Source organism: Impatiens glandulifera, chromosome 4 (assembly GCF_907164915.1).
Source record: "Impatiens glandulifera chromosome 4, dImpGla2.1, whole genome shotgun sequence".
Lineage (NCBI taxonomy): Eukaryota > Viridiplantae > Streptophyta > Magnoliopsida > Ericales > Balsaminaceae > Impatiens > Impatiens glandulifera.
In genome coordinates, this window is record NC_061865.1 from 25,752,248 (window position 1) to 25,824,336 (window position 72,089).

The 72,089-nt window shown below is 33.7% G+C and overlaps 1 protein-coding gene and 1 pseudogene across 1 annotated transcript; both read right to left on the bottom strand.

Annotated features, from left to right (window-relative positions):
* Positions 1-22,107: 22,107 nt before the first annotated feature.
* Positions 22,108-23,824, bottom strand: LOC124936153 (dual specificity protein phosphatase 1-like). Its single transcript, XM_047476619.1, has 5 exons — positions 23,574-23,824; positions 23,360-23,495; positions 22,922-23,042; positions 22,639-22,783; positions 22,108-22,508 (listed from the first exon to the last, which is right to left on the bottom strand). The coding sequence occupies exons 1-5, from the start codon at positions 23,679-23,681 to the stop codon at positions 22,497-22,499; spliced, it is 522 nt and encodes a 173-aa protein (XP_047332575.1). The 5' UTR covers positions 23,682-23,824; the 3' UTR covers positions 22,108-22,496.
* Positions 23,825-26,021: 2,197 nt separating this feature from the next.
* Positions 26,022-32,818, bottom strand: LOC124934994 (annotated as a pseudogene).
* Between the last annotated feature and the right edge of the window lie 39,271 nt (positions 32,819-72,089).

Below are 72,089 nucleotides of genomic sequence, written 5' to 3' on the forward strand. Positions count from 1 at the left end.
TAAAGATTATAAACGGATACAAAATCTGAAGTTTCACATGCGAACACATAACTTTCCGTTGCCGGAGCTCTAGGAGACGTTGAACAGGGGGAGAGGACGTGAGGGAAAAATGTACATTTGTCCTGAGCGCAGTTGCAAACATCACGACCCGAAACAAGCTTTGGGCGATATCACAGCAATAAAGAAACACTACCCAGAAAACACGGCCTAGAGAAGAATTGGAATTGTCCAAAATGCCTCAAGAAATACGCAGAGGAGACCGACGAAAAAAGAACACCTCTTTGTGGGTGAGAGGAATAAAAAGATGTGTAAATTATAGCGTGTAAAATTAAGGTTTTCATTGGTGTTATTTTTTATTTCCAACTAATTATGTGTTTGGTTGTGATTTTGAACATTAATGAAATAATTTGGTACCTTGATCTGTAGTTTGTTTCTCTTTACTGAATGATACTATACTTTTATTCATGCAATAAGTTTTAAGTTAAATTTATCTACAATAATAATAACATACTTAATAAGATTAAGTCAAATTTAATATTAAGTAAACAATATTTAAGAAAAATAAAAAAATGTAAATCAAAATTATTTAAATTAAAGGAAGCATGCAAACAGTTTTCCATTCATTGGTTTTGAAAGCCAGTTTCGGAGTTTCCGTATAACTTCTTAAACTCAATCTATACGAACGATCCTTGCCTGCGACTTCAGAGTCTTTTGGTTCGAAAGAAACCAAAGCTCCTAGCTCGGGGTAAACGAGAACTGCCGGCTAATCGCGATTAGCAAAGGACCAGAAAAACTCTCTAGTTATGAATCGGGTATAGAACCAATGGGCGACGCTTGGTTACAATTTAGAATTCGTTATTATATGTTTGCTCTAGTTTTTGTTGTTTTTGATGTAGAGCCACTTTGAGGTTCCCTATGAAATGAGGCATGGAAGGGAGACACTACGAGGAAGTTCCGGGAGTTACGAAGGAAGCTTCGAGTCAGAATACACAAAGAAACCATCCAATTAATGAAGATATACAATGAAGATCATATGCATATGATTTTGCACTTCTGCCTTCGGCATCCCCCTCCTTGCGGTTAAGGTAACGACTTCGGGCATGGCCAGCTCCCATAGTGTGACGGGCGGTGTGTACAAGGCCCGGGAACGAATTCACCGCTGTATGGCTGACCGGCAATTACGAAAAGCAACGACTGGAGTGGGAGAGTCAGAGTCAGAGTCGAAAAGAGGATTCCTCACTTCTTTCTCTCATTCAAAACCGTGCATGAGACTTTCATCTCACACGGCTCCTAAGTGATAAGCAAGAAGAACTCATCTTCTTTCTTTTTTGATTACATTCCTCATCAAAATATGAATTCACTAAGACCATACACAAATAGGGCCAGCAATTTTAGACACGACAAGAATACACGACCCGAAAATCAGGTATCTTTTTGTTCGGGTCAAAATCAGGTCGACCTGTTTAATCTAATTAATAAACATGTCAAAATCGGGTCGACCTGACATGACCCAAAATAGACCCGATAACCCGTTTACAAGTTTCTTTTGTTCAGTTTTGTGTTATTTTTTTTACCCACTCACTCATTTTCTTTTGTAAAATTTTGTATAAGTGAATTTGTGATTTAACTTTATTTTTATTTTGTATTGATGTCATTTTAATTCGAAATAATGAGATATGAATTAATTACATCGAGTTTAGTTCGAGTTGGGTTAGGTAAATCGGGTCAAACAGGTCAAACGGGTCAGAATTAGGTCAAACATAAATAAACAGGTTAGGTTTATGTTAGAGATTTTTTACACGAAATATTAAATATGTCAGATTTAGGTTAGAATCATTGAACTCATTAACTCATTAACTTGTCAACCCAAACCCGCCAACTTAAAAATTAACTAAATTGTCTTCCCCGAGATGTTATTTAATATTTAAAACAAATTTAGTATAAAGATGGACTCATTTAACAAAATTAATCTTTTATAAATTTATATATTTATTAATTAAATATTATTATCTTTCTCTCTCCTTATTTTTATTAAATAATTAATCTATTTTTCATTTTACTTTTTTTTCTTTATTAATTAATTAATTTTGTTATTTATCTACAAAATTATATATTTATTAATTAATTTTTTCTCTTTCCTTCTTTTTATTAAATAGTTATTCAATTTTTCATTCTACTTTTTTTATTTATTAATTAATTTATTTATTTATATATTTTTCTTCATTTTTATGTTTATATTTTAATATTTAATATTTGATTATTTTAATTTTATATTTTTCTTATTATTTTTCTAAATTTCGAATATTTTAAAATTATTTATCTTTTTAAGAAAATAATACTTCAAAATTAGTCAAATTATAATGACTCATCCTTTCAACAATAAAATATCACTTAATTTGAATAATAATGTATATTAATTTATCAAACATAATATAAATAATCAAGATTATAAAAAAAATAGTAACTCAATGTTTTTATTTATTATTATTATAAACACGAATAAAAATTTAAATAAAAAAAACTATTAATTTTATTTTTTTATATTAAAGAAAAAAGAAAAAAGAAAATTTTCACAAATATATTATGAATAAAAAGAGAAAATTTTCACAAAATATTATAAATAAAAAGGAAAAATTTTCATAAAAATATTATGAATAAAAAAGAGATATAAAGAGATAAATAAATAAATAAAAAATAAGAGGAAGAAATTGATTAATTAATTAATAATAAAAAGAAAAAAATGAATATATAATTAAGAAATAAATAAATTTTAAAATAATTAACTTTGTTTAGTAATATAAGCTAAATTAGTCAATTTTGATAGTATATATATTTATATTTAAATGGATTTTTATTTGTTTATACTAGTTGAGCTAATATTTGTATAAATTAGCTTTGTTTCCTATATATTTAGAGCGATAAATGTACATATTTCAAAACTCAAAAGTAATTATTCAAATGCTATAAATTTGAATCTCATTTTAACATAAATTAGTTAGAATTATTTTAAATATTAATATATTATATACAAATTGTTAGTTTAAGCAATGAGATTATCACAATTTATATAAAAAATCCATCCATTTCACGAGTTAGATGTCCTGCTTTTGTAATTTCATGTTGTTATTAGGTATATAGACTTAGAGAATGATTGTGATTTAGTGTTCTCTTGACTATGTTGGTTAGTTAGTTGAAATATTTTATATAAATATTATTTAAAATTTATATATTTTTTAGGTACAAATTTATACATAGAAACCGTTAGAAACTAGTATAAAAATAATAATTTTATATATACCTTTTTATTTTTATTAAGTTTTTTATTCTCTAATATTTTTTTTAGAAAGTTCATTCATTTTTTCGTCTATCTAGTAATTCTTTATTTTTTTTCTTTTCATCTAAAATCTTTTTCTTCATGGTTTTCATTTTCTTGAACTATTTTTCATCTAAACTCGTTTATATAAACATAGATTTGGGGAGATTCAGATAAGATTAAGGAAATTCATTACTACGAACATAAATTTGAGGAGATTCAGAAAAGAAATGGAACTCATTTCTACAAGCATAAATTTGGAGAGAATCAGAGAAAATTCAAGAAACTTATTTCTACAAGCAAAGATATGGGGAAATTCGGAAAAGATTCAGGGAACACATTTCTAAAAGCATATATTTGGGGAGATTCGGAGGAGAGTCGTATAAGATGATAACCTAGGAAGTTGAGGACGAACCCATTGTTTGAAGACGAGACTAAGAATACAAGATTTGAACATATATGTCTTTTAACATACACAATAATTTTTTTTGGAAAAGTTATTTTTTTATCTTTTGATTAAATGACTGATTTTAGTATCTAATAGTTTAGAAAAACTATATAATAAAATAGAAAATATATCATTTTAGTCTTATAATTTTTTTCCGATCTTTCTTTAACATTTAAGAGAGAATCAAACCAATACTCGTTACAGGTTCATTTGTAAATACTATTGTTTCCTTGAATACTTATTTGAGTGATTTTGCTATTATTCTTAATTGATAGTTGAATCGGTTACATAGTAATAAGATTCCTTATTCTGAATGAATATATATATAATAATAATTGATTTTAATCATTTACTCCTCTATGAAAAATGAAGATAAATTAGAAGAGATAAACAAAACTACATGAAGTAAATTAAAATTGCATTAATTATAAGAGATGATTTTAATCAATCTGTTCTAAATATGAATTTGATTAATCAATTATGTACAATATAATCTTTAAACAATAATAATATTGATCGAGATGACATTTTTCTAAAATATCATATTAAAAATAGAAAATTGATGACAATCGTCCATACATCTTTCACTCATTCTGTGAGGTAGAGGAGGTAACAAATTTATGCTTTGCTGACGATTTGTTCATTCTAGCGCATGCAGACGTTGATTCCATTAAAACTATTAGGGCTGCACTAACGTTCTTTTATTTATTTTAATATTAAAATCTAAAATTTAAAATAAATATTTTTTATTCACAAATATTTAAACTTTTAGTTCAAGTTTTTGAGTCGAGTCGAGCTTATAGGTAAATAATCGAGTCGAGCTCGAACTCAAATTTATAAACTCGTCCAAGCTTGAGTTCGAGTCGAGCTCGAACTCGAACTCCAGCTGGCCCGAGCTCAACTTAACTCGTTTACAGCCCTATCACCACCCCCATTTTACTTTAGGAATTTTTTTAAACAACCATTCCTGCCCCGTCCGGTTTTAGAGAATTCCGGCATTACAACGTTGTAAAAAATTTAAATAAGTACAATTCGTTTTGATAAAATTATATAAATGAATTTTTTAATATTATTAAATAGTAGTATATTGAAAATTTATATTATTATAAAAAATACATTTAAATTCTTATAAAATACGATATTTCATTGTGTGTTTTTAGTATTCATGGAAAAATTGGGATAAAGTCGTGGCAAAGTCAGGGAGGGAGACACAAATATCACCATGTCCCATCCCCATTCAACTATCGATTAAACATGAGAAAAAACGCTCCTAACAAAGCAATTCGGATCGGAAACCACATAAACCACAAAGTGGTGGAAAATTTGGATTAAGATATGACAATTTTGGAATACAATCCATTTTTACCAAATATTTCATTTATTTTCTGTTTATATTCACATTCCCAAATTATTCACGTGTTCTTTCCCAAATTCATAAGTTATTTCATTTTATAAATAATATATAATTTAAATTAATCAATTTAAATAAAAATAAAAATATTTTAAATATTTTATATTAAAATGAAACATCTTAAATACAAATTAAAATATAATGCATTACAAATATGAATTTTGTTAGAAGAAATTTTAAAAGTAAAAGTTTTGATTGAAAATCATGTTATTTGATTGGTGCGTAATTTACGGTGAAATTGAAATAATGTAATGAAAAAAAGTTTTAATATTGTAAATCGTTGTCGCATTGTGATAAGGAAGGAGGAGATAAAATCGATGACTATCTACTTTTGAATTGTCAGGGTGATTGGTATCTTAAATCTTTTATAAAGTATGACTCAAATTCATTGAGAATTGATGAGTCCTTGAATAGTTGTTGGAAATAGAGATGATAATGAGACGGATAGGGACTGGATAGGGACTGGGATGCATTTACCCTACGCCTCATTAATGCCTTTTTTATTTTTTTAGAATTATTTTTTAAAGTAAAATGTGGTAGCTAAGAGGAGATGATCGAAGAAGATTGTGTGTTTTTTTATAAAATTAAATATAACACTATTATATTGTTTATACTCAATATCAATATTTTACATTCAATCATTCATATTAATTTTTTTTATAAAAAAAGAAATTTAATATAATAATAATAATTCATGAAGTTGGTATAAATTTATTCATTAGTCATAATACTCCTTAATATATTTTGAGGTAAATTAATTCAGTTATTAAATATTCGATCAAAATAAATTGGTATTTTTATATTAAAATCTTATATTCAGACATATAACTGACCGAACAAATATTTTTTTTAGTTCGAATTAAATCGATACAAGTTTAAAAAGATAGTATTAAAATAAGTAACAAACTATTTTTTATTTTTCATTCTATTTATTTTATTCTTTTTTTATTGTAGCCATGACCCATAGGAGAATCATGCCAAATGATTGAAAAACTCATTATGGAAAAACTTATGTATTTGTCACATTAGATTTGCTTTTTATCACTTAGGTAGACCATCTTGATTAAGGATGTAAGTAAAATCGATTAAATTGCATAATTCGAACAGAACTAAAAATCAACCTAACTAAATCACATAATATCAACCAAACTAAATCGCATAATATCGTGAAGATGCTTGAATTTTTATGAGTATCTTGAATCATGCATAAGGTATCATCCGCGAAAAGAAAATAACAAATGACAAATTGAGACCTCCTCAACCCATAATCCACTTCACTAATAAGGCTAGAATGCTCGTTGAAAACTAACATTCTTGAAAAAGCTTCCATGACAATGAAGAATAGGAATGTGGATAAAAGATCACCCTGTTTAATTCCCATGAGCTTTCGAGAAAACCTTTTAGGGCTTCCATTTATAACACAGAGAATTTGGTTATCGACACACATAATTTGATCCAATCTATCCAATTCTCTTCCATATTCATTCTACCATTATATCGAGAAAAAAAAAATCTCAATTCAAATGATTTAGGCTTTTTCAATATCTAGCTTCACGAATGTACACTTATTTTCCCTGAAATTTGTCGAATCAATTCATTCATTTGCAATAAGAGAAGCATAAAAAATTCGTGATTTTAATAAAAGTAATCTGATTTGCTGAGATCACTGACTCAAGAACTCCGCAGAGCTTGTTCGCCAAAATTAGACACAATCTTGTAGAATGATGAAACAAGACTAATATGTCTAAACATTTTCACATCAATAGTACCAAGAGCTTTGTCAATCACGCAGATTAGCAAAGAGTTCCAACTCTTGTTCAATGATGAGAATTGATAAAAAAAATGCTCGATCTCTTCCACGTTATAATTTATTTTAGGAAAATCCACGTTTTTTGAAGTATTCTATAGTAAGTTCATCAATTTTCGAGGCCTTATCACATCCACAATCCATTACCGCTACCTCCATTTTTTTCCATGAAATGAGCTTCCAATGCACACTTTTGCTCCACACTAATAGTAGAAAATTCATATCATCCAACTTCGATTTGACCATATATGGTTCCTTAAAAAAATATGTATAGAATTGAACAATACTATTTAAAATTAGATACTCACAATCATGGATAACACACTACTCCGAAATTGAGTTAATCGTATTATTCCTAGCCCACACCTTTGAGATCCCGTGAAAATATTTTATGTTTTTATCCCCACCTCTCATCCAAGTAGCCTTGCTCATTGTCTAGACCTGATCTTTTCTTCTTTACATAGCTGAAGAGATTACTAACTAGAAAAATACAAGAACTAACCTCTTTCACTAAAAGATCACGAACCTCTTCCACATCATCAATAATATTAATATTATTACATAAATCTTCATCCTTTGTACAAAACATTACACGTTCACCCACAAACCAAATTTGTAGTAGATTCAATAAGTTCTTAAAATTCATAGAAAGTTTAGATGATTTCGAACCTGAAAGAACTTGAGACCCCCACCATTTTTGCACACGCATCACAAAATCATCCCTGATCAGCCACATATTCTCGATCCTAAAATGGCAGCAAAACTTATCCACTACCCTACACTCTAGTGTAATATCGATATTATGTATTGTTGTGAAACCCATTATGGATCGAATGTTGTCGTTAAGTGTAATGATATATCAATAATGAATTTTGATATATATATATATATTCTATAAAAGAAACTTGATGAATAAAATTTATAGATTTTAAATAAATCATAAAATATACATGTGAAACCAACTTAGAAATTATATTTGTATTAAAAATCTTTAGGAACAAAAAAGCCAAAAACAATTTATTATAAAAATATAATTTCTTTTGCAAAGATAAAATTATATAACTTAATCTTGAACGTGATACATTGAAAATATTTTTTTATTTTTACCCAATCTTAAACCTCTTCCAATACAAAATTTTTTATCGTTTGGGATGGCATAAAATGAGTGTTAATTAAACGACATTGCGTCTTAATTGGATAAAACATAGGCCTTCTCATTACATCTCGTTTAAGTTAGAACAAACTGAATTTCATTTCAATAATATTTCTTGCAGCAACATGTTTTATGTTGAAAAATTCTTCGCAGTTAGAAGGTGTTCGTGCAACATCCTAAGATCCTAAATGGTACTTGTGTCCTTTTAAAAATCCTTCTTCATTTGTGTATCCAACATCTACTAAGTAATAGTAATATATAGTAACGTAATTATTTATTAACTTTTTTACTAAGTAACAATAACATATGTTAATGTCTAATTTTTTATATGAATAAATAGTTATATATTCCTTATCTCGAGGAACTTTTAAACCATTGTTTCTACTAATTGCATCTCATAAAATTTACTATCAACAACAGAACCTTCCCAACCATGTAATATATAAATGAACATCATATCATGAGGGCAAACCCCAAGCATGTTTGTTGTAATTTGTACTTTTCGATTTATATATGTTTCTTTTATATCTTCTCCTGTACATGTTCCATCTATAGCTCCTAAACAATTATATTCATATATAAAAAAACATGTATTTTATTAGTATATAGAAACAATACATTTATTATTTACCTCAAACAATTTTCATCTTTCATTTGTATGAGAATTTTGGAGAGGTTTTAACTATTTTAGAAGGTCAACTTGAAGATTTATAACGATTTTTAACACTTCATGCACATATTTACTAATTTTCCATCTAGAACGATGAAACGCAAATGAAGAATTTCTTATCTTAATATGATGAGCTAGAATATAGAGTAATATATCTATCTTTTCTTAAAAGATACACTTCTAGAGTGAGATAACCTTAACACCTCCATCAAATTGCATGAACGAAGGAAAGCCCTTCTATCCTGTATCATTGGGATCTGTCATCCTATTTATAGTGTATGTTTTGAGCTGTACGGTATTGATAGATTTATAAATAGATTAGAAAGTTAATAAACATCGCTCATAAGCAAGTAGCATGACCATTCTTTGCAAAAATAAATTATAGTTCATTTTATATCATTTCAAAAACATACAAATTGTATTATGATTGTCATAATTATCCAATTTACCACTATAATATTCATCAGTAGCATTCATCTATTTATAGTGATAATTAAAATCTAATATTATTAGTAAGAAGATGTATTAATCTAAGCATACATCAGTCACATCAGAAAATAAAACTCAAGACTAATAAAGCAATATGAGTTATTGGGTAGTGGTCTCACTTATGGGGTCAAATCAATATGCTCTAAAAAAATTAAATATCAATCTTATCGATCTCATAAGTATCATAGAAAATCTCATTAATCGAATAACTTTTTCGATAAAGACGATACATCTAAGTCATACAAGTAAGAGATCTATTCGTTGATAAAAAAAATGAAAAAACGTGAATGGGTATTGGATTGATGATAAAATAGAATCCTGGATCGCGAATAGTGATTTGATTGGTGATGAAGAAAGAGAATTCTTGGTTCAGATCGGGAATAAGTCTGATTATATTTCTATCTTTGTTCATTCTGTTTGAAGAAAGGAAGGATCCCGAATAATCAATCTTTCTTTTAGTTGTTGAATCTCTCTTTAATTGATCAATGGGAGCATGTTTGAAAAATGATCTTAGAGTTTTTAGGGCAGGGCCAAGAGGGTCTCTTAACGCCTTCTTTTTTCTTTTCATCAAAAAGACTTTTCATGGTAAGGAAGAAGGGGACCAAGCACACTGAAGAATTAATAATAAAGTAATTTAACAAATTTTGGTTATGACAAATTCAAGACTAATAAAACAATATGACTCAAAGGTGAAAGTTTATATTTGGTTCTTATCAATATGTTAGATGATATCATTATTAGTTTTTCATATTTACTTACTGTAAATATTTTTCTATTTTTTTTGGGAAAAATGACTTAGCGTCATTTCATTAAAAATTTCCAAAAACGGGAAAAAAAACCACGAGTTTAAGAGATCATTCTAGACAGGCCTAGAATGATTTTGAAGTCGTAACATTCTAAATAAAAGCTAAAAATCTAAAAACGTAAATGAATTATTTGTTTACAATGCTTTCAATTCTAGTGAGTTTAAAAAACGGTAAATTCCAGTTCATGTAGATATTCCAGTTCTGCTTCGTGCTTGGAATTCTTCTCCACGTTCCCGCGAGGGCGCTGCAATCTGATACAATATCTTTCCATAACTCGTCAATGCTCCTGCGGGTTCTGTCATATACTCTTGCATTCCGTTCTTGCCAAATGTTATACACCACTGCTCCAAAGCCACACTTGAACACGCTTGTTGCAAATCTATTTCCCTTGGCTTTGAGTAGTGCTGCTTCTTTGATTTCATTCCATTCGCTCGGGAAACTGGTCAGCTCCAGGCTTTTATAGAATCTGTCCCAAAGCTCCGAAGCAATACAGCAGCTCCCGAATAGGTGATCTATGGTTTCTTCATTTCCTATGCATAGAAGACAGCTCGCGTCTGGGATGCTCATATACTTACTGATACGATCACGAGTGCTGAGTCTTTCCCAAAAGGCGAGCCATAGAATGAACTGGTGTCGATGGATAATCTTCGTTGACCATACAAGAGGAGCCAATTCTACTTTCTGCGCTTTTTCCCGGATTACCTCCCATATTTTCTTCAATACCAGCTTCCCATTGTCCTCGAGTCATATTCAGTCTGTCGTGTAGTTGTATGTTACTTATATGATCAAGTATCCTCTTTCCTTTTGGAATTCTTCTCAAGAGCAAGTTCTAATTCCCGTCTTTGATGTCTCTGATTTTCGCTTTTGCGCAGTCCCTTCTGATACGAGTATTTTGAAACTCCTCCTTGTCGATGATAGGCTGGTTTTCAAACCAATGGTCATGCCAGAATAGAGTGCCTTTCCCGTCCCCTAGTCGGATGTCATAAAGATCTGCAATATCGCTTCTTAGTTTAAGAATCTTTTTTAGAGACCAGCTCATACCTTCGTGAATTTTGCAGGTCCAGATGCTGGTTTCGTGTTTCATAAACCTCGTATGCACCCATTTGATCCATAGTAACTCCTGATTGCGCTCCAAAGCCCACAGATGCTTGAAGGTTAGAGCCTTGTTCCACTCGATACAGTTCTTCAAGTCGATGCCTCCCTCGTCCTTCGGTTTGTAGAGAGCGGTCCATTTGACTTTCTTTCCTCCTCTTCCACTACTACCCTAGATAAAGTTTCTCATCAGTGTGTCGAGTTCCTTCATTACCTTCTTCGGAATGACTATTTGCTACGCCCAATAGCCAACTATGCCCATAACCACGGTTTTGATAAGTTCGATCCTCCCTACATAAGAAAGTTTTTTTGCTGCCCAGACAGATATCGTGTTTTTTACCTTTTCAATCAGCGGCTTGTAGTGTGAGATCTAGATCTGCTTCACAGTCAACGGAATTCCTAAGTACCTTATGGGAAAGTTGCCTTCCTTGATGCCCATGATTTTGAATATGTCCTGCTTTGTTTCGTCCTTCACGCCTCCATAAAATGCCACACTTTTGCTTTCATTAATAGTTAAACCTGTTACCTCAGAAAAGAACGTTAGTGCAGCCCTAATAGTTTTAATGGAATTAACGTCTGCATGCGCTAGAATGAACAAATCGTCAACAAAGCATAAATGTGTTACCTCCTCTACCTCACAGAATGGGTAAAAATTGAAAGATGTATGAACGATTCATTGACGGGTGGTTTGTAAGTAACCAGAAAATATTTGTCATGTGATATATGAGATAAGATTTAAATATATATATATATATATATATATATATATATATATATATATATTAGTTTGATAAATTATATATATATATATATTAGTTTGATAAATAAACCCACTGTATCAAATTGCAATATGGACTCTAATTAAATATTGACTAAATAAGATTTATCTCTCTCAAAACAAATGTTCTATAAAAAATAAATAAAATAAAAATTTTGAAAAGTCATTCTTTTATCGACTCTTACTATGGCATCTTTAACATTATAAGATGTCTCGTTTTTCTTTTCACCACTCAAATTTGAGTTATTGTTGTATTTTGTTCGATGTGTTATCTTGTTTAGCCAGATTGATTTTTTCATTCTAAAATTTTATGATCCGAATAATATTCTCAATTGTTTGTGAGTTATTTGTTACTCATACCCTCTAATTGTCTTGGTGATCATTTTTTACTTTTTGTTCGTTTCTTTCTTAACAACAAAGGATATTAAGTTATCGAATGTAAAATTAATTTTTCAAGAAAGAGTCGCTGAAACTGATCTTTGAGTTAGAGGATCTCTTAAAGGTATCCTCTCATTATTTTTATGGTTTCTTAGTTTGTTGTAAATGGTCCATTATCATTTGGCAGAGCCTTTTTCGACATTACTTACCAACCATCGGTCAAAAAATAATTTTCATAACTACTCGAAATATTTTCCATAGATTCTTCCGACATAGATCTTTAGTTTTCACCCTAAAAAAATAAGATTCTTAGTTCTCTTTCAATATAATTTTAATTATTACAAAATTTCATATTATTTAACATTTATATTTTCATTTTTTAATGTTATTTTACAATATTTACTATATGTAACTCCTTATCTATATATAATGATGCTTAATTTTCAAAGTGTCTGAATTGTCGGGCGAGAAGTGTGGTTAATTATGATATAAATGTGAGAGTAAATGGATACTTGGGTCGGATTGTGAGTTAACCCGTCCATAAACTTAAATGGTTAAAAATAAAATTAAAAATGCTATAAGTATGTTTCGAACTTGCAACCTAACAAAACAAGTACAGTCCTTTAACCAACTAAGATAATAAAACTTTATATTTCAAATTCAACACCAAATTTGATGAACGCGGGACATTTTAACAATATAAGTTCAACTTTTTAACTAACTAATATATATATATATATATATAATGATGTTTAATTTTCAAAGTGTCCGGATTGTCGGGTGGAGAGTTATGGTTAATTTGGATACATATGTGAGAGTAAATTAAAAATGCTATCACAATTTAATTGTAATTTTTTTTCTCGGTTTTTTTTTAAAATACTCGTGCAAATGCGCGGGCTACATTCTAGTTTAAATTAATGATAAATATTTTTTTACAATTAATACGCGATGACATTAGTTTAATTTGGTTATGGAATCTTACACCGTTTAATCTTCTCTTATTTATTTATTTACATGGGAAATTTATTCTTTTAATGATGTCGAAAATAAATCAATAAAAACTAGACTTTATAGTCAATCCCATAACTAACAATTCTGTCGAATCTCCATAACTAACAATTATGTCGAATCTCGTCTGAGATTGAGATTTTAATGAGAGGTTGATATAGGTCTTTTAACTTTTTCGATTAAATATAAACCTCACGACTAGAGAGTCTCTACCTAATTTTTAAATTTAGAAAATAATTTAGGTGTATGCACGCCACAATTAGATATTTTTTTTATTTGTTCGGTGCTTGATTATGTGTGAGAAAGGGCTAAAATCGTTATGTCCTACAATTCTAGAAAGTCTCTACTACAATAATTTTATCCTTTTAAAATAATTTTTACGCTTTACTTTTTAGTTTTCCAAATTTTTTATTTAACCTAAGTGCTAAAGGTGATTGTCACAATTATGTCGATTTTTTGTTTTTAATTTACAAAATATAAACAATGATATAGATATGTTAAAATAAAAGAATAAAAATATACAAGTATATAAAAAAGTCCTACAAAAGAGGGAAAGAGTTAAGCAAAAGTTCAACATGCATCACATCTCAAAAATAATTATTATTTCAAATTGTCTTAGAAGACTATGAAAACAATGAATTATATATGAAATATTATGGTAATCTAAATAATTGTGATCATGCAAAGTGGGAAAAATTCATTTTTATGTTTGAGTTATTTTTTTTTTTTGGGTTTTTTTATTATTTTTTAGCAATTAATCAAAGCATAAAATACACAAAAACTCACTCAAAGTAAACCAAATTACAAAATCTAAAAAACAAAAAATAACGTCATGGCTAAGTTTTCTTGATATCCTCGGTCGGACACGCGCTAACGACTTTCTCGGTCAAAAACCATGTCACGGTCAAGATTTTGAATCATTGGTTAGTTTTATAACCATGGATTATCCTCGGTGGTCTCTTTAGTCAAAAATCACTCTAGAGGTTCTCATCATCGATCAAAAAAAATACCAAGTAAGTATTTCTCGGTCGGCCGATCTTAAAATCAAAATAACAACCTAAGTAACCAAAGTAAAAGACACAAACAAAATACTTTTGGGCTCAAATATTTATTTTTAAATATACAACAACATTGTATGATCAAAACTTAAAACATAACATCATTAAATCAAGATCATGCAAGAAAAATCATCAAGAACTCCTCAAATCAATCTTATATTTACCATATAAAAAGATGTTTTTTTTTTCTAAGAGTATAATTCTTCTATTCTATTAACATACAATAATGAAGAGTATTTTCGACCATTTATTTTCAATTAACCAAAATATAAACACAAACCTTTAAACTAATCATGCAAATTTAGGGTTCTTATTTTAGATTGGATTTAAGCAAAAAAAAATAAATTCTAAATCAATTCAATTTCAATAATGTACAAACAAATTAACATTCAAATTAATATAAAAAATTAGAGTTTATTAAATTTAAAATAAAATATTACAAGTGTAAGGATTCTTACAATGGTTCAAGAAAACCTTACGATGCTAGCTACGATAAATTAAAAGCAAATGAACGAATTTCTATCCCAAAAACACAAACTTAGTATTTCGGTTTTGAAAAATAAAAAAGAAAGACCGAGAGGGTTTTTTTGTTGTTGGCCTTTTAAAAATAGCTTAGGTAGAGTATTTATAGTATATTATCAAAGATTAGGTTACAACTCCATAGTCCAAGCCCCTAACATTTGAATTCAAATCTGGTTGAAAACAAGATCTAAGAGGCTAGCCACTAGAATTCAAATTTGAATTCAAATGCTAAACTCTCCTAGATTTTAACAGCACATGGCCTATTAAAATTTTGAAATTGAATTGGGGGAGGTGAACGTTCTTTCGAAAACATCAAAGATTTTAAAAATCAATTGACCAAGTCTTTAGGAGTTCATAGAACAACCTGCTAAAAAAATGTTGCCACATTTGAATTCCACATGTTTCCTTTTGGGAGATCAAATTGGAGTTCCCATTCAAAAATTATGTTCGTTTGAAATTTGTTTTGAAATATATATTTTATATGAGTGGACGTTTTTCCATGAGTGAATTCTCATATTTCCCTTCAATTGATTTGATCAATATTAGTTTATAAAATTAATTTGTTAAAACTAATTTCTAAACTAACAAATTTATATTTTTTTTTAAAAAAAATAAGACTTAGTCTTATTCCTCAAAAAAAAATTATAATATTTTTAAGAATATTAATTGACCTACAATTAACTTCCAAAATAAATTATTTAATATAAAAAGGAAAAGACAAAATCAAGCTCACTTATAAAATCAATTTATTAAAACTAATTTATAAACCACCTAAAATCTATTTTAAAATCTTAAATTAATCTTAAAAGTTTAATTGTAAAACATTTTTTCTCAAAATTAATTAATTATTTTTAAAAGATCTTATATAGTAATATCCAAAATTATTTTAATTTAAACTATTATCATATTATTTTATAAAAAGTAAGAAATCAAATATTTTCATAACCCAATTGACACATCAATTATTCTAAAAGTAATTATTCATTTAATAATCCATGTAAAGAGCTCTTATAGAATTTTGAATATTAATAAATATGAGATTTATCAAAAATATATAAACTATATAATTGTAAAGTGAAAATGAGTGTCTACATGTTAATGAAATCTCACCTATTAAAAATGAAAGGATTTGGAGATACTTGTGTATGTTACGACGGATCAAATAAAACATATGGAATAATGTTTTGATGAAGTAGAATTAAGAAAAAAATGTTCAACCGAAATATCTTGCATTGTCTTCATCATCTGCATTATCAAATATGTTTTCAAAGACATCACACTGCAGCAATAATTTATTTCTTACAAAGTGAGATTCAACAAAGAAGAGGAAAAAAAAAACTTACCCTATTGAAAAGTTTTTAATTTAGATGGTAGAGATTAACTGCATTTTGAAATTGCAATATTATTTTACACGAGAGATTGTCTTTCAATATTGAATCTTCAGGGATTGTCTTTCAATATTACTAAGAATCTTCATTATGTTAGTGTATTTAGTATGACTAACCAACAATTTCAAGTTATCTTCCACCTGAATTCAGTCTATTGAGAACTACAGTCATTCAAAAAGAAAAAGACTCATATTGAAAATATGGTAAAACTAACAAAAAAAATGCTTGTAACAAAAAGATGTCAATATTTATAATTATGAGTAGTTGGATGTACAAAGAAAATATGACAGTGTGAAAGTGGTTTTAAGTTTTTTAAAACAACAAATTGTGAGTACAAAGATAAAGTTTTTATCTCTAATTTGTTCATTAACGCCATAAATGAAGTGTGTCATACAAATGTTGTCCAATTGATTAATGATAATACTCCCGTATGTAAAACTGCGAGGTTACTTTTTCAAGTAAAATATCCGCACATATTTTGGACACCTTGTGTTGTGCATACTCTAAATTTTGCATTGAAAAATATTTATTCATCTACACAAAACAACAAAACCTTCGAATAGTGCAAGTGGATACCAGAAGTATCAAGTGAAACTTCAATGATAAAGAATTTTATAATACTTAAAAGGTTTAGACAAATCAAGAAATGTTTAAAACCATAGTGATTAATGAAAAATTAAATCTCTACAAAGTTCAAGGAGGAAGATGTGGTGAAGGCTAGAGTAGTGGAGCACAAAATGTGAAACCATAGTGATTAATGAAAAATTAAATCTCTAGAAGAAGGATGATGTAGTGAAGGCTAGAGTAGTGAAGCACAAAATGTTGGATAACAATACTAGAAAAAATTGATTATATATACTTTTTTCACAAGTCCAATGTTAAGAAAAATATACACATAACTTTGTCTTCATTTAGTATAGAGAATATGACGGTTATTATCTCAAAGGAATCTCACAACGAAGATTCAAACTTTTACGAGGTTATTAATAATTTTTGGTAGAGCGATGAAATAAAAACAACACGCCTTTACATTTTTTGGATACTATGTGACCACTTGATACTTTTGTTATTAATTTGCACTATTTGTAGACTTCTTTGTTTGATGCAGAATCAATAGGTGAATAAATAATCATTAATGCATGATTTAGAGTAAACACACAAGTTGCCCAAATATATGGACAGGATTTGTTTAAAAAAGTATCCGCGCAATTTTACATACAAAAGGATTATTAGTAACCACTTGGACAACATTTGTATGAAACACTTCATCGATGGTATTAATGAGCAAATTAGAGATAAAAAAAATATCCTTTAACTCACCTTCGTAATTTATTGATAAGCAGTCTTCTTTTGCCTTCAAAAATATAACCACTTTCATAAATTGTTATGATATTGATAAGCGGTCTTATTTGTACATCCGATCACCTATCACTACAAATACTAACACATTTTTATTTTCAAACATCTTTTGTTAACTCTAATATCTTTTTAATATTAGCATTTTTCTTTTGAAAGGGTATAATACTATATAAATTATATCTGGGTAAAAGATATAAATTATATCTGGGTAAAAGATGAAATGAAATTATTCGTTGAGCAATCATACTAAAGACACAAACATATGAAAATTCTTAACAATATTGAAAGATAATCCCATTTACAATTTCAAAATACACTTTTTAAGTGGGCCAAGTCTTATTTTCCTCATCTTTATTGGATTATTAATTTACAAAGTAAAAATATTATTAGATGGTCATGTTTTTGAAAACAGAATTAATGATGCAAATGATGATGACAATACAAGTTGTTTCATTTCGATTGAACAATCTTCTTTCTCAATTATGCTTCATCAAATGTTGTTCCATATATTTTAGATGGTCATGTTTTTGAAAACAAATTTAATGATGCAAATGATGAAGACAATACAAATTATTTCGTTTCGATTGAACAATCTTCTTTCTCAATTATGCTTCATCAAAATGTTATTCCATATATTTTATTTAATCCACGGTAATAATCGCATATCTAGCTCGAAAGCCCTTAATTATAATCTATTACACAATTTAATACATATATTACACGACCAAATAAAATTTCTTCTACCCATTCCCTTTTCAATCTTAGTAACAAATTTCCATAGAGAAAGTTATCATCAACATCTAATTGTACTCCCTCATTTTAAAAATTTGTCATTAAGAATTATGCTGAAATTTTGAAAAAAGAGAATTAGTTAAACTAGAAAGAAAGAAAAAAATCATTAAAAATTGAGCTGAAGTTTTGTTGTTACAAACTCAAATGTCAGAAAGATTTGAATTTTGAACCTAACCTAATTTAAATATAAATAATTTTATTAATATAATAATAATTAAATAACAATAATAAGAAGTTACAGTCTTATCATTTATATCAAAATATAAAACAATCATATTAAAGAGTCAAAAACAGCCACTTTTTAAATAATAAATTTAAAAAAACATATTAGCCGTTAGACTAAATAATAAGAAACAGTAAACTTATAAATAATAAATTAAGATTAGCAATAAATAATAAATATGATGAAACCATTGATCAACTTTTTGGTTGCTTCCTATTTACATTGGAACTTTGGAAGATATTTACTAAATCCATGGCATTGGCTAGCTTTTCAAGTGAATGGGGATGTTAAGGAAATGGCTAAACTTAAGACAAAAAGTGGTAAATTCTATTCTAATGCGTTCAAGTGTGAATTTAGTTCTATTGTATATCACATTTAAAAAGAAAGGAATGCTAGTGTTTTCAAGAGTGTGTAGAAGTATTGATGAAGTTGGGAAGGCATTGTGTTTGATAACAACTCTCTTATGTGAACTTGGAGGTGTATTCCCGCAAGTGAAAAAGTTTGGAATATATGCCAAAGTTGGAAGATCCTTTATAATGTAGTCACTCAGGTGAGAAATTCAAAGACGAGATAAAACTTTAAAATGTGTTTGTAATAATTCATTAGCTTGTAATTTGGATGTATGTTACTTTTTTTGTCATTATAAATCATGTCTAAGTTTTGTCTAGCATGATACAAACAATTCAGGTAGATTTTTTCTTAATTTTGGATTTTTAATGAAATTACAATAAGTCGATTAAAAAAAATGTAATAACTAATTACCACTTATTTGTTTCTATAAATCACATTTGGTTTCACTCAATTTAATATAGAGAACTCAATTTAATATAGAGAAATCTGACATCAAATCTCTCTCTAAAACACTCATATAGTATCAAAGCAAAAAACGTGTTAAGTCTTGAACACGATCACTATCATACGCTGCCTTTAACATGGTCAGAGTTCTTTGGTGGAGGACTTAAATAATTCTATTATCTCATGTTTTTGCTAAACTGTCTTTTATCCCGTTTAATCAACCAAACAAGCTCAAACCCATGTTCTTTCTTGTTGCCTTAGTGAACAATACATTTTGTGCTTCCCAGCCAAACGTGGTGGACAACCTCCATTGGTAGCAATGGCCGCAATTTTGTTGTTCACAACAAGTGCGTAAGATAAAGCAAGCAGATGACCATTAATAGCATCAAAGGTATTGGATTTCCTATCCATTTCCTCTATTGGTAACTTTTATCTAAAGCCTTTCTTAAAGAGAATATATGCCACTAACAAAAACAATGAAATCATCTCCTAAAGTCACTCTTTTTGAGTTGTAACAAGATGTTACCTCTTTGTTTGAGGGTGGATGCGAAAATAATATTAACTACTAGTCTAATAATTAAGTCGTAGTTAGTTATTAGTGGAGCCAACTACAGCAATAGAGAATAGTTGCTCACCACTTGCTTATTTAGTTTCTAAAAAACACATGTAAGTTCACTCAATGTAATATAGAAAAATTTACAGTATTTTATCTCTCACCAAATCACTCTCTAAAAACTCATTTGTAGCCTTATTGAAGAGATAAGCAGTGAAGAAATATGCATTTCGTGGATCTTGGATCGTGTATTACATGATTATGAGGGTGGATAGAACAAAAGTTGTGCATCCAAAATACCTCTTGTATGTATGGTTGCAGAAATTAATTTGGTATTTGATAACATTTGAATAAGGTTGTTGAAGTTGACTTATCATGATGATAGTCAAATTATAAGTTAAGTAGTGGTGGAAGCATCATCACCCAAAAAGATTTATGGGTAAGGCAAAGAGATCTAGTTACCTCGAGAATGTGTGTTTTTGTTCAGCTACGCCATTTTACTAGAATTTTAGGGTATAAACCAGATGACATACCTATGAATCCTAATAAAAACTTGAAGTTGAACTCGATAGTGTACCATGGACAGATGAAAAGTATCAAAAACTAGTAGGCTAGCTTATCTACCTTGAACGCATGAAGTCAAATATCTGTTTTGTTGTGAGTACGATAAGTCATTTTATTCACAACCCAACAGAAGAGCATATATAAGCAGTCTGTAGAATTCTCAGGCACCTTAAATTAACTCTTGGAAAAGTCTTAATGTTCAAAAGAAACAGATAGGGGGAACACAACCTGACATTGCTGATGATCATGTGAGCAATAAAGTTGATAGAAAATAATTTTTGCATATTGTTCCAATGTATGGTGGTAATTTAGTTAATTGGAGGAGTAAGAAGCAAGTTGTGTCTAAAAGTAGTACCGAATCAGAACAGAAAGCTTTTGTGCTTAGTATATATGAGGGAGTATGGATACAAAGACTACTAGAAGAGTTGCACGTCTAAAATGACTCCAAAAAAATATTGTCACAATCATCAACTATTTGTATGGTGAAGAACTATGTGCAATTATGCATCGTGACATAATTAAGTGCATGTAGATATTCTCAAATTCATATGCATTTTATCTTTGGAAAATTAAAAACAAGAAGATTTTAGTTTCCTACATCCCAATTACCAGACAAAATGAATATATTATGACTAAATCCTTAGAAAGAGCAAGATTTGAAGAGCTAATAGACAAATTGTGCATGTACAATATACTGCCCACCTTGAGGGGAGTGTAGGATATTATGTTAGAAAGTACATATCCGAATAGGAATTGGATTAGGTTAAATTATGTTATAAGATAACTAGAACAAATTAGATTTCCTAGTTAAGTCGGGTAATTATTCATAATTTAAAATGGATAAGTACTCCATGTTGTTTAAGGAGTAAGAGCTCTCTAAAATAGAACTCATATGAATATTATTTAAAGGGAACTACCCTTGAAATAAAAATAACACATTATCATTCCAAATTCAGCACAGGGCAATGGTAAAAAAGATTAGGTTAAGGACCCCAAATGAGGGCATCATGGCATAGCCTTGAGCCATGTCTTATAAACAATGCATTAATAGTAGTGTCCATAATCATGTCACTACTATCCTTTTAACAAATACATGCCACTATTTATGTACTTTATATTCACTCATTTTAAACAATTTATACACTTTATATTCTATAGTTCAGAAAATATATCTAGTCAAATATGGTAATCAAATCTTGCTAATTTATTTGTAATCATCTTTTGATAGATTCTACATCTATCAAATTTTAAAAAGTTCCAGAATTCGGTTTGAGATTGAAGAATAAAATATGATTGTTTTCAAAAAATGTTTATCCTTAAAAGAAATGATGGAAAACATGCCATAAAAATATCCATGTATGCAGAAAAAGCTAGTAAGATGAGTAAGATGAACAATTTAAACCATTTGAAAGTATACTGAGGATTTGAGCATTAATGCTAAGTTCTTTTCCAGTGGTAATTTGTGCAATTATCTAACAAGAAAATATAGCAATTGCATCAAAAAGAATATGTGCAGTCCCTCATTCAATTTATGAAGTCCATAAATGAAAAAGCAATGGACATTCCCAAAGTCAATTCTCAGTCTTTCATAAGCATAGCTTTAAAGAGAAGAAGAAGAAGAAGATAATGTGGCAGTTTAGTAAGAATATTCGGATTTCTCCAGGAGATCTAAACAATGATTTCTCACAGAAGATGGAATTTTGTAAAGTATTATGTACTTGTTCATGCCCAAATCATGTTGATTCAATCGAATTTACAGTAAAGCTGCCAAAGTTAACACAAGCAACTATGGTATCTACTCTCCGTAGTTCACGAGTATCTTCAATTGAGAGAAAAAACAATACAAAGTTTTCCTGCCACTCTATAAACACCATAAGCCATTCCTATATTTATTCCTGTGTCTGTTTATGTGACGGGAAACCAATTAAGATTAGGATGTAGAGAATTCCAAAGAAGATAGCCTATTATCACTATGTTTCAATATTCAATAACAAAACTGTGAATGGTAAGAGTGATGCCCAATAACATTACCTTGAGTGTCTGTTCAAAGTTGTACAACTGTTGCATAAAACCAGAGTTAGGAGATGCCACTGGTCGTTTACTCCTCACGAGCTCCAAAGCTTTGGAAGCACTCATTCCATGCTTCTTCATCAAATAAGCAACAACTATAGTGGCACTGCAAGTTGGTTGATTAATGAAATTTGTAAAAAAGAGCCCCAAAGGTCTAAAATTAAGATATGGTCTTCTTTCAACTGTGGAGAATATAGAGAAGGCATTAACACTCGTAAAAATCCACAAAACACATAGAAGTCACCTTCTAGATCTTCCAACAAAACAGTGAACCAAAACACCACCTCCAGCTCTTTTGGCTTCCTCAATGAATTCAAAACATTCCTCAAAGTATTGTAATATGTTCACATCTTCCTTGTCAGAGACTGACTCAACAAAACAAGAAAAGTGAAACCGGGTATTCTGAAAAGCTCTAAACCAGGTACATATGTAGTTAGAGAGAAGAACACATTCAGGTAAAACAATATAACTTAGAGGGTAAATCCCCCCAAAACTATTTCACTGGTTTTAGGCCAAAACATAAGAAAGATGATTGTGGATCACCTTACTTTCATCCAACTACAAATTCTTCCAACTTACTATTTCAGTTACTTGTCATGCTTATTAATCATGAAAAGATTGACCTTAAAAAGAAATGTAAGGTCATATGCACCATCAGAACTTTCTTTAAAAATGAATCTACCTTCAATTGTTTTGTAAGCAAATTCTTGTGGATATGCAGCGGGCAGAGAATTTGCCACAGTTAAAATATGGGTGATTTTCAAGGTTTTTAACACAGGTTCGTTATTAGCAGCTCCAAGTGATCCTAGGTAGAGACCCTGCGGATAAAAAGCTATGCATATCACTGTCATTGATGAGTTGATCTCCTGGAAATAATAATAAAGTAATCATTGTACCTCTTCGATTTGGCATGGAATATTATCCTCTCTAGTGCATCTGGTTGTATTCCGAGCTCTCACAAGTGCTGCTATTTTCTCTTTATATAACTCCTCAATCATATCCATGGCTGTAACAATTTCCACGTTTGCGAGTTCCTTGACACGATACTGACCAAAGATCAAGATAGACGAAGACAATTCATGACAATTGATTAAAAGAAGAAAGAGAGCAGCAAGAATAAGAATAGAGCGTTTTAGATTGATAAAGAGAAATTAGGGCTTGCATCAATTTGTGCATTGTACATGGATATTTAACCTTTCTTACTCATTTTTTTAAGAAAAAATTGCAAAAGTAAAAAAAATGTTGAAAACATTATTTCTCTTTTTTCTGTTCATTAATTGTTTCTTTCCCTTTTAATTAATTATTTACCCTCATTTTTAAATATATATTTATATTTTTGTAGTTAATTAATTAATTAATTTATATATTTTAAACATAATAATGAGTGTGAATAAATTAAATTAAATTAATAAAATATACAAATATATTTTTTTTAAATATATATTATATTTGATAAATCTTTTTTTCTTTTTTAATTTTTAATATATATATATATATATATATTGGGTTAGTTAATTAATTAATTTATGTTTTTTTAAATAATAATAAAGAAAGTGTATCAATCAAATTAACAAAAAAAAATATATATATATTATTTTTACACATTATAATCTCTTATATTATTTTTACTCTAAATATATATTATTTTGCTCTAAATTATATTTAGTCTCCAATTTGTCTATAAAATTTGGAATGTCACTAACAATTGAGGCTTCAGTGCAACCCTTTTATTTTTTTTATTTAATTTATTTTTTATTTATATAATTATTATAACAAAATTTAGATTTATAGATTCCTTTTATCCATAATTTGTTAATTGTTCATTTCTATTTCCTTGATGTGAATTTACTTGTACAAAATTAATTAAAAAAATGATTATGTGATTAAGGACAATTTATAATTGAATAGGTTGTTTGACTAGGTAAAAGTAATATTTACATGATATCATGCTCAGTCACAACATTGTATATTATATATTTTATTGTTATTTATATTTAATGACACTCTTTAAGTTTTTTATTATATTTTGCAATTATTTGACTAGTATATATTAAACTAATGGGTGACTTTTAATTTTTTTTATTTAAATATAATATAATTAATCACTTTTTAGTCTATTTGAATAATTATTATTATTAAAAAAATTATTTTATAATAAGTAAAAGAACAAATTATTGAGGACAATAAGAAAATTATTTGAATAATTATTATTATTGAGGACAATAAGAAAATTGTTAAGTTAATTGTAATATGACAACTATAATGTCAGCTTTTATATTATTCTTTACAAATCTTTTATTCACTTCCAAAATAGAATACATAAAATTTATGATATATAATTTGGTCTTCGCTAGGTAAATGTTATAAAAATAAAGCTCATACCTTAGTTTGAGTTAAATGGATCGATACGGTATATCTTAATATTTTATCACTACAACAAAAAAGACCTACGGCGACCCTTAAAAAGACTTCTGCCAACCCTTAAAAGCGTCGCCAAAAATATCACCGACCCTTATTCTTGCGTCGCCATAAGCAGGGTCGGCGCAAGTTATAACAACGCTTATTTAAGCGTCGGTAATATTAATCTAAGCGTCGCCAAAACCCCATTTAATTTTTAACAATTTTACTTTCTAATTTTTGTTTGTATTTTTATTTGTATTTTTGTTTTAAATTTAATAATCATTAAAAACATTTAAAATATCATTTCCTATTCATTATTGACAATTTAAATAATAACAAAAAAACATAAATTTTCTCAACAATAATTTCTCATAAAATAATATCATAGTAAAATAAATAAATATTAATTACCAAATATTCTAATGTTCAAATAAATAAAACATTAAGTTCCCGTCAACTTCGAGTGAACTCTGGCTTTGTATGTAAAGAACATTTGTGATGATCACTATTCTTGTCGGAAAGCAGCTCACCAACCAAACCAATAAACATTAATGGAGTTATTAGATAAACAAAGATGAATCATTAATCACCCGACAAATATTAACAAGTTCAAATAAATCTATCTAAATATTGCACTTACAGCTGTGATGTTCATAATTTGTTCTAATCTGCAACAGAAATATTCAAGTCATATTTATCTGAGACAAGGATAAAAAGACAAGAACCTTAAGAGTCTAGAAAATACACATGACAATAAGTTATGTAGATACAAAGAATGTAGGAATTATGCAATTTCAAATGCAACCAATCATGTTTAATGACTTAAGTAGTATCTCTATCCATAGAGAATCATCTCTTCAGAAATAAATAATAAAATGTGCTACAAAGAATCGGGCCTTTCAATTTAACAAAAATAAAAACTATTGAAAACAAGTTTTCTAAAATTACCATCCTGATGAGTTTCCTAGCTGATAATGACATCTGCAAATCATATATAACACAATGCAACAGTCACCAAACCCAAAATTAAATTAAATTAATGAACCAACAATTCTATTTGACCAACATAAATTATAAGACTATGGTTCAATCAATACACATTTTAAATCATTCATCTAAAAATACATACCTTCTTGATGTTGCCAAAACATTTGATTCTCCAGGGTTTAATCGAACTGATATAACAGTGTCATTATCCCACTCAAACCTTACTGGCTGAGACCTATTTACATCAATTCAAACTCCACATCATTCAAATGCTCGATGAAAGGGAAAAAAAGATTAATACCTATTGGGGTCCCATATGTCTAGTTGAGAACCAACAGTGGCGAAGAGTGAACCATCCCATTAGTAATCAACAACCCTAATAAATATCCCCAAATCAACAACTTTTTCATAACAATACTAATCTAATATAAACCATCATTAAAACAAGACATTCATTATCTTGATATAAACACACCAGAAAGCATGCTTCGACACATAAACGGCATGAGGCTGAGTAAAAAAGATATATATCTTAGATAACAAAGAACTTTCTATTTCATTTCAGTAAAGTATATAATATGTTTTGAAAACACTACCTTAACAGAATTACTAGACAAATTATCTGAAATCGTATCTGTAGAAACATGAACATCCCTTTCGTGGAGAATAATTTATGCTTCTCACAAAATACTTTGGTGCAAGCTGTAAGTAAGATCATAGAAAATTGACTCATCTTAAATTCATTTCACAGACATAAAAAAGAATTCCTTGTACTAACTAATATCAATGTCTTTCATCCATTTTAAAGTCATTTCATTAAGATGAAAAAGAATGAAAAGATTATAAAAACAACATATCTTGCTATAACAATAAGGAAGTGGTGGTCCAACATGTCCAATAGAGTTGTCATCCCACTCTGTAAAAGCACCTCCAGCACAAGTCTCCGTCAAGCCGTAGCCTTGTCCAATAGGTGCTTTGAAAGAACATGGCAAGAAACCGTGATAAATTAACCATGGATATGCTAGCAGGTTTTAAATACACAATGAAAGAAGGTCTAACAATGCAATCAGACAGTGGCCCCTTTGGAAACACATTTTTTGTTGTCAATGTATCTCATCTGTATTGCAAACAAAGAGCAAAAATTCATTGATGGTTTCTCATTTGTATCCGAATTTAAATTCAAACACCAAAAGTGTTTCCAAATGGGCCAATTAATCTCATTCTGGTTCTAGGTGTAAAGATATCTTGGATAACAAGTATTATGTTATATTTTCTTTCCAGAGAAAGATAACAAGTTGGATATTAGAATGTTTACCCCATGCAGATGTTAATAAATCTCTGTGTCTCAGCAGATAAAGGTGCTCCGCCACATATCATGAATCTGATCTCTCCTCCAAGAAAGCTTCGTATCTTTTTGAAAACAATGATATCCAACATATCTCTCTCTAGTCCACGGGCTCCAAACCATTTTCCATTTGCAGCAGCTAGTTGTCTACTATACGCAATCTGAAAACATTTCTTTGCAAAACCACCTTTCGCCTCAACCTACGAGAGTGTATATTTATTGAAGGATGTAATTGCTTCATTTCTAAAATTTCATAAAAATAATAAGTTATCTTCAAAAAATTAAGTTATCAGACCGTCTTTGAAACTCCTTCTCTAGCGCAATCTAGAATGGATGGAACTACTGACATGATGGTAGACTTCAAGGCAGATGCATCTCCCTTGGTCTCTTTCTTGGTTTTATTAGAAGTGTTTGTCAAAGTCTATGGTGAATCATAGCCAATTGAGCAGCCAGCAGCCAATATCACAGACGGGAAATAAAGAATATCTGAACAGTTCAGTTAGGAAGACAACTTATACTGATACCTCTGCTGCCAACTCGAAAACATGAGCCAGAGGCAATACGCCAAGTAAACATAATGTTCTCCCAAGTTTGGAATCAATGTCATAACTACAGCTGCAGTAGCTACAATGTTTCCATGAGTTACCATGACTCCCTACATATAAGAGTTGAAGACATGTTCAAGCAAAAGGAAGCATGATTTATGAACATCATACAAGAACATAAGAATAAGATCTTAGTGAAGAATACATAATATAAGTAATGTCACACCTTTGGTAGACCTGTACTGTCACTGGTATACATGATAACCGCAACATCTTCCCTGAAAGGTAGTCTAGAATGAACAAGACTTTCTACCCCCAAGTTTCTTAACTTCAGTGAATGAATTAACACTCAAAGTAAACAACATTGAGCTCGAACTTATAGCATCCAACTTCTTCAACTGCTTGTGATCACATATCAGGGTCGAAACTTGTGTCTGTAATTTTTTAATGCAATTAGATACCCTATGATTCAGGGAGGTGAATTTAGTAATGGGAATGTTCTGTCTACCTCGTTGAGTGAGTGGATCAGGGCCTCCTCACCAAGGGATTGAAATGACCTTACCTTGTTACATCAATATTGAAACAAGGCATCTGACTTCATGCAAATCAATCAATAGAACTGGAGTATCATCAACACTTACTAACTAAAGATCACATGTTTTATAATATATAGATAGATTCGAATTGCAGAAAGCTATAAACAACTGTCTCAAGAAATCATTATTGAGTTGAAAATGTATGAAAAAGTTCAAACTTATGGACATTTATTAGTGTGTGAATCACTCAATTGACAAAAAGGAGAAGAGCATAATAGTCTTTGATTTTGTGAATACATATTGCAGATCAATGAGAGAAATACAATCCACATATAATCCGGAGGTAGAGATCAGGTTATATATAAGGATAAGGATAAGGTCAATTGCTGCAGGAATTCAAAGATTGAATACATCAAGTTGATACTCTCATCTATGAACAACGTGGAACCTATTCATATCACCCTCCAGAGTTGATTTAAAGCACAACCAAAGAATCAAACTCAATTTTCATTTTTGCTGATGTTCAATATCCATAATCTTCACTCGAAATCATATTTAAAAAAAAGATAATCATTGCTTGCATCGATGGGGAAAACCAGAAAACGAACAGGAAAGAGGGGGGAAAGAACTTACACTCCTCCAGCAACGCCACCGGCGACTAGAGACTTGCAGATACTGAGTAAAGCATGAGTAGGAGCTAAACTCCGGCTATCTTCGGTTCTTCATCCAAATTGACGATGGTTGTCACCAGCGCCGTCTCAGTCGACTTTCCTACCAAATTCTCGGACGCCATAGATAGAATACAACCTCGTCGAAACCCTAGGAGAAAAATTGAACCGTTTAAGCTAAACTCAGAGTGAGCGACTTCCGTTTAGGTGGAATGCGGAGTCCATGACTCAGAGTCATTAGCTTTTAAGAGACAAAACAAATTAGGCCACTGTACTAGTTTCTTATTTAAAAATATATAGGTTAAAATTTTATTCATAAATTTAATATAATATTTAATTTATATTATATTTACTTTTAATTTAATTAAATTTAAATAATAATTAATTAAATTACAGATGTTAATAAAAAAAATTAATAATTATATTATAAAAAGTTAATAATTAAATTTTAATATTAATAAAATTAATAATTAATTTTTAAGGTTAATAAAATTATAAGTCAAATTTAATTTAAAAAATTAAATAATGAAATAAAATATTTATAAAGTTAAAAAATAAAACATAAAAATATTAAAATATAGAATAGTTAAATTATTAAGTTGTCAAAGTATTTATATAAAATAAAATTAATAAAGGCTGTGATATGTTTAAAGGTTGGCAAAAGTTTTATTTTTTTTATTTTTAGCCACGCTTAATATGCGTTGGCATATAAGGGTCGCCAAAAATAGTTTTTGTTGTAGTGTATCCATACATTATATCTTATTAAAGATATGGGTATACAAAAAATTTATGTATTTTATCTTACCTTAATTTCGGTATACAAAAAATTCATACATTTATCTTACCTTGATTTCGGTATACCTTAATTTCGGTACGGTATCGATGTTATACATTTGATACCTAGAAAATTATTAACTTAAAAAAATTATCTTACCTAATTGAATAATATTTCAATATAATTATATTTTGATATTATTAAAAAATATATATATTTATAATTAAATTAATATCAAATAATTAATTATTTTCTTATAAGTATTTTATATATTTTAATTTATAAATATTATTTAGGTATTTCAGTATATCTCGATATATCAAAATTTTAAAAATCTGATACTTTTATTGTAACAATAATTTTGGTATCGGTATCATACTTATGGTATCATACTTACTTTTTTTTTATATATCTTAAAAATCGATATTTCAATATATTGCGTATTTTTGATATATTTATAATATCGATAATTTTCTCACCCTAATTGAATGAACTATATTAAATATTTATTATTCATAGCATATTTCAAATTATTATTTGAATTTTAAATTTTAGACTATTTTATCAAATAAGATGGCAGCCCATTTTTAAATTTTTTTTACTGAAATCTATTTTTGAGATTTATCATAGTATTTTATTTATTCATATATTTATAAAGTTAAAAACAAACTAATATTTATATATATTTAAGTCATTATATATTTTGGATCTTGTTTAATTTGTTTACTATGGCCTTGTTCGGTTGGGGTTATTTAAATAACTCAACCCACTCAAATATTTTTTCACTCCCTTTCATCAATCACATCACGCAATTCATTATCCAAAATATTAAAATATTATTTATTTTAAATTACTATTTATTATATTATTATTATATATCAATACCTTTTAAATAATTTTATCAAAAATATGTTAATCTCTTTTGTTAGGATCTAGATTGGCGATGGCGGACCGGGGTCCGACCGAAGAATACTTTCTGACAACACCCAACGGTTGGTGCTAATTCGGTTAAGAATTAACACCGGTTTCAATACTGCACAAGCTGTCACAAACTCTTGAACCGAGTTCAAGTGCGGAAGTGGTTTGTTTCAGGTTGAAGCAACACACACATAGGATGAATAGAGATAGGATTTGGAGAATATCGGTTTGAAGGTTAGTGAGGCGGTTAGATTGGTATGAGTCGGTTAGAATATAGAACCGGCAGAAGGTAAAGTATGAGACATGTTTTTATGGATGTTCGGAGATAAAACTCTTATGTCACTCCTTCTTCTTAAACCACGAGAAGGATATTCACTAAGGAATACACAAAACAGTACACGATCGAGTCTTATTTACTACTCGATAATCACTCGTACAATTCTCACAATAATTGTAATATACTTCTCAAGCACACTCAAGCTTTGAATCTTAGAGAGATAAGGACTTTGATCACTTAGATAATTTCAAATCGTTGTTGTCTCATGTGTCCTTCTTGCTTCTTCAGCTTCTCCTTTTATAGGTGAAATGTGCCAACGGTCACATTTCTTCAACGGATACTTTCAGAGTAATTCTTGAATCTGATTGGTTGAGCAGAGGATCAGCATAGCATTAAATGTTGTTTAAACTTCCAAGGCATGGAGCAGACCGACTTTAATTTGTCTTTGTTTGATTATGGCAACTGTCGGTTGGATAGTTGATTGCACCTGGGAGGTTGCTCCTTTGACTTATACTAAAATGGTAACTGTTTCTTCAAGTAATCTTCTGCAGCCTGCAGCATATCATCAGACTTGTACCAATATGGAAATATCACAGTCTGATCCTTTGATGTCATCTTCTGTATATACCCAAAGTGTCTGTTTGCACCAATTTGTACACTGTTCTCAATTTGATATTCTTGACTTCTTTCTCTAAATAGCCTTCTCGTTGAATTTGTTCTTTGGATTTGGATTGAATACTTCATTCTAACTGGTCATGTTAACCGGTTGTTCATTTCAACATGATGGCTTCAGGTTTTAGATATTGCTTCTTCTAGCCGGTTTGATTATTTGGCCGGTTGTGATTCTTGACCGTTCGAAGTTCTTGACCGTTCCTGCACAATAAGTTTGTTAAGTTAAGCTCTTATTTAACTGGTCAATTTTATCTAACAATTTCTCCCTTTTTGATTATTTTATTTAAATTATTCAAAATCATGCGTCCGGTGGTCTTTTGTTGTTGTGAGAAAAATTTTATCTATCAATTTCTCCCTTTTTGATTATTTTATTTAAAATATTTAAAACCATGCAAGTAGGAAATATGCCGGTTTTGCAAAAGTACGTTGAGTAGATACACCGGTTTTGCAAAAATACTTTAGATATATAGAAATAATCATAAGTTAAACATAGGATAAACCGAAGTAGACATAAAACAGGTAGATAGAATTTTAATCCTTCTTCTTATCGTTTTTCTTGTTGTCCCTGTATACGATGTCCTGGAGATATTCAGACATTAGTCCTTTTCCTGGAGTGCACGGATCGTAACCCGGTCTGGATGATGATGCTCGATTGCACGAGAAATCGGTTGTCGCCGAACGCCGTATTGGAGGAGCAGGAGGTGCTTGATAGGTCGGAGAGCGGCGAAGGAAGGGACCTTGAGGAATTGACTGTAGTCGCATCACATTAATTGGAACAACTCGCGGTCTTTTCTGCAGTGGTGGAACATCTTCCACATTTTCATCGGAATCCGAATGTTCCAAGTTGACCGGTGATACACTAATTAGATTCGTGCAATCGTCCAGCAACTGTTGAGCCTTTTTCGCTGCTACCTTTCTCTTTTTTCGTTTCACTGCGCGTTGTATGAATAGCCGGATATGTAGTCTGTTCCGTTAAATCCGGATTTGCATTTTCCTCTTCATTAACCTTTTGGGCCATTTCTACGTCCGCCCGTTCTCTTTCCTTCAAGACCCGCAGTCTTTCATTTTATTCTTCTTGAAGTTTCAAAGCTACTAATTCATTGTCTTTGATGTTGTGTGCTTCATCGACTGCTAACTTAGCCGCTATCAGCTCTTCAAGTTGTGCCGAAACCGTTTTTAAAGAAGAGTCGGTTTGGGCACTTCCTGCTTCAAGTGTTGCAATCTTTTGATCTGTCGAGTCAAGCCGCTGGGTCGTAGACTCGATCAACCGGTTTTGTGATGTTTGTGTTTGTTCCTCTATCTTCTCCATCCACGGTGCAATAGCATCTCGGAAAAATTCCTCGAAGCATGCTTTGATCATTTCTTTAGACATGGCAGACTCCACCGGAGGATCGTTGCGTGGAGGATCATTCTGACCGGACACCAGATTATCCATCTCAATGTCAAGGTGTTAGTGTTCAGAAGACTTACTTGAAGAAGTCCTGGCCAGGGACTTTGGTGGAGAAGAAGCGCTGACTTTCTTTGAAGGTCGACTGGCGTCAGGCTCTAACCTTTACGCTCTATCCTCATCATTAAGATCTGATCGAGAGGGGTGGGGAACTTCATCTTCCTGACCGGTTTCTGATTCCAGCCGCGTTATTGTGTCTTCCATTTCCTGAGCCGATTTCTGTAGTGCCTCTAGCACCATCTGATCAATGACAGTCATGTCATTTGGTGGTTGTTGTTGTATGCTGAGAATGGACTGGGTGAACTCTATTAACCTGGCGTGAATTTTCACGAGCAGTCCCCTCTTTAGAGCAACCGCAACATTCCTTGTTTTTGCTAGATCAAAAACCGAATTTTCAAGTTCCACCAGCATTTTCCACTTCAGATGGACGGGACAGTTTGGAATCATATCGGCGAATCCGATTTCCGCTCTCATAGAAGCCCATTCATAAAAGAAGTTGCTTCGTTCGTGCGCCTTCATAGTGAGTTGTTTTATGACTTTGGGAATAAAAGCATCCCCCATATCTTTCAGTACGTCTTCCACATTTTCCGGTTGTCCGTCCGGACCGATTTCATTTTCATCATTCACCACTAGATGTCTTTCATCGTCATCCGCATAATCAACTAGTTTCTCCTTCCCTTTACTACTTGTGTTATCAACATTGTCTGACCGATCTTTCTCGGTTTCTTTGTTAGGAGACTTAGAAGAGGTGTTTACTTGATGTGCTGAACCGTCCTTGGAGCGGCTAGAAATGCTGGCCGCGGAGATAATCGGGTTTGGAGCATGTGTTTGAACATCCACTAAGCCGGATGCTTAAGGGGCGGATTTCATCCTTTCGCTTCCGGTTTCTTCTGCCACCGGAGCCCTCTTCTTCTTCGGTTGGGTTTTCCTGATCTGAGTCCTTGGCTGCTTAACTGCCGAGATCTTTGTCTTGCCGGTTTTCGTGAAGTGAACGGATTTCACTATCTTGCTGCTTGGGAGGAAAATTCCTGGACCGGTCTGGACGTGAAGATGGAGGAGCAATTTACCGAGTGGGATAGCATATCCCTGAGATCGGTTGGAAATAGGATCCACCATCTCGCATAGGTTGGAGAACATCACCTCGGCCCAGTTGATCTTTTCTCCTTTGACGATTGCGGCCATTGTTTCAATCTTGAGACTGGTGAGGCTATCAAAGTTACCTCCCCTTGCCTGAATTGACTTTGATATGTTGTCGCATAGCGGCATGTATTCCGGAAACCACTAACGGTTCGCTGATGCAGGATATGTCAAAACAAACTGCCAGGGTTTCATCTGCATTTCCATCTTCAGTGAAATCATGACGCTCTGTTGGCAATTGAAAAACTTCAGCAAGTAGGTCTTTTGTGACCTCAAAGGATTGTCCACCGACTGTTGATGAGATGGTTTCGTCATTTAATGTTGCATTTGTGAAGAACTCTATCACCGCCTCCTGATAGATGACGAACGGGCCGTTCAGAAAGTTCTCCAGACCCGAGGCTGAGATTAGTCCTACGACGTATCGAGCTTCTTCCGAACCATTGTTTCGAATTTTCTCGAAATTGACTTGCACGATGTGGACAAAAAGAGCGGAATCACGACCCATTTTTAGTGTTAGAAGTTTGATCGAAAGCTTGAATGTTTTGAGAGTGATTGCAAGAGACAGAAAGCAGAGAGCGTAAAAGTGAATTTGTGAAGAAGTGTGATGTATTTATAGACCGCGTGGGACGCGTCTAAAAATTTGAACCGACGCATTGAAAGATGTAAGTTGTCACATCAAGATAAAGGCGCCAAAGTTTCCCTCCAAAACTGTTGGCGGCAACTTTAAGCGGTAAAATTTGATAAGTAATAATGGAATCGGTCAAAGATTTTTATTTATAAGAAAAGAGATACATTGATATATTGAAGATAAAACCGGCGTTGACTGACATAATAAAGATAAAACCGATGTGACATCGGTTGGAAAAGCATGAACGGTGTAATAAGGAGACCGTTCCAGAAAGAACCTAGTGAATCAGCCTATTAATCATCCTGGTCATCTTCTCTTCCGCCGATTCCTTGGTGAGGACATTCGATGGATTCATCGGTGAACACAATCGAATACTTGGATCGGTTGATCGAATGATTCGACTTAACTGAGGAGCATAACCGAGTCTTCTCTTGGTTACGACCATTGTTTTCAGGTTTTCAAAAATGACCGAGGACCAGTTGATTGGAGTCGGGCTTACGATATAAGTCATCGTATCGAAGGCCTTTTTGGTGTAGTTCTGATTTGGAACCTAACACAGAATAGATCGGTTGACGATCTCATGAAGTAGTTGAATGTGAGGGGAAAGTTGGGCTTTGAGGCCGTTGTTTTGAACCGGAGTTTCAAAAATGGAGAAGAGGTCAACATACTCATCATGCATTCCGTTCACCTGGGGGGAAAAATCCAAAAATCCCTCAGTCGGGAGATTGAACATTTCAGCAATGGTATCTTCGGAGATTTGAATTATGGTGGTATCGTTGATGATGGAGACCATGAGATCGTCGTCAAGCATGGAAGCATTGGAGAAGAACTCCAACACCTCAGGAAGGAGAATAAGTTCGAATTCTTCCAGGAATCCGCGAAGGCCGGTATCGACGAGTGAATCAAACACGATTTCTTTTGTTTCAATGTCATTGGAAGAGAGCAATGATTCAAAGTTAACACAGAGAAAGTTTCGGAGTGTTGGGTGAGACATTTTCAGAATGTGCTTAGAGAGATGGAGGTTGTATGCTTTGAGATCTTACAAGATGTGTTGTGATGTTTGAAGAATAGTGTGAGGCTCCTTAAATAGGATGTAGAAGAGGGAAAGATAATATAAGGACATTTATTATAGGATTTTGTCATTTATGAGATGTCTTATGAATGATTTTAAGGTAGAGGGAATATTTATATTTTCAAAACATATTTCTTGGTAAGTGAGAGTTTTTGACTGGTCCGAGGTAAGGAATCTAGTTGGAAAATAACTAAATTTAATGTTTTTGTAGTTTCCATGCAATCAGAATTTAATATGCCATAAGTAGATAAAACAGGAGTAGGTAATATATTAGACCGATGTGAAGCATTATCACAGGAAAGCAAGAGTCGCATTACAGGAAGTCAAGAAAGACATGCAAAAGATCAACATTATTAAACATACAATCGGTGCATACAACAAAACGACCGGTTGTCCAAAAAGATAGTTCCTTAGAGGTTGGAGGAGGAGCTACCTCTCTGCTTCTTCTTCCAAGCTTTCTCAAAACGGTCGAAGAATGCATCAGCCGAGTCTCTAGTCATGATTTGAAGTGGGCTTAATCCTATACCCAAACAGAGAGGGACACCGAGATCGAAAAGGAGAGTGCTGAGTTGGGGAATGAAGCCGGTGTGACGAGTGGAAATCATCCAGATGAGGTTGTCAAAAAGCAACCTTGACCAGTTGACCGAAAGTTCATTGGTGATGGCGGTCATGATGTCAAAGGACTTGGTACAGAAGGTGTTGGTAACATCCTTTCCAAGGATGGATTTACCGACGATATCGTTGAGCAACTGATATTAAGCCCTCAACGAGGATCTTGTCCCGTGATCATCAACATGAAGAGGAGATCGAGAAAAATGCTGGAACATTATAGCCTTCTGTTCAGCCGAGGGAGAGAGGTCGGTGAGACCCTCTTTTGGAAGGTCATAACACCGAGCAAAATCTTTCTCGGTGAACTCGAAGACGGTGCCTCTCACCTTGGATTGGATGAGAGTGTTGAAAAAGGGAGTACCACGGAAAACTCTCGCATTTTGGAAAAATTCCATGACGGTATCAGGAAATATAATGTGTCGGTCATCTAGAAAATTCCTTAGACCGGAATATTCAAGAGATTTAAACATTTTGTAGATCTCAAAGTGGTTTGATCCTAAGGCGGATTCAAAGTCGGTCTAGAGGATGTTTTGGAATGATGTTTGAGACATTTTGTGATAATAGGATGAGAGAGATTTTTAAGAGATGAAGAATATTTTAGATGTGTGATTATGTGTTGATGTTCATCTAACTTATATATTAGGAAGTTGATGGTGTTATTTAGTGAATAGAGCACATTGCATTCTATTAACCGTTGGATAAAAGATCTTGCCAAGATTTAGGGTGATAATACCCTAAGGATGTAGGTCATATACCTAGACGGTGAGAGATATCATATCTTCACGTCTTTTGAGGCATGACTGCTTTGTTTTGAAAAGGAATCTTTTTAGAACAGATACGTCCAAACACAATCAGTTATTCCCTTTTGATGGAAAGCCAAATATTCCAAAGTAAATTATATCCAAACTGATTGATTTTCAGTTATTAGTCCCGATGCAGTTATTTGGTAAAGTACCAAATGACTGGTCGGTTTACTGCAACTGATAAGCAATGCGGTTTTTCAATAAATACATAGATAATTCAAATTTCCGACATATTGAGAGGAACTGCTGGTTTTGTCTGTCTAAGTCGATGTTTCTTTTTGAAAGGAGTAACATTTCGGTTTATGAAATAAGTTGATTCATATCGGCAAGGCCAAGAATATTTCTGAAGAAAGAAAACTTAGCTTCCTGCAGAGGCTTTGTGAAAATGTCAGCAACTTGTTGATCGGTTGAAACATATTCTAACCGGATGTGCTTTTATTGGACATGTTCCTGGATGAAAGGATGCCTGATATCAATATGCTTGGTTCTTGAATGTAGAACCAGATTATATGTGATTGATATGACACTTGTATTATCGCAGAATATTGGAGATTCTTCGGCGGTGACACCGAAATCTCTCAGTTACGGTTGAATCCATAGAAGTTGAGCACAACAACTTCCGGCTACCAAGTATTCAGCTTCTGCGGTTGATGTAGCAACCGATGTTTGCTTTTTACTGTACCATGAAACGAGCCGATCTCCCTAAAATTGACAAGTTCCACTGTTACTTTTTCTATCAACTTTACAACCTGCATAGTCTGCATCAGAGTAGCTTGTTAGGTTAAAGCTTGAGTCCTTTGGATACCACAGTCCGACTTCCGGGATTCCCTTTAGATATTTCAGAATTCGTTTGGCGGATGTGTAGTGAGATTGTTTGGGATTAGCTTGGAATCTTCCACACACTCCAACCACAAATAATATATCCGGTCGACTTGCTGTCAGGTAGAGAAGTGAGCCGATGATTCCACGATAGGCTGTTAGGTCCACTCCCTGACCATCATCATCTTTATCCAGCTTGATTGAGGAGCTCATTGGAGTGGAGGCAGGAGAACATGTTTCCATCCCAATTTTCTTTAGCAATTCCTCTGTGTATTTAGACTGGTTAATGAATGTTCCTCCTTCGATTTGTCGAACCTGAAAGACCTAGGAAGAAGCTTAATTCTCCCATCATACTCATTTCAAACTTGTTAGTCATCTGTTTTAAAAATTTATCACATAGCTTAGGATCTGTTAAACCGAAAATTATATCGTCCACATATATCTGAACAAGTAAAATATGTTCTTTTTTTCGAATTTGAATAGGGTTTTATCTACTAAACCTATGGTGAATTCATGATTGATCAAGAATTTTGTTAATGTATCATACCAGGCTCTAGGAGCTTGTTTTAAACCGTAAAGAGCTTTGTTTAGCCGATACACACGATTGATCAGTTCAACATTTTTAAAACCGGGTGGTTGTTCAACGTATACTTCTTCACGTAATTCACCATTTAAAAATGCACTTTTAACATCCATTTGAAACACCTTAAAATTTTTGAAAGCAGCAAATGTTAGGAAAATTCTAATGGCTTCAATTCTAGCTACATGAGCAAATGATTCTTCAAAATCAATGTCTTCTTCCTTTTTGTATCCATGTGCCACTAATCTAGCTTTGTTCCTCATAACCAAACCGTCTTCATTGAGCTTATTTCTGAATACATATATTGTTTCGATAACCAATTGATCTTTCGGTTTAGGAACTAAGTACCAGACCTTATTACTCTCAAACTGGTTTAACTCTTCTTGCATTGCCAAAATCCAATCCTGATCCAACAATGTTTCATCCACCCTTTTCAGCTCAATCTAGGATATGAAAGCGAAGTTTTCATATTGTTCCAGTAGTTGTTCCCTAGTTCGGATGGGTTGTGAAGGGCTACCTATAACAAGCTCAGGAAGATGATTTTTGTTCCTTTTTAAATTCCGTTTAGGAATGTTTACCAAATGACCATTTATTTGATCAAGGCTAGACGTATGAGTAGGCTGAACAATAATGTCATACCGACCGATTTCCTCAATTGAAACTGAGGTGTCAGCTTCTTGCTGTTTGGCAGATTGATCCACTTGATCCGGCTGGGCTTCAACAATACCCATTTGGTCATGGACAAAAATCTAAAGACCGGAATTTCATCTTCACTATCAAAATGGATATTATGATTTTCCAATCTGTTGTGTAGATCAAAGGATGATGCAATATTACTTTCAATCGATTCATCGAATACAACATGAAGGGATTCTTCTACAGTTAATGTTCTAGTGTTGTATACTCTATATGCCTTACTAACTACCGAATATCCTAGCATTATCCCAACATCGGATTTTACATCAAAAGCATTTAAGTAAGTTTTGCCATTTATGTGGATGTAATATTTACAACCGAAAATTCTAAAATACCGAATGTTAGGAATTCTATCAAAGTATACTTCGTATGGTGTTTTATTGCGATGCTTGTTAATCATAGACCGGTTTTGTGTATAACATGCAGTACTGATAGCTTCGGCCCAAAATTTTTGAGCAACACCCGAATCTGCTATCATAGACCTCGCGGCTTCCTTGAGAGTTCAGTTTCTTCTCTCATCCAGGCCGTTCTGTTGAGGAGTTCTAGCACTGGACAACTCGTGTCTAATTCCGGATTCCTCAAGAAATGCATTTAAAGTACTGTTTGTAAATTCGGTTCCTCTATCACTTCTAATGGTATTTATGCGTGTTGATTTCTCATTTTGTAAGCGTTTAATCAGTGTAATTAGATTAGAAACGGTGTCACTTTTGGATGCCAAAAATATGACCCATGTATATCTAGAGTAATCATCAATAACTACCAAAGTGTGATGCATACTGCCTAAGCTAGTGACCTTAATCGGTCCAAATAGATCCATGTGAAGAAGTTCAAGACATCGGTTAGACTGAATATATCCTTTGCTTTTAGAGGATGAATTAGTCTATTTTCCCATTTGACAAGCTGAACATACTTTTTCTTTATTGAATCTTATATCAGGAATTCCTTCAACTAACCTATTAGTACAAATATAATTTATAGTTTTGAAGTTTAGGTGGTTTAATCTCTTATGCCACAGCCAAATTTGATCATTTCTAGCTACCATACAGACAGAATATTCAATTTCATTCTTCCAGTCTACCTTGTAGATATTTCCTAGCCTGTTTCCGGTTAGTAATGTGTTACCCTGAGAATTCTTAACTATGCATGCATGTTTATGAAATTCTACATTATATCCGGCGTCACACATTTGAATGATACTTAGCAGATTAAAGTGTAAGTTTTCAACAAGAAGTACATTGTTGATTGTTAAATTACCATGGACAATCTTACCCTTGCCCACAGTTCTACCTCTTGAGTTGTCACCGAAAACTATCATTGAACCGACTTCTACTTTGATGTCGGTCAGAAGATTGTTGTTTCTAGTCATATGTCTAGAGAAGCCGCTGTCTAGATACCACTCAGAATTTCCTAGCTGCTTCTTCATAACCTGTAAAATACACATATTTACAACTATTTGGTACCCACATTTACTTGGGTCCGTGATTGATTATTCCCTTGGGTATCCATACTTTGATTATTCGCATAATTTTCCCAGAGATAGTTTTGATGGTCCTACATGCGCTAGGTTTGGTATGTTTTTGTCTACTTATTAATGCCTGGTAATGTTGGGGTGAGATTTGGTCGGTGTAATATGGGTACCTGTTGTTTGGTTGAGTGGATTTTCTTTTCTCAGGACGAAACACTTTGGCTGTATCGGTTGGACCTACATAAGTTATCTCCTTAGCTAGTTTTGAATCATGAGATGATTCAGTATTGGTTGAAGAGCTCTTGAAAAAGCTTATAAATGGAAGCTTGCTTTTAGTGAGATTCGATCCTTTAGATGGTTTGTGTTGGGTGGGTGTTTGACTATCAGAGTCGAAACCAAATTTACACTTATAGGGTCTTTGATAGCTTGTCATTTTACTAACTGCTTCACTAGATATCTTTCATGTTACCATTAAATACTCAGTCCGTTCATCCTTTTCTTCGGTCAACTCTTGAACTGACTCCTTGAGTTGTTTATTCTCAGAGGATAGTTCAAGTGTTGCCTCGATTTCTACGTTCTCATCGGATTGAACGCTATCGGTTTCAAAGTTGGGCCAGACTGGTGCTACGGGATCGGTTTCAAGATTAAGCCGAGTTGGTACTATAGTTGATAAATGTTTATACTCTGTTACCATGGCATTTAGTGCAGTAACTAGGTCATCTTTAGTAAATTCATCACAGGAAAAATCAAATACTTGTTCCTCATTTGCCATGAGACAAGAGATTTCATCAATATCGCTGTCAATGTGAGCCCATAGACTTCCCCCATCATCGACTATCATTGCTTTCTGAATCTCCTTTCCTTCACTGGTTTATGGGTAGTTATTCCGTTGATTCTGATCATCCGGTTTCCGGTCATCCCGTCGTGGCTTTCTGCATTCCCACCTGTAATGTCCCAAACCATCACAGTTATAACATCTAATATTGGATTTATCACAGCAGTTGTAGTTGTAGTTGTTTGTCGGTTGACTTTTCTTCATGAATCTGCTAAATTTCTTTGCGAGTATGGTCATTGCATCCTTAGAGAATTGTTCTGCAGATTTGATCGGTACAGCGGTCGCTGGTACTATGGATGTGACTAGTGCCTTAGTAGCGGTTGATGTTGATGCTTCATTTTCAATCCTAGATTTCATTTCAAACTCATATGCCTTTAGGTCTTCAAATACATCATGTAGCTTCATCTTGTCTAAGCAGTTTGATTCTCTCATCACCATCGTCTTTATATCCCATGCACTAGGAAGAGATCTCAACGCTTTGATGATTGTTTCCTTGTTGTCATATTTCTTTCCGAGAACCGACAACTCATTTACCACATTTCTGAAACGATCACTAAACTCCTTCATGGTTTCACCTGGCCTCATTTTGATATTTTCAAATTTCTGAGTAGCCACCATTATCTGGTTTTCCTTGGTTCTTTCATTTCCCTCATGGAGTTGAATTACCGTTTCCCATGCCTCCTTTGCAGTTTTGCATTCTCTGACCTTACTGAAAGTGTTTCTGTCTAGAGACTTGAAGATGTGATTCCTGTAGTGATTATCCAGATTGTTTCTCCTTTTATCATCGGCTATCCATTCCTTTCTGTCTTTCTCAATCTTGATCGGTCCTTCAGACAGATTGAATTTCATCTCATCATCCATAGTGATTAGGTGCAAGTGCATGCATATTTTCCAGTTGGCAAAATCGTCTTTTTCTAGCATTGGAGATTTTCTCGCCGAAAGTCATGCTTGCTTGCTCCTTGTTGCTTGAGTATTGAAACTGACTGCTCTGATACCAATTGTTAGGATCTAGATCGGCGATGGCGGACCGGGGTCCGGTCGAAGAATAGTTTCTGACAACACTCAACGGTTGACGCTAATTCAGTTAAGAATTAACACCGGTTTCAATATTACACAAGCTGTCACAAATCCTTAAACCTAGTTCAAGTACGGAAGTGGTTTGTTTCAGGTTGAAGCAACACACACACAAGATGAATAGAGATAGGATCTGGAGAATATCGGTTTGAAGGTTAGTGAGGCAGTTTGAATGGTATGAATCAGTTAGAATATAGAACCGACAGAAGGTAAAGTATGAGACAAGTTTTTATGGATGTTCGGAGATAAAACTCATACGTCACCCCTTCTTCTCAAACCACAAGAAGGATATTCACTAAGGAATACACAAACACAATACACGATCGAGTCTTATTTACTGCTCGATAATCACTCGTACAATTCTCACATTAATTGTAATATACTTCTCAAGCACACTCAAGCTTTGAATCTTAGAGAGATAAGGACTTTGATCACTTAGATAATTTCAAATCGTTGTTGTCTCATGTGTCCTTCTTGCTTCTTCAGCTTCTCCTTTTATAGGTGAAATGTGTCAACGATCACATTTCTTCAATGGATACCTTCAGGGTAATCCTTGAATCTGATTGGTTGAGCAGAGGATCAACATAGCATTAAATGCGGTTTAAACTTCCAAGGCATGGAGCAGATCGACTTTGATTTGTCTTTGCTTGATTATGGCAACTGTCGGTTGGACAGTTGTCTACACCTGGGAGGTTACTCCTTTGACTTATACCAAAATGGTAACTGTTTCTTCAGGCAATATTCTACAGCCTGCAGCATATCATCAGACTTGTACCAATATGGTAATATCATAGTCTGATCCTTTGATGTCATCTTCTGCATATACCCAAAGTGTCTGTTTGCACCAATTTGTACATTGTTCTCAATTTGATATTCTTGACTTCTTTCTCTAAATAGCCTTCTCGTTGGATTTGTTCTTTGGATTTGGATTGAATACTTCATTCCAACTGGTTTGAATACTTCATGTTAACCTGTTGTTCAGTTCAACCGGATGGCTTCAGGTTTTAGATATTGCTTCTTCTAGCCGGTTTGATTACTTGGCCGGTTGTGATTCTTGACCGTTCGAAGTTCTTGACCGTTCATGCACAATAAGTTTGTTAAGTTAAGCTCTTATTTAACTGGTCAATTTTATCTAACAATTTCTTTATTTTTGATTATTTTATTTAAAATAATCAAAAGCATGCGTCCGGTGGTCTTTTGTTATTGTGATAAAAATTTTGAGAAAATTTTTATCTATAATCTTCAAAATCATCACAAATCATTATTTATTTTTTTCCTCTAACCGGTTATTAGAGTAATCCACCCGGCTTATGGAATGCTAGAGATGAACGATGACAGTCATGTGTTAAATATATTTAAGTCATTATAAATAATATATTTGACCCATTGTACCAATTTGAATAGGAAATATGATATTTTTTTAATATATCTATATATAATTAATGATAATAATACAAATAGAAAGACCCCTTTGCGACTTGGCCATCTTCGTATTTTTCAGACTCCTACAACCACAACCTCTCACTACTTCAACTTTGACAACAATGAAAAATTCCCCCAACACACATACTGACTTACATTCATCCCACATTCACTTAGACGATTTCCCGATTACCACCATCAATCTTTATTTTGATTTCGGTTTAGGGTTTGATTCAGATATTTAAATTGATTAGAGCTTCGTTTTGCCATTTATAAGCTATTCAAACTATTTAGGGTATAGTTAAGGTTTAAGATTTTGATTTTTCCATTCGGCTTAGGTCTTGATACCTAATAAAGGTCAAACTTAAGGTATTAACTCAATTCTGTTTAGGTTTCATTTCACGATAACCACATAAGACATAAGGTATTCAATTTAAATAAAAATTAAAATACTTTTAAACAAAGAAAGGCAAAATAGATAGCAATGATGTTATATTAATGAATGAATTACAATATAATTTATTTATAACTAAACTAAATAAATTAGATTATGAAAATAATAAATAAATAAAAATAGGAAAGAGAAAAGATTGAATAATAATAGGAGTAAAAATATGAACACATTATTTTAGTCAATTATTAAAACTCACTTTACATCTTTTTTAATTTCCCCACTGTGAGTTTGTCTGGAAGAAGTGTAAATATGTGTGATGAAAGATCTTTTGTGAAAGTATCTACAATTTGGTCTTCAATATGAATATATTTTATTTGAAGTAATTTTCTTGCAACTCGTTCACGAATAAAATGAAAATTAATTTCTATGTACACCATAGAGTAGGAGGAACTAGTAAATTGACTCTCAATTCACTAAATAATGATTGGAGTCAACATATTTTGTCGCTGCATGAGCGAGTGCACGATATTCAAACTCGTATTGGATCGAGCAACGGATTGTTGTTTCTTTGAATTCTAATAAATAAGATTATCTCCGAGAAAAATACAATAACTAGTTGTCGATCTTCGGTCATCTCTACATCCGACCCGATCTGAATTAGAATAAGATGCCAAGTTCAAATTTGAAGTGCATTGTATGAATAATCCATGATTGAGAGTATGTTTAAAGTATCGCATTATTTGTTTGACAGTTGTCAATGACATGTAGTGGGTGTTAGAATCTTTAATCTAAATCTTTATTCTTTAGTTCTATATGTTGGAATTATTTCTAATATATGGGTACATATATTATTTAGTAATTGTGTATTAGTTGTTATCATATAAAGATTAAAGCCCAATTAAATATTAAAGTGATTTATTAAAGTACAAAGATTATTGAGCTTATTTAGATATTTATAATAAATATGGGCATATATTTGTGTAGAAGATTTATTATTTCGTGTTGTTGATGGACCGAATTATAAATAAGTATATTAGGGCTAGGTCTCCAACCATTATAATAACCTACCTATTATGTTTCTCTCTCATTAGAAAAAAAGTTTATGTTCATCTCTCAAAAACATTCAAGAGGTCTATCAATATAGGGTTGAAAGACTTAAACCCCACTCACATTAGACATTTCGATATAGGTTCAGATTCAAAACAAGAGAAGATCCAAGATCAAGAAGAAGAGAATAACGAAAAACGATAATGAACCGTTCTTCATTCTAGATTTAGGTACGTTTCCGCAACTTATGTTTATCTCAATTTATTGACACAGAGTATAAAGAATATAGACTTAACGATTAAATATTATAACAAATGGTATCAGAGCCTTCTTTATGTCGATGTATTGAGATTTAAGTTTATAAGATTTTTAAGAAGATGAACATATAATTTTTTTTATATATGTTTTTGATATAATTGGGGTAGAACTGATAAAGAATAATTTGATAATTGGTTTAGAAATAACACTAACTTTTTATGCCTATGTTATATGAAATTCTAAAAGTAGATTTAATTAAAAAAATGGAAAAAAATAAATTTATACAGATTAATTAGGGTGAGGTGTCAGAATTATTAATGAATAAGAAATATATCGTATCATATCATTAAGGACAAATCAATTTACATATTATATATATTTTGATCATACATATATGTATGTATTTAATTTGGAGATTTGGAGATATGTTCATAAATAATTGATAAAAAATAATTTAATGGTTTCATTCATATAATTATTTGATTCAGAGAGATGAAAAGCTACATAATAAAATAATAATACTTATTTTTATTATCCTTTAAATGAATGAAAAAAAAATAACATTTTTATATTCTTTTAATTATTTTATTACTATTTCTCTTTTTTAACAAATTTATTTAATTAGTTAGATATATAAAAAAATATTAAAGAATTAATAATTAAAATATACTTAAGGAATCAAGATAATGCATTATATAATTTTATAATTTAATTAAAGTATTAGTTATTTATTAATTAAAGAATTATAATTAAATAAGAAATTCACTTTTTTTTTATAAAAAAATAAGGAATTAGAATAATGATAATAATTATTCTAATTAATTGAAGATTCAATCAGAAATATGTATTCCTAAAATATATATTAATATATTAAGAAATATTTATGAATTTTCATAATAATTATAAGGAACCTTTATCATTTTAATTAATTAAGAAATTAAGGAATAATTAATTATTATAATTAATTAAAGAATTTAGATTTTAAAATAATAATTAATTATAACTAATTATCAATTAAGGAATTAAAATAATAATAATAATTATTATTTTAATTAGTTTAAAATGGTTAATATATTAATACATTCATATATAATTAAGAATAAAATTAAAATATTTTATGAAAATAAAGATTAGGAATTATAAAATTTAATATATACATGTATATACATTATGATTTAAAGAAACATATACATGTTTATATTACTTAACATATTTATCAATATTATTATTTTATAAATATTGATTACATTAAGTACACATTTAAAATTAAATATTAGAATATATTTAATGAATTAATATAAAAAAAAATAAACAATAAATACATACATTTAATTTATAACTTAATTAAGGTATTCATTGTATGTGTTATTTTGAAAAAATAAAAATAAAATATTCATTATTATTTATTATTATTAATAATAATTTAAAATTAAAGAATAAATAAAAAAGTATCAATAACTCATTGTTATATTTATTATGATAATTGATAAATTAAAAAATTTAGAGTTATTTATATTTTTTATATTATATTTTTGATGAATATATATTTATTTGGTATATATTGTGTTGATTGATATTAAGAAATATTTGAATGATTACTAAAATCATAATTATTTGTTTTGTGTTACACATATGGAATTTATACGATTTTGATACATAAAAATAATATTCGGATTTTCGGTATTAATAACACATTCAAAATTTGGTACAATTTTAGGCCCACTTAAATTAATAATTATGCGGTTATTAATCGGTCCAAAGAAAGATTAATAAATGGCCGGATTGCAAGTTTAAATAACGTACAAATTATTAATTTATAGAACATATTTGTTTTATAAGATTAAAACGGTTAGGTTTGTAACTATGCGATTATTAATCAGACAAAAGAAAATTTAATAATTGGTCGAGTTACACACTTAAAGTATGTACATAAGTTATTAATTTATTAAATCAATTAATTGAAGTAATATCCTACCAATGTAGGCTATCTTGTGTAGGTTAATATGTTTTATAAATTAAGAAGGTAGTGTGTATATAATTCATGCGGTTATTTAATCGGCCCAAAAGAAGATAAATACTTGGTCAGAATAACATTATGCACATGTGATAATAAATATGTAACAATTATTCGGTGTGCCATGTGAAGAATTGGACAATCCAAAGATAACCAATTGTTTGACAAGACTTATTGTTAATATTTGATTACTACAAAAAAATATCGTTGCAAGTTAATATTTAATGTTCAAAGACTAAATATTAATGTTGCGTTTGATATCTTATGATGAGACGTACCATTATTTTGAATTATGTGATTATAAAATTTTGAAGATCACACAACATGTTAATCCACACTTCACATCCATGTTTTATCTATGCCATTTGATTGTATTGACATATGTGACTATTGAAGGTTTAGTTACGAACTAATGTAACAAATATCGCTTTAATCCTATGTTGATATAATTAACGGACGAGATTGATATAGATGTATTTAGAAATGATAATAATATTTTGAGCTCTTAAGGTTATACTATACAATTGAAGAAAATATATATGACCCAAGTGGGAGATTATTGGAATTATTTATAATATTTGGGTACATTTATTATTTAGTAATTGTGTATTAGTTGTTATCATATAAAGATTAAAGCCCAATTAAAGTGATCTATTAAAATATAAAGATTATGAGGCTTATTTCGACATCTATAATAAATATGGGGATATATTTGTGCAGAAGCAGAAATACCATTTATTATTTTGTTAATGGGCCGGATAATAAAGGGGTATATTAGAGTTAGGTCCCCAACCCATATATATAGCCTACCTATTATGTTTCTCTAATAAGAAAAAAAAAGTTTATGTTCATTTCTCAAAAAATTAAAGAAGGCTATCGATATAGGGTTGGAAGACTTAAACCCCACCCACATCAGACATTACGATCTAGGTTCAGATCCAGAACAAGAGAAAATCCAAGATCAAGAGAATATCCGAAGAATAACGAAGAATGACTTAATGAAGCGTTCTTCATTCCAGATTTAGGTATGTTTCCGCAACTTATGTTTATCTCAATATATCGACATAGAGTATAAAAATTATAGACTTGAGGATTAGAAATCTAGATTAAAGATTCTAACACTATAATCTTAATATTATATGGAGATATTCCATAAATCTTAATAAGTCATTCTATGTTATTCTTCGGATATTCTCTTGATCTTGGATCTTCTCTTGTTCTGGATCTAAACCTGGATCGTAATGTTTGATGTGGGTGGGGTTTAAATCTTCCAACCCTATATTGATAGCCTTATTTAACGTTCATGAGAGATGATCATAAACTTTTTTTTTCTTCTGATGAGAGAACCATAATAGGTAGGTTATCTATATGGGTTGGGGACCTATCACTCATATGCCCATTTATTATTCGGCCCATCAACGAAATAATAAATGATATTTCTGCTTCTACATAAATACATCTTCATATTTATTGTAGATTTCTACATAAACCCATAATCTTTATACTTTAATAGATCACTTTAATTGACTTTAATATTTATATGATAACAACTAATACACAATTACTAAATAATAAATGTACCCAAATATTAGAAATAATTCCAACAATCTCCCACTTGGGTCATATATATGTTCTTTAATTGTATAGTATAACCTTAAGAGCTCAAAATATTGTTATCATTTCCAAATAAATCTATATCAATCTCGTACATCAATTATATCAACATAGGATCAAAGCGATTTTTGTTCTATTAGTTCGTAACTAAACCTTCAATAGTCACATATGTCAATATAATCAAATGACATAGATTAAACATGGGTGTGTAGTGTGGATTGACATGTAGTGTGATCTTTAACATGTCTAATACCAACTGATCCTCCTTTATTCCTTATAGAGATCAATCTAAATAATTTTATATTTTTCATTTCTTTAAAACTAAATCTTTAATTTCTTTAAAAAACAGAATCTTTAATGGATCACCTACTACTATACCTATGAACTGTTCAAACAGTTTAGCCATAGCCATGTCGAGCCTGCTGTTACAACCGATAAGCTTAAAACCTGAAGGCTCCATGCAGAGTACCTCGATTAGTGGCACGATGCCTTCCAGCTCAATATCATGACAAGACAAAGGAAATATCAGGATCTTATCACCAACCAATATGAGATATCTCACCAAGCTGAAGTAGATGAGAATGCTCATATCGAACCAGACTATGTCTGGACTTAGGAAGTTTTCACTTTCATTTGGGACTTTTTCTCATTTATACTCTTTTGTATAATATCAATAAGAGATTCTCTCTATAACAAATGCTGTGAGTATGTTCATATACAACTCTATGTTTTTCTATTTGATCATGAATGAGATCCTTGCTTTCCTGAATTCATGTTTCACATTTTGTATTTGTATTGTACTATATCTGCAAAGCTTCATTTATCTCTATCTTCTTAATAGTGTGTCAGTCATTTTGTACAAGTACGGCCCCACAAAGAAGAGATCCAAGAATGAGACGTTTTGTGTGCCAAGTAATGGCCGAAGAAACTCCAAAGAACGATAAGGATACAATATCTCCAACTGAGTTTGCTGAGATGAAATCTACTCTTTAGCAAGTGATTAAATAATTGGCGATATTAATGAGCTTAATGACTAAGCCTTCCATCCCTATTCTAAAGCAGCCATCCTCGTCACGACAGCCGCCACCAGTTATACTTATTGCCACTCCGATCAGGATCCATCCTCAGAATCGTCGTGTGGAAAAAAGCCTCTCTCTATGAAGAGCCTCATGAAGATGATAAGAGGTCAACAAGGACTCAGCCATAAGTTGTTGACAACCCCAACGCCCAAGCAGGGGAAAACCCTACAAGAATTCCTCCTACGGAATATGATGTCCAAATGGCTCAATTGAATGCTAACTAGACTAAATTCAAAGAGCAGCTCAATCAATTGACCAAAGGCAGTTTGGATTAACACTATGATTAGAAAAACGCCATGAAAACTACTGAATGAGCAATGATCCCTTTTGGGATAAAGCTACCTTCTTTGTCAAAGTATAAAGATAAGACTAAATATTCTGCTTTTTTCCAGATATACACCATGGCCATGACGCCTTTATATCTAGTAGAACCAACAATCCTCCATCTATTTCCCCAATATTTAGATGGTGCGGCCCTACGTTGGTATCACCAAAAGAAGATAGTTTATCTTCAGACTATCGACGAACTCACATTAGCCTTTATAGAACGTTTTAGTATGCATCTCATCTTAGAACGGCTAGAGAAGAAGCTCAAGAATGTCAAGCAAGGCGAAAATGAGAAATTCGCGGTCTTTATCGAAGTGTGGAAAGTGGTTGCTAAAGAGATTGATTCTATGCCTAGCAAAAAAAGACAAATCAACATGATTCTAAATAATGTTAACGGTCGATATTCTATTGGATTTTCCGTTAAGACTTTCCAAAACATGAAGAAGATCCTCAAAATAGGCAATAACCTCAACAAATCTTTTGACAATGAAAGGAAATAGGGTAATACTGTGAAGGCCTATGCTGCTCCTCCTCGACCTCAGAGGAAGGAAAAAGCAGAAGTTCACCAGGTCGTAGCTTCCTGACAAGCCGCTCCTCCTCCTAAGCCCGATCCAAGCAAACCAATTTTGGCCAAAACAAATGTCCCGACGATGCCTAAGTCGTTGATACCAAGGGTCCCAAGACCTCCCAAAACTTTTGACAATCTGGGCATGACCCTGAGTCAAGCTTTTACCCTCCTTCATTAGAGGAACCTCATCAAGACCTTAGCTCCTCGAGAGGGGGTAGAGTCCCTTGGTAGGTTGGAAGGGGCATGGTGCGCATATCATCAAATGAAGGGTCACTCTAATGATAATTGTAGTGCCCTTAAACATCAGTTTTAAGACTTGATTGATCAGAAAGTGATTCCTAAACCCGAAATCGCGAGCAATCCATTGCCCGATCATCAGGTCAACCTGATTTCTACCTATAAACATGTTAACCCTCTAGAGGTTCATATGGTCAACCCATGGCCCAAAAAGGAGGATAGACGAGCTCCACCTCCGTCGTCAATACCTCGATGTTGGTGGATTATTGACAATCCTACTTCGAGCGCTCCCAAAATAGTTCAACGAGAAGTCTTAGCAACCCAGAGCAGAGCTGACTTCCAACCCAATTTCATGAAAACAACCCCTACGGTTAATCTTTCTAACCCATTTAACGATCCAATAAGGGAAAACGATCCTAGAGCTCTAAACCCCAGTGATAGTCTTCTTGCTCAACTCAAGAAGGCCAATGCCAATATTTCTATTTAGGAAATCCTGATATATTCTATCGAACACAAGCAAACTGTTCTGAATGAACTAAGACCGCCTAATATACCAGCCAACACGACTCATGAAGAGTTGGTTAGTATCATCTCATTAACTCCTCAGATCAACATGATAGGATTCGAGGACAAAGACCTATCTACTCCCGATGAACCTCATGTTAAGGCTCTTTACATTTATGTAAAGATGGCTGATAAAGTGATTCCTATAATCTGATCGACAATGGTTCAACATTGAACATATGTCCCTAGAAGACTCTCCAAGAACTCATCATTTATGTTGATAAAGTACTTCCCTCAGACATGTGCATCCGTGGTTTTGACAATTCTCGTCGAGAGATTATGGATAGCTTCCGAGCAACGATCTATGTAGCTGATATACGTTTTTAAGTAAAGTTCTGTGTAATTAACATGCGACCATCGTACAACCTGATCTTGGGATGACCCTAGTTGCATCAAGCTAAAGCTCTTGCCTGCACCCTGGATTAGAAAATTCGCTTCACGGCTAACGACAAACTCATCACCATAGAGGGTGAGAAATACGTCACAGTCATCATCAGTTCAACTCATTCCACTAACTTAGAGATTGAGTTAAGTGGATTCGACATATGTCCTATATTTAGGCAAGGTCAAGACTCATCTTCCACTCCTGACTTCACTCCCTATAGTGTGATCTCCACGTGTCTCATGCAAAAAATGAGATATTTATTAGGAATGGGTCTAGGGCCGAACTCTACCGACATGACTTCTTTCCCCTGGTCGTATTACGACTCAAACAACTTCGGTGTCGGTTATGCTCTGACAGCGGGCGAGGAATCCAGGAAAGGTAAAATCTTTAAACAATTTATACCTATTCCTCCAACCTTAAATGGTTAGTTTGTACGAGAAGGAGAAACCACACTGTGTTTCGATTTCCCCGAACCTTTCTTTAACCAAGTTTTACAAACTCACTCTCCATGTTTTAAAATCTTTTTAGATTATTCTTTTGATCCTAATTCATCCCTTAATATGATTAGGAAAAGGACTGCTTATTGGCATGAAACCCTAGAAAAACTTATTAAAGATCTTTCTCTAACGGACGAGGACGTGGTTGTTGATGAAGACTCTTGTAAGATAAAATCCATAAACCTTCTGGTAGTTGATAAAGCTCCTGTAATCAACCCGAGTGTTGAAAGAAACATCACACCCTTTTGGACTGTGAAATAGTGCAAGAAGTCTGTAATGACAATCCTGATGAGATGTCATCTGCTTTTTATAATAAAACATCCAATAAAACGCAAGAGTACAATTTCGAATACATGTTAGATAATGATGATGTTTTATTCAATTCTGAATTTAATTTCTAAATGAAAAACTTCTTGGAACATGAGGACGAGACCATTTCCGCAACCGAGACAACAATCGAATTAAACCTTAATATCCAGGACGATCCTCAAATCATGTTGATTAAAAAAAGCCTAAGTGATGTCGAGCGTCATGAGATGATCGAATTGCTAAAGACCAATAAAGACGTGTTCTCCTGGTCTTATAAGGATATGTCCGGGGTGGATCCTGCAATTTTTCGACACCAAATTCCTCTTTATCTAGGGGCGAAACCCGTTAAAAAAAGGTTAAGATGGATGAAAACCAAGGTTGTGGCCAAGGTTAAAGAAGAAATTCAGATACAGTTGGAAACAAAATTCCTTGAAACTGTGGACAACCCCACATGGATAACTAATGTGGTACCCGTCTTAGAGAATGACGGAAGGATGCGCACGTGTGTAGACTACCGCGATCTGAACAAAGCCATCCCTAAGGATAACTTTCCTTTGCCCCCACATTGATATTTTGGTCGATCAAGCTGCTGGAAATCAACTCTTGTCTTTCATGGATGGATTCTCAGGATATAACCAAATCCTGATCGCTGAAGAAGACAAAGAAAAAACTACCTTTATCACAGAGGTATGCACGTTCTGTTTCAGGTCATGCCATTCGGTCTCAAAATGCCAAAGCTACCTATCAACGAGCAATAACGATGATCTTACACGACATGATTCATAAAGAAGGGGAAGTCTACATAGACGACATGATCGTAAAGTCTAAGGATTGACATGGTCATATTCCCAACTTAGACAAATTCTTGCAAAGAATTCGAAAATATCGCCTTTGGTTGAACCCGAAGAAGTGTGCTTTCAGAGTTATCACTAGTAAGATGCTAGGATTTCTCATCACCCAATGTAGAATAGAAATCAATCCCTCCAAAATCGAGGCCATTACAGCTATGCCTGCGCCTCAGAATGAGCGAGAATCCAAGGTTTCCTCGGAATAATCCAGTTCATCAGTCGTTTCATCATCAAACTGACTCTTACTTGTGATCCTCTGTTCAAGCTAGTGAAAAAGGTTCATAAATTACAATGGGATGACACTTGTTAACAAGCTTTTGACAAAATCAAAGACTATCTAAAGTCACCACCGATCCTTATGCCTCCAAGGCCCGGTATTCCTTTAATTCTCTATCTCATAGTGATAGACTCGGCTGTGGGCAGCCTATTGGCTCAAGAAAATGAGGTTAAACTCGAGATTGCAATCTACTACCTGAGCAAGATAATGACTGGGTACAAAATGAATTATTCAACAACCTATAAAGTGTGTTGGGCACTCGCATGGGTTACCAAAAGTCTGAGACATTATATGCAAGTCCACCCCACCAAGCTAGTGTCCTGGCTTGACCCAATCCATTATCTATTTCAACGGACATTGTTGTCGCCTAGATTTGCTAAATGGATGATGATGATCTCCGAATACGACATCATGTATACGGCTCAAAATATATTAAAGAAAGCGCTGTCGCAGACTTCCTCATAGATCAACCTATCACAATCGAACCTTCTTTCGAACTTGATTTCCTTAATGTCTCCACAATGTCTATCTCTTCAGACACATGGAAGTTAATGTTTGATGGAGCTTCGTCTAAACATGGCTATAGAATTGGAATTCTCTTGATAGATCCTCAAGAAACCTACAATCCCATCTCTATTAAGTTATAGTATTCCGTGACCAACAATGAGGCTGAGTACGAAGCATGTCTCTCAGGTCTCAAAATCGCATACAAAAGAGGAGCAACTAAATTAGACATAGTTGGCGACTCTAATATGATTATATCCCATGTTAACGGAACATGACAAGTACGAGGAGAAAATCTCAAACCCTATCACACTTGCATATTCCGTTTTATCAACAAGTTCGATCACATGTCTTTTGTACATGCACCAAGAAGCCAAAATCTCTTTGCCGATGCTTTGGCCACGCTAACAGCTATGACCCAAATCCTTGTTGGGATTAAGGTCAAACCTCTAAAGATCCGTCAGAAATGGAAATTCGATTTCAAAGCTGGAGTGGTAGACTCCATTCAAGAGCCCACCAAACCATGGTTCGAGATTCTTCAAAACTACATCGTGTATGGAGAATATCCATCCCATTTCCGAACTAAGGAACGAAGAGCCCTGCGCCAGTATTCCACCAACTATGCTTGGATAACTAACAAGCTACATAGACGATCTTTTGATGGTCAAAACATGCTTTCCGTCGATGGTCCCGAAGCACGACAGATCATAGAAGAGTACATGCAGGTGTGTGTGGTCCACACATGAATGGACTAGCCCTTGCCAAGAAAATACTTCGCCTCAGATATTATTGACAAAACATCGAGCAAGAGTGTGTCAGCTATGTGAAAATATGTCACAAATGCCAAATCTATTCTAATATAAAGAATACTCCATCATCTTTGCTATACTGTATGACATCAACATGGCTCTTTCGACATGGGGCATTGATGTAAATGGGAAAATCTATCCCCATGATTCCAATGAACATGAGTTAATACTCGTATCCATCGACTATTTCTCTAAATGGGTCGAGTCAGCATCTTATAAGATCCTCAAGTCTACTCAGGTTGCAAAATTCATCCGTGTTAACATCATAGCTAGGTACGGAGTACCTCATGCTATTATCTCAGATAATAAAAGACATTTCCAAGGAAAAGTTTTATCCCTTCTCAAAGAATTAAAGATAGAACATCACCAATCTTCACCCTATCAACCCCAAACTAACGGTGCGGTCGAAGAGGCAAACAATAATATGTTCAGAATCATCAAGAAAATGAACAACACATATAAGGATTGGCATGAAAAGATGTCATTCGCCTTATGGGGATATCGTACGACTTCTCAAGCATCGAAAGACGAGACTCCCTATTTTCTAGTATATGGTATGGATGTCGTACAACCCATCGATATTGAAATTCCCACGCTGAGAGTCTTGTTGGAATCTCACGTCATTAAAGAAGATTGGGTAAAATCTCGATACGACTAGTTGACATTGATGGAAGACCACAAATTGGATGCATCATGCAAAACCCAGGCTTACAAGAAACGAATGGCCGATACCTGTAATAGAAAGGTCAAACTCAAAATCCTAAAAGAAGGTGACTTGATGCTCAAAGTAACCCGTGAACTGTTAAACCCCATTGGAAAATTCGACCACGATGGGAAGGTCCCTTTCTCATCAAGAAAATCCTCTCTAGAGGTGCGGTTCGCCTTTCAACAGTTAAAGGAGAAGAATTTATTACTCTAAGCAATCTAGACGCCCTAAAACGATATTATGTCTAATATCGTTTCATGAAAATGACTCTAATCTAGCCTTAACAGGATTATCACGACTCTAATCTAGCCTTATCAGGATTATCACGACTCTAATCTAGCCTTAGTAGGATTATCACGATTCTAATCTAGCCTTAGCATTATTACCACGACTCTAATCTATCCTTAGAAGGATTACAATGACTCTAATCTAGCCTTAGTAGGATTATCACGGCTCTAATCTAACCTTAGAAGAATTACCACGACTCTAATCTAGCCTTAGCAGGATTACAACGGCTCTCGATCTAGTCTTATTAGGATTAAGACAAGTTTTGTCCTTTTGGACTAATAAACCTCCAATGGTGTATGTTTATGCCATAATTCCCAACAGTTAGTCCCGGACTAAGAGTGGACTAATTGGCCTCTAGTCTTGTAGAACTATGTCAACATTCTCAAGGATTAGTTCCCAGCCTCCTGAGGACTAATCGAACCACTGGTCTTGTAGGACCATATTACAATCCCCCAGAGTTAGTCCCCAATCAGGAGTGGACTAATCGACCTCTAGTATTATACGACTATGTCATACCTTCCTAGAGCTAGTCCCCAACCAAGAGCGGACTAATCAGAGCTCTAACCTTGTAGGGAAATTCTCTAACATTTAGTCCCCAACTAAGAGTGGACTAATCAACCTCTAGTATTGTATTACTATGTTGGAAATTCCCAGCTAGTCCTCAACTTCGGATGGACTAGTCGACCTCTAGTTTTGTACAACTATGTCATCGTCAACAACGGGGGAGCTACGTGAGACCTGATTCTTCCAAAGAAATCAAAAGAATATATCAAGGAAAAATGGAAGATATGTAGACAGCCTTTGAACATGTCCGATCTCAGCAAGCTCAAGAAGCTCAATAAGTTCGAACTCAAAATCTACGAAGTATTTCTAATTTTATCCCCACAGGGTCTTAGGACAGTGGGAACCCTAATTCTTTCCACCAACCGGTGATAAGGATTTTAGGAAACAAGTAAGGGAGAAAGTTAGAAGCATCTCTTGAAACCGAACTATGATTGATCTCCAAAACCCCGAATTTCCACAAAACTCCTATCAATGGATATCCTTAATAAACTCATTTTCGTGCTATGCGATTATCTAGAAAACAAACCCTCAAGGGAAGGCTTTTGAAAAAGAAATGGAATAAAATCCTAAAAGCCAAACCAAAGGGAAAAAGTTCATTCCCCAAGTAGGTTTTGTTAAAGATCTGTACCTTACAAAGTAAAATAATCGGTTGAGGTGTCAACCAAGTTATGAAGAACACTTTGTAAACCCAAAGGGAAAAAAGTTTCTGTTGGAACATTCCCTTAACTCCACAAAGAGGCGACAACTTCACCCAGTCGTGAAGGACACTTTGTCAGGTGCAAGAAAGATAAGATGCTCATGAACAATCACTAGCGAAATTGAGATGCTTCAATCATCTATGAAGGTCACTTCATACAAGACCTCTATAAATCCCTAGTTAATAGGCACATAAGATCATTTTTATGATTCTTAAAGCCATATTCCAATAGACATCTATATAAGTTATTGTTATAACCCTTCCTCTTAGAGAGAATGTTTTCGCATATCCCCTGCAAGAGTAAGCCCTATCTCTTGAAAGGTATTTGTATCAGTTATTGCTATGACCACTCCCCACTAGAGTGATTGTTGTCACTCATCTTTTCTATATGTTATTGTTATAACCTATATTCTCAACACGATTGTAATCATCCCTACAGAGCGACGGTTGCTACAAAATAACGTGATTGTTATCACCACCCAAAGTGATTGTTGACACGTCACCTAGAAGATCTTCCTTCATCCTCAACGGAGAATTCTCTTCATTCCCTAAAAAAGTCCTAGTTGTGGATATCATCTCCTACATTAAGTATTATCGTATGATAGACATCTTCAAGAGTCATTGTAATGACTACTCTCTAGTAGCGGATTCCATTTGTTGATTGGCGCGATATGATTGTTATCATTATCCCCAAGACTCTTACCTCTATCCCCATGAGATTGTATTCGCAAGAGAGCATTCCAGAGGAAAGTCCTACTTCTCAATAGGTAGTCTTACTAGTATGACACTACTCCTCACAAAGAGTTCTTTTTAATCCTAGGTGAGTCCTATCTGTTGGTAGGCACCATCAGTCATTATTATGACAGGATTATTGTAGTAATACATCCTAGTTGGAGTCCTGTTTAGTTAAGAATATTGTCATAGTCTATCCTCAACAAGATTCAACAAAGAAGAGAATGAGCCATTGTTATGACTCATCCCCCAACAACACCCTATCATCTTCCCAGCGCATGATAAGACTATTGTGATAGTCTATCCCTGACAGAAGACAACATGCAAAGGAAGATCACGTAACCTCCCCAACCACGAGTCATTGTAATGACTTCCCACCAACAGTTGCTGTCACCCAGGTTTTATCCTTCTACTTCAATGTAGGTTAGGGTACAAATTTTTATGATCAAACATCGAACCCACGTTTTCAAAAAACTAAGATTATTTTTTTCAAACTCAGTATGAGAGGGGCATTTTATAAGCATGAAAATTTGACTTACCCTATTTTCAAAATAATATTATTATGTTTAATAATATTAAATAGTATTTTGGATTTTTATATTCAAAATTACATAAAGAAGAAATTAAAACTTAATTAAGGATTAATTATTGTGATTATTTAAACATTAATTAAGGAAACTTTCCAAAATTCTAAAAATAATTTGAGGATAAAATATTTGTATATATTTTACCAAATTAGACTAAGAAAGGGGTTAAAAATACTTAATTATGATTTATTGATTATTTATGTTTAATTCATGACTTAAACTAATTAAATTAAATACCCCAAAATTACTAAAAAAATAAAATATGATCATAATTGTTATTATGATTCTAGAAATATATTTTGTGAAAATTTTGGCGAAAAAATGGATTTAAAAGGGATTAAAAACCGTTTTTTAATAACCTTTTAAATAAAAATATAATTGCATAATCATATGTGGCTGAAATTATGTTTAATCTCTGCAGTAGGATTCTGGACCACCAGATGAGCGCCTAGATGTCATCTAACAACCCAAACGCTCCTATAAAGCCAGATGTAGCAGAGCCACGCATGCGTGCCCGCACTAAATCAACTAACGGGATAGACTAACCCCGTTAGTCAACTAAGCTGACTGCTGACGAAACTAGATGGACCTCGACGTCCCATTACATGAAACGACGTCATTTCCTTCGTCTTCTTCGCTGAAATCGCGACCTCAACAATGTTTAATCTCCTAGAAGCTCTATCATCGACCACAGGTGATCAAATTCGCTAATTTCTACACCTACACATTCCTCTCGTTAGTGCCTACGATAGCCCTCTATCTTAAAGCCTTATCCCGCTATAGATAAGGCTGCCAGCTATCGGATATGATTTTTGGGATAAGCTCGCCGAAGGTCAATTTCGTCTCAAATTAGCCCTCCTCAACCGACCTTCCCCTACTATAAATACCCCTTACCCTTCCACTACCAATCCATAAAACAATTTACACAAATTAAACATCAATTCAACCCGATTGAAGATCTTACAAATTCCAATGAAGAACTTTTTTTTCAAAACTTTCTCTAGTGATCCAAGCTTTGAACTAGGCTTCTGGATCGCTTCCAACACTACCCAGGAATGTTTTCCAGGTGTTGGTATGATTCTAGAAGCCTTGAATTTTGATTTGTAATTGAAAATTTTGAATTTCTTAAAATTTTATTGTTTCATCAGTTTGATCGTGTTCTTGTGCTTGATTGTATGATTTCTTTGTTAAGAATAATTATGTACATCATGTGTGAGCTTTTTGTTGAAAGAAAACAGATTCAATCATCTTGAATCAAGATTTTGCAAAAATTAGTTTGAAAATTGATTTTTGAGATATTGTGTTTTGATTTAAAACTGGATTTATTGATCAAGATAGTTGCTATACATGTTCGTATACATGTTTGAATGATTTCCAAACAACTGTAATCAAGTTTTTTTGATCATGTTTGATTAAACTTAAATTTGAAAAAAACTTGAAAATTTGGATTTTTAAATTATGTGTTCTTGGTTTTAATCTGATTTTGTTGATTCAATTAGTTATAATACATGTTTATGAACATGTTTGGATGATTTCTATGTAACTTTAATCATTTTTTGATCATGTTTGATCAAATTGAAATTTAAAAAAAAAAGTTTAAAAAACTGGATTTTTGAAATTTCATAATCTTGCTTCTAAGTTAGATTTGTTGATTTAATTAGTAGCTATACATGTTTGTTAACATGTAGGAATGAATCCCAAGTGACTGTTTCACCCTTTTGATCATGTTGGATCAAATTTGGTTTTTGAAAAAAAGTTGGATTTTGATTCAATCTTCAAAAACAATTTTAATGATGTAATGATGTTCTTGTTTTGGTATGGATTAACTATATTCATCATTTTAAAGCCAATAAAACATAAATCAGGCCTTGAATTGGCCTAATTTAAAAGATCCTAAAATTTGACCTAGAATTGGCTATTTGAAATTGATCCTCTTAAAACCTTTAAAATAGTGATTTATGTTAGGGTTTTTGTTTTTCATGATCATATGAACATATTGTAGCCTACGGATTGTGATTTCGACATCCCAATCAAAAGTTATAGGCTTGTGAAGTTTCAGACCAAAATAAGAACACTCGGTCCTAAGATTTTGCGTTAGGACCGAGGAAACTGACTTAGGACCGTGCCGACCGACCGAGGAAATTTGCCTAGGACCGCAGAGCTCGACCAAGGAAATCTACTTAGGACCGAGGACTGACAAAATTCACTCAGGACCGACCAAATTCTCCTAGGACCGATGGAATTTTCCCAGGACCGTGAGATTAGGATCGATGGAATTGGCATAGGACCGGTCAAACTAAACCTAGACCAAATTAACCTAGGACCGACCTTGCCACTTGACTTAGGACCGGTAAAACTAACCTTGACAATTAACCTAGGACTGATAAACCTAATACCTAACCTAAAACCCAAATCCCCTAGCCTCATCTTAGCTTAGGACCGACAAAACCAAACCCTAGCCCTAACACTAGGATCGATGTTTCCAATCTCAGGACCTAGCCTATCTTAGCTTAGGACCGAAAAAACAAAACACTATCCCTAGCCTAGGACCGACGATTAAGCCTAGCCTCACCTTAGCATAGGACCGACAAAGCCAAATCCTAGCGCTAGCCTAGGACTGCTGATTAAGCCTAACCTCATCTTAGTCTAGGACCGACAAAGCCAAACCCTAGCCCTAGCCTAAGACCGACAATTAATCCTAGCCTCATCTTAGCCTAGGACCAACAAAGCCAAACCCTAGCCCTAGCCTAGGACCAACGATTAAGCCTAACCTCATCTTAGCCTAGGACCTTCAAAACGAAACCCTAGTCCTAGCCTAGGACCGACGATTAAGCCTAGCCTCATCTTAGCCTAGGATTAATAAAACCAAGTCCTATCCCTAGCCTATGATCGAACCACCATGGTCTTAACCGAGCCTGACCGAGTCTACATCGACCAAAACGAACCCAGACCCTAGGACTCTAGTCTTAAGGCCTGTTTGGTTCCACTTTTTAAAACCTAAAGTTATTTTCTTAATTTTGATACCGTAAAATCCTTTTTCAAATAATCCCGAAAGGTTAGAAAACGACATTTTTTATATTTTTGAGATATCGCTTAAACCAATGTTTTGGATAAGGACTCGTTTAGAATTTATTCTGACATTCTCCTATGATAATTTCAGGATTTGTTAAATCTAAACATCAACGCAATAGGTACACACCTTCTTTAAATGATTTTGCACAATTATTTAAAGTCTATCCTCATTTAGGACCCATAGACTACTAATTAAAAATAGGGAATGTTATTATTAAATTTATAGAAACTAGACTTTGTTTATTTTAGAAGGATTTTAAAAACCGTCTCTAGGTGGGCGTAGAGGATATAGCGTGAAAGCCTTTTCCCGAACGTAAACAGACAACAAACCACCTTTTTCATAAACTCTGGTATAAATACGTTTGTACACGTATCATTTTATTGATTTTCATAAAATTTCTTGGCGACTCTTATTTTCAAATAAATAATCTTTAAATTGATTATGTTTAATTAATTTCAATCGGGTTCTGGTTAAATTGTTATTTAGCCTCCTATATTATTAATGTTTAACAAAGGATTAATTATTTTTACATAATTAATTTCTTACTGCGACAGGTATTTTCAAAATCTTTTAAAAACTAAATGTTTCATTTTAAAGGATGTTTGTCATGCAAACCAAGGTTGAAACGCATCGAACCTCGAGCCTTGTGATAATTCTTCTATATTGCCATGTGTCTCACAAACACGTGCTAAGCTATGGAACAGGACATAGATCGGGGGGGATTATAAAAATCTTTAATTACAAGTTCTTCATTTTTTCATCTTTAATATGAATTGTCAATGTCCATGACGATGTTTCTTTCACCATCAATTGACTTTTACAATTAACTAAACCGTACATCAACACATTTACTTTAGTAATACTGAAGTTTACCATCAAATGTGTATGAGTACTGAAGTTAAATTACTCTTAGAACAAAAAAAACTGTAATATGCATTCTTTTATGCACCACTTTCTTTAGTAATTTTTTTTAGGTGCAACTTCTGCAATTTTTACAACTTCATTTCTTTATTATATTTTAAGTTATTTGCTAAGTGAACACTATTTATGTTATTTTTGTTTCAATATTTTATTTTCTTACACACAATATGATGTAAGTTCGTATAGAGACTAAGTCTCCCTTTAGACAACTGCAATTCACATTAATTAACTTAATTGTGAATAAGAAAATCTAAATTAGATGCATGAGAATACATTAGTATAACTCTAACTTTAATGCATTTAATTTTTAAACAAAATAAAACATATGGTGTATTTGTTATGAAATCTTTATTCTAATAATACCCTTAGCAATTTTAACCCTTTTAGATATAATTCTTAAAAAATAACAAAGTCTAGATACGCCTTAGAAACTTTATCATATAAAATGTACTTAAGATGTTGACAAAAAAAATCGTATAAGCAGAAGTGTTAACTTAATTAGATAACAAAACAAATAAACAACCATACTCATAAAATTTCAATAATCACATAAATTCAAAATAATGGTACATCTCATCCTAATATACCAAACACAACATTAATATTTAGTCTTTGGACATTAAATATTAACTATCAAACAATACTTTTTTGTAGTAATAAAATATTAACAATAAGTCTTGTCAAACAATTTTTTATCTTTGGATAGTCCAATTATTCACATGGCATACCGAATAATTGTTAAATATTTATTACCACATGTGCACAATGTTGTTATGACCAATTATTTATCATCCTTTGGGTCGATTAAATAACCGAATGAATTACATACACACTACCTTCTTAATTTATAAAATATATTAACCTATACAAGAGAGTCTACTTTGATAGAATGTGTTAGGATCTAGGTCGGGGTTGGCCGTTTAATCGCGTGTCACTTAACGGTTGGTGATTAATCCAGTTAGAGATTAACACCGGGGTTTCAATATTACACAAACTGTCACAAACCCTTGAACCGAGTTCAAGTGAGGAAGTGGTTTGTTTCAGGTTGAAGTAGCACACACACAGGATGAATAGAACCAGATTTGGATAAAGTCGGTTTGGAGTTTGGTGGGTCGGTTTTGGGATTCAATAAGTCGGTTTAGGTAGGATCGGTTAGTATGTAAAGCCGACAGAAAGTAAATAACAAGACAGGTTTTTATGGATGTTCGGAGATAAACTCCTACGTCACCCCTTCCTCACGAAACCGCGAGAAGGATATTCACTAAGGAATACACAAACACAATCCGATCGAGACTTATTTGCTGCTCGATAACACTCGTACAATTCTCACTGAAATTGTAATCTTACTTCAAATGAACACTTGAGCTCTAAATCTTGTAGAGAGATAAACTTAATAATTCTTAGAGCTTGTAGTTGGTAGAACTGGTTGCTATTGTAACTTGGGTTGTTGAAAACTCTTGGAACTACATTTACTCCTCTTCAGCTCCTTCTTTTATAGGTGAAGTATGCCAACAGTCACATTTCTTTTCCCTAAATCTGATTGGTTGAGTAGAGGTTCAGTGTTTCAGACTTGGCGGTCTAGACTTCCAGTGTATAGGTCAAACCGGCTAGGTTTGTCTTTTAGTCAATATGGCAACTGTCGGTTGGACAGTTGCCTACACCTGGAGGGTTGCGCCTTTTGTTTAACCCAGAGTAGGAAGATCTTGTCAGACGATCTTTTGCAGCTTGCAGATTATCCTCAGACTTGTATGAATATGGCAATACTATGATCTGTCCCTTTGGTATCATCTTCAACAGATACTTAAAGTATCTGTTTGCACCGATCAGTTGTTTAGGTTAACCGGATGACTTCCGGTTTTACATAGCTTCAGTTTAACCGGATGACCAACAATTTTGGCCTTCTCTTCTGACTGGTCTTGTCTTCTTGATCGGTTTTGTCTTAATCGGTTGGATTGCTTAACCGATCCTAGTTCTTTAACCGTTCTCCTGCACAGGAAGTTTATTTTACTAAGTTCTTATTTTAACCGGTCTAATTTATCTAACAATTTCTCCCTTTTTGATTATTTTATTTAAAATATTCAAAACCATGTCAGAATGAAAATATAGGCCGGTTTTCAAAAGTACTTGATATATATATAAAATTATACTAAGTTAAACATAAGCAATATATAATTAAAAAAACTTCTATCTCTTTTTCTTGGGCAAGAATTTATCCAGCATGTAGTCAGTCATCCTTCCCTTGCCTGGATTGCAGGGATCGGCGCCAGGTCTGGAGGAGGATCCTTGACCGCTTGAGGTGCCGGTGAAAGGTGAAACCGGTGGAGCAACCGATCTTTGTGGGATTGCTTCGAGACCCCGCAGTCTTTTGAGCAGCGATACGGTTTCGTCCTCGAGTTCTTCATCTTGCGAAACCGGGTTGATTGGAGGCGAAGTGACCGGGTCAGCAGTGTTGTGCAGTAGCTTTTGAACCGCTGCCCTCTTGGAAGAAGCCGTTCTCTTTCTGGTGGCTGGTCCGGTTGATGGAGCAGCAGCCTTCGATTTCTTATGAGCATCGGCAAGCTCTTCGAGTGTAAGTTGTTGCTCGAGTAGTCGAGCCGCATCCTCCGCTGAACCGCTATAGTCGGTGCAACATTTTCCACATTTTGAACATGTTGGGCCAGGTTTGCATCCGCCTGTACCGTTTCCTTTTGAATCCGGACTTGCTCGTCCTCGGCATCTTGAATCCTTTGAGCCGCGATTTCGTTTGCTTCTTCAAGTGCTTTGTCGGCTGCCAGTTTTGCCGCTACCATATCCGCCAGTTGTTCGGTAACCGCCTTTAGGTCGGCTTCGGTCTTGGCATGCTTTTCCTCAAGCATTGCCATTTTTTTGAGTATGGATCCGGCCTGGACACCAGACTGAGACTGATTCCCTTCAATAGTATTCAGCCTTTGATCTGTTGTTATTAGGTGGAGATTTACCAAACCGACCTGTTGGTTGGTATGAGCAATATCGGTCTCCAACTTCTTAGTTACGGCCTCCAACGTCTTAGTTCTATCAGTTGTGTCGTCGAACAAAAGATCGGTAAGACCGTATTTTTCCTCAATGGACGTAATCCGTTCAACCGCGACTTCCAACTGTTTATTGGTTGACTCAATCATCTCGATAGATGCGGTTTCCTTTATTTTCTTTTGCCACGGAAGGATGGCTGCATTGACAAATTCCTCGATAATGTCCTTGACCCTATTCTCTGTTACAACCGGTACCGGTGCATTGTCGGTTTGCGGAGATCCGTGCTCATCGGTGATCGGAATGCCCGTTTCGATTTCGGTGTTGTTGATCACGGGTTCTGGTTGAGGGGTGATATGCTCGGCTTCGGTCGGATTCGGACCTCCATCATCCACAGGATTAGATCTGGAGAAGATTGACGCCTCTTGGTGATCGGGTTCCGCTTCCAACCGTGCTAGCTCATCGGTCAGTTCACGTTCTTTGACTGTTAGCATATCCAACACCAAGATCTCGAACTGGGATTCCTCCGTCCCAGGGATGTGCTTTTCACGAAGATGTTGAATATGATCGGTGAGTTTTAGTAACCGGGCATGCAGTTCGACCATCCTACTTCTTCGAAGAGCGGTCACGACGCTCTTAGTCTTTGTAAGGTTGATGACTTTCGTTTCCATCTCAACCATTTTTTCGTATCTTCGGTCAGCGGGATGTTCCGGTAGTATATTGGTGTAGAAGATTTTCTGCCGGTTCAGAGTCCATTGAAAGTAGACGTCGCTCTCAGCGTGAGCCTGAATGTAAATTTCGTTCATGATTTGTGTGACGAGTTCCTCTCCCATTTGCCGAATGTTTTCATCTACGGTTTCATTTCCTTCCGATTGCCTACCCGAACCGGTTTCAATATCATCAGTTCTGGCCGATTTTTCTTCGACCACCTTCTCTTTCCTTTTGCCAGACCGATCCGCCTCGGTGTGGTGTGAGAGAGTTCGGCCAGAGCTGGATGCCGAATTTTCCGTATTGAGGGTGTCGAACTGAGGATTAGCCGACCCGGTCAGTTGCTGAACCGCCTTGCTTCCGGATTTTTCTTTTGCCGGAGTCTTTTTCTTTTTAGGTTGTGGCTTTCTTCGGCCGCTTGTACTACCGGAGACCTTTGTTTTGCCCTGTTTGTCCTTTGGTCTAATAAAATGAGTGAATTTTATGATCTTATTTGGAGGAATGAAGACACCTGGGCCGGTTTCGGCATTGAAGTGGCGCATTAGCTTCCCAAGGGGAACGGCGTATCCCCACGACCGACTTGAAGATGGATCCGCCATCTCACAGAAGTTAGAAAAGATTACCTTAGCCAAGTTGATTTTAATGTCATTAATCAAACCAGCTATCATCTCGATCTTCAACCGTGTGAGGCTATCATAATTGCTCCCCTTCCTTGAATCGACTTTGATAGAATCTCGCAGAGCGGTCTATATTCCGGTTTCAGGGAGTTTTTCTTACCGGACACAACTATCGGTTCTTTGGTGTCCGAGATATCGCGGCAGACCGCTTGGAATGTTTCCTCGTTCATAGACACCGAAAAATTACTTCCTTCTGTCGGTAAGTGGAGAACTTCAACAATCGACTCTTGTGTGAGTTCAAACGGTTTTCCGCCGATTGTTGCAGATATAACTCCATTGCTGTGGACGGTGGTTTGGAAGAATTTGGTAACCGCGTCTTGATATTGAACGAACGGTCCGTTCAAGAAGTGTTCAAGACCGGAAGCGGATATAAGATCTAGCACCCGTTTAGCTTCCGTCGATCCATTTGTTCTAATTTGGTAAGTCGACCTGGAAGATGTGGGTGAAAAGCACAGATTCGCGACCCATTGTGAGTTGGAGAGATCGAGAGCTTGAGAGATTTTAGAGATTTGAGAGCTAGAGAGAGAAAGCAGTTTCGCGTAAGAATGAGATAAAATGACCAAGGACGATATTTATAGTCGCGGGTTGGAATTTCAACCGCCGCGAACTGTCACATCAAGATTGGGCGGGAAAATTTCCCTCCAAGATGTTATTGGGCGGCAAGTTTGGGCGGCAAACATTGAGCGGGAATGCGGTTATCTTTGTAACCGTTGATTAAGAGAGCGGTGTTGTAGTGTAACCGTTTTATTTATGAGGCGATTATTTAACCGGTGATGAAGCGGTTATCAATTTTAACCGGTTGAACATTTAAACCGGTATTTTAACTTTGCGATTTTGACCCGGTATTCGAGCTTAGTAATTTAAATGATCATTTGATTAAAGAGAACATAATAGAGACCAATACATAGGTCGGTTTTAAAGTACACAAGAGAAAGAAAAAAAAATTATGTAACGATTATTTTAGAGAGTTTGTCCTCTACCACTTCTTCGTTGAGAACATTTGAGAGGTTCACCGGGGTACCCGGTCCAAGATTTGGATGGTGTGTACGAAGGAGTCGGCTTATGTGGGGGCATAACCGAAACCTTTCTTTGTCTCGACCATGGTCTTCAGGTTATTGAAGATGACTGAAGACCAGTTGATGGGGGTGTTGCTGACGATGTAGGTCATCATGTAGAAGACCTTCTTAGAGTAGTATTAGTTCGGAGATTGGCAGATGATAGATCGATTGACGATCTCGTGAAGGAGTTGGATGTGATGGGCGAGGCGAGTTTTCAGACCGTAGTTCTCCACCGGTACTTCGGTTCCGGAGAACATTTCCGCATAGTCAACTGTTGCACTCCCCACCTGGGATGGGAAGTCGGAGAACCCTTCAGTGGGAAGATTGAACATCCGGGAGAATCCGCTTTTGTGAAGAACAAAGATGTGATTTTTCACGACGGAGGTAATGGCATCGCCGAGTATGGCTTCATTATTGAAGAATTCCATCACCTCTGGAATGAACATGGGTCTGGATTCTTCGAGAAAATCACGAAGGCCGGTGTCGGTAAGGGATTAAAAGAGGAGTTCCCTCACTTCAAGATCCCCTATGTTGAGGACGGAGTCGAAATCGATGCATAGATAATTTCTTAGAGTACGGTTAGACATTCTTTCAAATCTTGCTAAGAGGGAGAGAGTTTAAGAAGTTATAGGTTGTTTGGAAGTATGTTGAATTGATAAAGGGGGTTCCTTATATAGATTTGAAATTGGAGGGAAAATAGAAGCATTTAATGCTAATATTCCGTTTTGTCTTATTAATGTTAGGAATATTTATGTTTCCAAAACTCATTGGGAAGGAGTTACTTTTGACCGGTTGCGAAGCTCGAGGAGGAGAATCTAGTTGGGAAGTAACTAGGTTTGTGTAGTTTCCCATGTAGTTGGAATTCAAAAGTTACTTTTCATTAATGAAAGTGGAGTTATAACAAACCGAAAGAAATACATAGATTAACCGAAAAGATCATAATATATTAAGATGACAATACAACTAGCACGTACAGCAAAATAACCGGTTGTAAGAGGGAGTGACTTAATTTCCGGAGGAGTTGAGATATCGGTTCTTCTTCTTCCAAGCCTTCTCGAACCGCTCATAGAAGGAGTCGGCGATTTCCCTAGTCACAACTTGGGACTGGTTCAGCCTCTCGCCCAAACATAGCGAAACCCCGAGTTCCATGAGTAGGGAGCTGATCTGGGGAATGAAACCGGTATGACGAGTAGTGATCATCTAGATCAAGACGTCGAACAACACCCTGGACCAGTTGACCGGGGTATCGGTTGTGATAGAGGTCATCATGTTGAAGACTGTAGCGCAATATGTGTTGGTCACATCCTTACCTAGGATGGCTCGACAGATGATATCATTGAGAAGCTGGTATTCAGCCCTCAATGATGACCGAGCTCCGTGGTCATTGACCGGACGATTCGATCGAGAGAAGTTCAAAGATATTTCGGCTTTTAGTTCGGCCGGAACATTCAGATCGGTGAGACCTTGCTTCGGAAGGTCGAAGCATCTAACAAAATCACACTCAGAAAAATCAAACACAGTTCCTCCAACCCTAGATTGAATGAGGGTATCAAAGTATGGAGTACTGCGGAAAACCCTTGCGTTGTGGAAGAATTCCAGAACGGTTTCAGGAAAGATGACATGTTTGTCATATAGAAAAGGTTTCAGACCGATGTTTTTCAAGAGACTTGATCATTTTAAAAATTTCATAGTTCTCCGTCCCTTGAGTGGAATCAAAATCAACTTGGAGAATGTTTTGAAACTGAGACATTTTGGCTTAGTGAGATGATTTTTGATGTTTGTGGATATTTGGTTGATATTCATCTAACTTATATATTTGTTGAAGGATGATAGTATTATCCAGTAGGTAGCAGTTAATGTAGTCTATTGACCATAGGATAAAAGGATTTGCATGAATTAAGTATGTCTACAACCTAAGGTGTGAGTCATAGGCCTGGGCGGTGAGAGGTATCATATCTTCACGTCATTTAAGGTATGACTATTTTTCTTAGAAAAGGTATCTTTTCAGAACAGATAATTTTAAACCCAGACAGTTGTTCCGCTTTTGTTAGAAGGCCAAATAATCCAAAATATATTATATTCAAACCGGTCGGTTTTCAGTCATTGGTCCCAATGCGGTTAATTAGTGCATGCACTAAGTAACCGGTCGGTTTACTATAACTGATAGACAAGGCGATTCTTCAATAAATACAATGGTGAGTTTGGTTTCAAACATTTTAGGAAGAACTGCCGGTTTTGTCTGTCCGAACCGATTTCCCTTTAGAGGTTGAAGGTTTTAAGGAATGAGTTGATTAATATCGGTTAAACCGAATATGTTTCTGAAGTAAGAAAACTTAGCTTCCTGCAGGGGCTTTGTGAAGATATTGGCTACTTGTTGTTCTGTTGATACGTATTCCAGCCGGATATGTTTCAGCATAACATGTTCTCGGATGAAGTGATGCCTTAAGTCGATGTGCTTGGTTCTAGAATGTAAAACCGGATTGTATGTGATTGCTATGGCACTTGTGTTGTCACAGAAAATCGGTGACTCTTCAGCGGTGATACCGAAGTCCTTTAGTTGTTGTTGAATCCATAGGAGTTGTGAACAACAGCTTCCGACTGCTAGATATTCAGCCTCTGCGGTTGACGTAGCAACCGACGTTTGCTTCTTGCTGTGCCATGAAACAAGCCGATCACCTAGGAATTGGCATGTTCCGCTGGTACTTTTTCTGTCAACTTTACAACCTGCGTAGTTTGCGTCCGAGTAACTTGTGAGGTTGAAAGATGAGTCCTTTGGATACCACAAACCGACTTCAGGGGTTCCCTTTAAGTATTTTAAGATTCGCTTAGCGGCTGTGTAGTGAGACTGTTTTGGATTAGCCTGGAATCTTCCACACACTCCGACTGCAAATAGTAAATCCGGTCTATTTGCTGTCAGGTATATGAGTGAGCCGATGATTCCGCGATAGGCCGTTAGGTCTACTACCTGACCATCA

Excerpts from the sequence above, each read along its gene's own strand:
- LOC124936153 (XM_047476619.1), bottom strand. The coding sequence starts at position 23,681 with ATGGATATGATTGAGGAGTTATATAAAGAGAAAATAGCAGCACTTGTG. Across the intron at positions 23,496-23,573 it reads TTCCATGCCAAATCGAAGAG|GGTCTCTACCTAGGATCACT; the intron begins GTACAATGATTA and ends TTTTATCCGCAG. Across the intron at positions 23,043-23,359 it reads TGCTTACAAAACAATTGAAG|TCTCTGACAAGGAAGATGTG; the intron begins GTAGATTCATTT and ends TTGTTGAGTCAG.